Raw genomic sequence first — 71,190 nt, 5'->3', positions numbered from 1 at the left:
CCCCAAGCAGGCTGCAGGGACCCAGAGCACTTTCCTCTGGCATCTTTGCCCCCCAATTCCTGACCAGCCACGGGAGCCCCCTTGCTTCCTGCCCCTCCCCTCCAGAAGACACCTCAGTCCCACTCCGCTGCTCTGAGAGTGGAACGGGGCTGGCAGGCCCGTTAGCGCAGAAGGGGCAGACCACTTGGTTCCTGAGGTATTAGCAGAAAAAGAACTTTTCAAAGCCCGTGGTGGTAAATAAGTTGATCTGACTTTTGTCCTAGAGACACCCAGCCCCTGGGCGCGGGAGCATGAAGCCTGCAGCCAGACTCCGGACTCTCTTCTCCGATTGCCATGCTGCAAGGACGCCGAGTTGGAACAGCTGCTGGAATGACAAGGAGCTGGCGGCTGTCAGGCCAGCCGAGGCGGTAAGTAAAACAAGTCCTTTGGCTGCACTATTTTCTCCTGAAAGGCCTCATTCAAAGCCCATTGCTCTCAATGGACAGACTCCCATGAACCTCCAGGTCTGGAATTTGGGATTGGGACATTTCATGATCAAAGAAGAAAACATTCTTTCCCCTTGGTGCCTCAGTGGCCTGGAAACATGTTCTGTGGGCCTGGGGCATGTGAGGGCAAGAGGCACTTCCTATTTTTTCAGACTGCACAGCCTGCCTTTTGCTGATTGCCGAGGGTATTAATGTTTGGGGAAGATCTGCAGCTGGTGTAGATCAGCTTAGCTCTGGTGCCAACATAGTGCTTAGCATTGCAGACCATTTGCACCAAAGGCAGGCAAATACAGTAAAACTCCAATAGTCCGGCATCCAATAGTCCGGCACTCCTGATAGTCCGGCATCAAAATGGCAAGAGCCTAGTGAGTGAGCTTCGGCAAAAAATGAGTCACAAGGTAACAGCGGCAGCAGCTGAACTGAGCAAAAAGGGTAAAAAAGGCTTAAAAAAACTAAAACATTACAGTATACTGTATTCAATATGTACAATAAAAAGGGTTAAGAATACTATATACAGTATATAATGTATACAGTATATATATATCCATCTTATAGTACCTCCTGATAGTCCGGCATATCTGATAATCCGGCACCATCTAGGTCCCATAGGTTCCGGATTATTGTAAGTCTACTATACTGTCTTATGGGCCAGATCCGGTCTGTCACTATATTTATCTACATGGCCACAAGAACTGGCGATCGAAACTCCTGTTGGAGGCATATCGTTGTTCCTGGCCAATAGGAGATGTGTCCTGATCTGCACCACTTCCCACCGCTCCCATTGGCTGGGAACGGTGATCCGTGGCCAATGGGAACTGCGATCACCAGTGCCGGCGGCCAGGAGGGTAAATGTAGTGGCTGCAACCTGCCAAGGGCTGTGTTATTGTGCAATCCTGATTTACACCAAACTGAGTTCAATGGAGCTCTGCTGATTTACACCACCTGAGAATCTGGCCCAGTTCTCTACATAGGACGGTCTGTGTAATTCAGAGTAAAAAAAAAAACCACACACACACCAAACAAATCCAGAGATTGCAAAATATATAATTCTACGAAACCTAAAAAGGCCACAAACTGTGAACTCCTCCGATGTCAAAGGGAATCATCCGAAGAACTTGGTCAAAACTTTCATCTGTTCTGACAGCTTCTTGGAAAATCAACCAGAACACTAAGGGAGAAATCCACAGAGGTCAGACACTACTCAGAATCAAACCTCCCAGCCAAGCTTTCAGAGATATCGAGAACTAGAAGATTTACCCAGCCTTGCTCGGGTCCCTCAACTCACTTCATTTTTGTATTTTTCAAAAGAAAATGAAAATGTACGTGTTTGATTTGAATCCTTGTTCGGGGGGCCTGGGGAGGAGGGGTTTAGTAAGTGGACTAACCCAGCCCTCACTCACCACAGCAGGTTGGGCCCAGGTAAGAAGCGCTTCTCCATGGCTGCTGTAACTCCTGCAGGGACAGCTGGTGGAGGGGGCATGTCCCCCGCATGGGGCAGGTCCAAATTAATCTACCCCCTGTGCTCCCCAGCCAGAGTGAGGGACGCAGCAAACTATGCACTTTCCCATTGCTCCCTGACAAAGGGGAACAAGCAGTTCCTGCATAAATTGGGTGGGGAGCATCAGCCCCCCCCCACTCCTTAAAGGGCACCTGCTGGGGAGGGGAGTGAAAGGCTCAAGGCCGAGGCTGTTCCGGATGGGAAAGGTGTCCCCAGCCAGCCCTTTTCACCGGCCTGGTGATTCTGCCTCTGCTTCTAATAAAACCATACAGAAAAATCCCATTCTCTCAAATACACTGACCTGGTGTTGCTCAGGTCTTCCAGGGCAGGGGACTGGTGGTGCGGGAGTGCAGGAGTCAGAGCAGGGGTTGAAAAGGGACTCAGGGTAGTGGGTGAGGTGCAGGAGTCAGGAGAGGGTCCTGGAAGTTAGAGAAGCGCAGGACAGAGGGTGGAGGAGGCCACTGGCTTCTCCCAGGGGCTGGCTTGGGGTGGCGTGGGCTCTCACCCCGTCTGCTGGATTCTCCCTGGGGTGAGGGAGGGGGCCATGAAGCTCACCCTCTAGTTTCTCTCCTCAGAGCCAGCCAGGGTGGCAGCTGCTGCTGGCCAGCAGGTGCCCGTTGGGACTCGTGCTGCCGCCTTGTGGTTATTCTACAGCAGGACTACTCGACACGTGGCCCGTGGGTTGCATGCGGCCGGTGGCCAGTTTGTTTGGTGCCCGTGGCCAGCGTGGGTTTACGTGGGGCTCAACATGCAGCCTGCAAGTGGGAGCCAAAACAAAAAAGGAGTCAATAGAATGGTCTTCTGTTGAGATGCGTATTAGTAGTTAAAATTCCTGGACTGTCATTGCTCATTGGAAGTGCTGTCATAGGGGTGGAAATGGGGTAAATATTGCATTTTATTAATATCAGCAGAAATAACTTAAATGGGGTCTGTGTATTGTGTAGCCTTGCCTTCATCTTTGTAGTCATGCCCGTCAGTGTGAAAAGCTATTTGCATATATTTGCATATATACTTGCATGTCTATGCAACCACACTTAAGTTGCAGCCCTTGGCATGTGCTGTATTATTGTGGCCCCCGGAGCTTCCAAAATTCAGTCGCTCTGTTCTATAGCATAACTGTTCCTCTTACCAGACCTTTCTCTTTCCGTTTTATGAGAAACAATCGAATTCCAGGCATATCCTATTGCTCTGGTACAACCAAACCCTGATCTTCTTCTAAGTTATGATAACAGGAAGCTGCATACCAAACGTGGCAGTCCTCTCTCTCACTGTTTAGGAGAAATTTTTGAACAATTAGATTCACTTGATGGATGGACAGAGAGATAGACAAACACACACTGCTAAAATATATATATTAAGAGATTGTAAAGGTCAGTGCAGACAATACTGCCGTATCTTTATCTGAATAGTAAGTCGTCTTCTTTTGGGGGGTGATTGGATGAGAGCAGGAGAGAGATGGCAGTTAAGTTGTTCTATAAGCAAGGATTATAGTGGCTGAAGTGAAGGAAATATTGCTGAATGCAATGGCAAAAGTTCCCAAACTAGTCATGCAATCACTGTGTTTATTAACTCGTTCACAACTTTTAAAGCTCGTCAGAGTGAGTGCAGCCTCTATCATTCCTAGGGTTTCACCCTTCCATTCATGGTAAAATATTTTCTCATCAGACTTGACCCTTTTGGGCAGGCCAGGCAGGAAGACGAGGTCAAACGTTATCCCATGTTTGCCATGAGTTGTAAGCAAATGTCACCATCTTTAAAGTGATGGCTTAGAACTATTTTGCCATCTAAAACTGTTGAAGGAAACCACATTCTCTCTGTTGCAGTCCAGATTTCAGACTTCAGATTTGAAAGGAACAGTTTCAGTGGAAAAAGAGATGACTTCTTTTGAGCAACAAAATGAGTAAAGGTCTAGAAAACATGACCTATGAGGGAAGATTGAAGGAACTGGTCTTGTTTAGTTTAGAAAAGAGGAGATTGAGGGGGGACATGATAGCAGTTTTCAGGTATCTAAAAGGGTGTCATAAGGAGGAGGGAGAAAAATTGTTCTTCTTGGCCTCTGATGATAGGACAAGAAGCAATGGGCTTAAATTGCAGCAAGGGAGTTTTAGGTTGGACATTAGGAAAAACTTCCTGTCAGGGTGGTGAAACACTGGAATAAATTGCTTAGGAGGGTTGTAGCATCTCCATCACTGGAGATATTTAAGAGCAGGTTAGACAGACACCTGTCAGGGATGATCTAAATCAATGGATCCCAACCTTTTCCAGATGGGGACCCATTTTGACAATTCAGGAAGACTTGGTGACCCAAGGCAATTCAAAAATGGGGGTCATGCTAAGTCATGTTCTGCACCAGGCTAAAATGAATAAGTATATTCCAGAGACGTAACGAGAAGGAAATCAATTTGCTGATCTGAAAGCAGTGGGCTGTGGCACTGACCTCTTTCAAATCAATGATTAGAAACGAGAGCTGTTCTGAGGTCAGGGCTGCCTGAAAACACAGGCCACTTCTGGAGAGATCACAGCCTTTCCGGGACTTTGTTCAAATAGTAAAATATCGATTGGCAAGGTTGTTACAAAAGTGAGCTTTGAACAAGGAGCAAACTCCTGAGCACAGGAAGGATAAAGCTTAAGGAACCATCCCTGGAGTTGCCACATTTGTACTTGATTTCAGCATAGGCACAAGTGAGGGATGGCCAGAGCCTGGTGTAGCATGGACAAGTGTGCGGATCTTTCAACAACCTCTCTTCCGCTCTCAGCTGCTCCTTGTTGCCTGATCCAAAGCTTCACTTGAACAGAGGCCGAGTATCCTGCCAGTCTACATGGTGGTTGTGAGCAAACAATCCATTAGAAAAGCTGTTTTGGGGTGGGGGAGACAAATTTTGACATTTTCAGGATGTCCTTTACATGCGTTAACCAGCTTAATGCCAGGGAGTAGGATAAGCTTTGCATACCCCGTCTGCTTCATATCTAAAGTGAAACCACAGTGGTTGCCATTAAAAATCAACATTTACCAAAGGTTGCTACACAGCAGCATCTTAGATACTGCCTTAGTCTCCACCCTGTCCTTTGAATAGGAAAGTGTTGTAAGTGCTACTGTGTGCGAATAGAGGAGAAATACTAATTTTAGCACCTTTAAACTTGGGATTTCTATGCCTTTGACTCATGCCTCACTAGAGCACCATAAAAAGGATAGTTACAGTATTATTGTCCCCATTTTACAGCTGGGAAGACTGAGGCACCGCAAGATTATATTGGCTTCCAAAAGTCATACACCCCACCAAGAGAGTAAAGAGCTAAAAACACCTCATCGAGAGAGTAAAGCACTAGAGATGTGAGAGGCCTATCTCAGCAACAAGCCAGTGCTTCCTGCTAGCTGTTAGTTCTGATTCGCTGGATTTTTCACATCATGCCACCAAGCAGTAGTACTACCCCTGACCAGTAGTATTGCTGGCCAAGTCTCTCCTTGGAACAACATCAGGGTCAAAATAAGAACATAATGGCCATACTGGGTCAGACCAAAGGTCCTTCTAGCCCAATATCTTGTCTTCCAACAGTGCCAGATGTCCCATATGGAATGATTAGAACAAGTAATCATCAAGTTATCACTCTCCTGTCATCCATTCCCAAATTCTGACAGAGAGGCTAGGGACGCCATGATGGACCTAACCTGCATGAATTTATCTAGTTCCTTTCTGAACCTTGTTACAATCTTGGACTTCACAACATCCTCTGGCAGGGAGTTCCACAGGTTGACTGTGTGTTGTGTGAAGAAATACTTCCTTTTTTTGTTTTAAACCTGCTATATATTAATTTTATTAGGCGACCCCTACTTTTTGTGTTATGGGAAGGAGTAAAAAACTCTTTATTCACTTTTTTTACATCAGTCATGAATTTATAGACCTCTATCATATCCCCCCCAGTCTCCTCTTTTCCAAGCCTAAAAGTCACAGTCTTATTAATTGCCCTTCATATGGGAGCCATTCCAAACCCATTTTTGTTGTCCTTTCCTGAACTTTTTCCAATGCCAAGCTATCTCTTTTGAGATGAGGTGACCACATCTGTACGCAGTATTCAAGAGGTGGGCGTACCATGGATTTATATAGAGACAATAAGATATTCTTTGTCTTATTCTTTTTCTTTTTTTAATGATTCCTAACATAGTTTGCTTTTTTGACTGCCGCTGCACGTTGAGGGGATGTTTTCAGAGAACTATCCACAATGACTCCAAAATCTCTCTCCAGAGTGGTAACAGCTCATTTAGTTTCCATCATTTTATATGTATGAACCAACCAAACAATAGGTGCTTATAGAGGTGCAAATTGTTCTTATCAGCCTCTTGTAACTTGAACAATCCAATTCACTATTTTTTTTTCTTTTCCTCTCTCCTGCACCTCCCCATCTCCCCTTATTAATTTTTGGATCAGGACTTCTAATACTCCAGTCATCAGAAGAAGTGGGTTGTACTGACAAAAAATCATGATACCATCTACATGTTTTGTTAGTCTTTAAGGTGCTGCTAGACTCTTCGTTATTTTAAGTTTTTCCAGGTACAGACTAACTTGGCTACCGCTCTGAAGCTTTTGGGATTATGTTTTCCATTATGTATTACTTCGCCTTTATCAGCATAAAAATTCATCTGCCATTTTGTTGCACAATCGCCTACTTTTGTGAGATCCTTTTGAAGCTCTTCATAGTCTGCATTGAACTTCACGATCTTGAGCAGTTTGGTGTCATCTGCAAATTTTGCCACCTCACTGATCTCCAGATCATTTATGAATACGTTGAATAGGACTGGTCCCTGTATGGACCCCTGGAGGACACCACTAGTTACCTCTCTCTAAAACTAGAGAATGACCTGAGTAATAAGAAGCAAAGGAGTTCTGGGAAGAGACTCTAGGCCTCTGATCCTTTCCAAGTCTCCTCCCGTGGATTAGCTTTGTGCGTGTGTGTGTCCTTCACACTGCATTAAAGCTACAGCTGAGGCCGCTATCACTTTCTTCCCAGGCATTCCTCAGATACAACTGCGGACCTGACCCATCACTGCTCTCAGCCTTCATGTGGTGGGAAGCAGCTGCAATTCCAGGGGAATGGGGTGGAGGAAGGAGAAACCCTGCTGTTTGTTTTCATGCGGCGGTGTATCGTTCCCAGTTTATTCCTGTGAATGTTCCATGATACCGAAAGGCCCCCTGTGTGTTTGTACAGATGCGTGTGGGCCTGTGTTTGCATGTCTGGAGGAATGTGGGGAGAAAGCGCGAGTGATGGTGTGTCAGAGACAGGGTGTCCTGAGAAAGGTCGGGGTCTACGTTTGTCCCGGAGAAGCATTGGCAACCTTATCAAACTCGCTGACCGCCTCGGGGCTGGAACACCCCAGAATGGTGGCAGTGACTCGTCTGGTGAGTTGGCCCTTCTGGGCTTGGTACGATGTACGACAGGTTAAACCTCCCTGGTCCGGTACCCTCGGGATCTGATTGATTCCAGACCAGGGGAGGTCAATGCACTGGGATCTCCATTTTTCCTCCTCCCTGCCTCCTGCCAGCTCTGCTACCACCCCAGGCTCCATTTTTGCCCCCTGGGAGGGGGGACTTTACACTCCACCTGGTGGCTTCACTGCAGCTGGGGACTTAGCACTCCCCCTGCCCTAGTCTGACAATGCTCCTGGCCCCATGGGGTCACCCTGCTGATGCCGGACTCAGGGTGTTGCCGGATTAGGGAAGTCTGGATTATGGAGTTATAGCAGGTTTCTAGATGGCTCGTGAAGTGCTTTGAGATCCTTGCAGGGAAGGAGCTGAGCAAGGACACAGCAGGATTAGTGTAAGTGGACTGCTGTTCCCCACAGCTTGGCACAAGAAAAGTGCATAGACCAGCAGCAAAGAGTTCTCATGGGCTTTCTATGTCAACCCGGAGGAAAACCTCTGGCTGGGCTGAATGCAGAGGTGAGGGGTGTACGCCCGGCTCCCCGGCATTCCAGGAGGTCTTGCTGCACTTTTGTGGTGTTAGGGAGTCTGAGTTTGGGTGACCGATGCGCTAAGGAGCTAGAAGAAGGTGTCAGTGTACTGAGATTAAAACAGCCCCCTTTCCTTGGCTGAGCGTAGGTGCTGTGTCCTCAGGCACTGTTACATGCACCATTTATGTAGCACTTCCCTCTTTGGCTTCCATCCCCCCCTTCTCGATTGCTCTTTCCTGCTGCACAAAATAAAGGGATCCTCAAGAAGCCTGGGGCTTTCCACAGGATACGAATCGCTCCCCCGAGCTCAAATCCTGAAGTCAGTGGGAGCTGTGTCCGGGTAACCCTACCCAGCCCCTGGGAAATCGAGTGGCGACCTCAGACTCGGTCCTGTGGTGAATTTCCCTCAGAAGAACATGGCTGCTTCTCTGCCTATGCTGCACAGAGAGATGCAAGCACAGGCCAGCCAGGGAAGGTGCCTGGGACAGATGTTATCAGGCAAGCAAGCTGCCCAGAGCTGCAAATCAAAAAGCAAGCAGGCTGCAGAGTTGCTGGGTCTGGGAAAAAGATTTTACATCGGGGGTGGTGGGGAGGCTGATTCCTACTATTGAACGTTTAATTGTATAAACGTCACAATGAATATTATATAATAATGGTTTGGGGGGGTGTAGCCCAGTGGGACACAAAAAGGGGGAGCTCCTCTCCCTCAGGGTCAGTGGGTGGCCACTCCTACCCACTACACAGCACCCCATCTGTAGTAAAAAGTCTTTACGCACCCACCCTTGTTCTGGGCAGGCCGACAATATAGCCCAAGGACCTCAGGCCCAACCCTACATCAAAGAGGGATAACAAGCAACTAGACAGTTACTACCGGGAAGCAGTTATAAGTCTGAGCACTGGTTCAGGGTGAGGCTGCAGGGAAACAGTTTGTCCACCCAAGCCCTGGGTCAGGGTGAGGCAACAGTAAAGCAATTTATAAGTGGCTCAAGGTCCGTTTGCAACAGCTCCAACCAGGTCCCCTTGCTCAAGTGGGCGTCCAGCAGATGAAGGCGGCAGAATGGGAACAGCTGAGGGAGGAGAGTTGGGTGGCAGAGGGGACGCAGGCCCACCCACTCCACTGCTTCCCAGCCCAGGGATCTAACTGCAGCAGAGCAGACAGCTGCTGGATCAGCGGGGGTCCGTACCACAACCCGCTGACCTTCTGCTAGACCGAGTCAACTATCCCCGGGCGGGTTCCATTTCCCCCCTCGGGTTATACTTGAATTCGGGACAAGTCCTCTGGTTTAGAGTCCTCTGACCAGGCCAGTCATCAGCTTGCTCAGGGTCTAGCTCCTTCCTTGGTTGTGCTGGGGCGGCTTCTGACTTCCTTGCTGCCTGGGGCCTGATTGTCCTTTATGGTTGGCCTTTTATATCCCTGGTCCCGCCTCCTGGCTTCCGCCCAGGTGAGGCGCTAGGACCAGGGTGCCCACCAAGGCTCAGGGAGAGGCTCCTCCCCCCTCGGGGTCAGTGGGTGGCCACTCTGACCCCCTACAGCAGTGTTTCTTAAACTGTGTTGTGCCGCGGAGAACAACAGAATTCAAAATGGCCATCCTTAAAGGGGCAGGCAACCTTTTTTTCTCAAGAACGGTCCTCCTGATCCTTTTTCCCCCCAACTTTTTTTTTCTTTTTGGCTCCACAAAAAATCCTCGGTGTTCCTCATTAAAAAAAAAAATTGTTTGGTGTTCTTCGGTCTTAAAAAGTTTAAGAAACACTGCACTACAGGATGTTATTTATTACAGCCCTTATAGACATATTTCAAAGTCTTGACATTTCATTTGCTAACATGCTCCCATTATTAAATTTCTCTAATAACTGGTGCATTATTATGAACATGAACATGGAGTGATTGCCAGATTAGATATAAAGTTAATTAATAAACTTTTTATTCAAGTTGTCACAAAAAAGCCTTTAAAGGTGAATCTAAAACTGGGCAAAGAGGTAGCTTACAGCTGAGCCTGATATGGTGGTTGTATACAAAGACACACAAGAAAAAACAGGAATACAAAAATCTCCTCTGCAGAGATAAACATCTAATTTAAAGGTTGAATTCACCCTCAGACCAAGCAAAATCACTTAACAGTAACAGAATTAATTACAAAAAACAGGACTATATAGCACTTTAAAGACTAACAAGATGGTTTATTAGATGATGAGCTTTCGTGGGCCAGACCCACTTCCTCAGATCAAATAGCTCATCATCTAATAAACCATCTTGTTAGTCTTTAAAGTGCTACATAGTCCTGTATTTTGTTTCAGCTACACCAGACTAACACGGCTACATTTCTATCAGAATTAATTACGACATTCAAAACCTCTAAAATATGCAAAGACTGTAAACAGTGTTTCATAACGTATAATCAATAATCACAGAAACTACTCCAGTCATGTAGATGAAAACTCGGATGTGACCGAAAAATTGACGAAGGCCCAAGGTCTCTCAATGATTTAAATCATGTTTTTGCAGATATGTACAGATTGTTTTATAACTGCACGGTGTATAATCAATGGAAATGACTTCGTAGAAAAAAGTCAAAATTTGAGGCCCCTTTGTCTCCTGAGGCCTGGGAGAAATGGCCTTCCTGGTCCCCTCTGTGGTTACTGAGAAATCCTTGGTGTGTTAGAAACTATCTTCCTTTTTTTGCACACAGCTGTCACACGCTTGCATTACTTTTCACCTTCCTTGGTGTGGATTTGATGCACTTCCTATTCCAACAGGAAAATGACATCACCATGTGACCCATAACACTTCTCTGCTTCAAGCAAAACACCCATTATCTTTAAAATGACAACCAGGACTGAAAAACTCCCTTTCTTCCATAATCAACAGCTACAGTCATGAGAAAGGGAGGAGGGTGCGGGGAGGGAAACTGATTAGAGTTTGGATGGCTTTGGAAGCGTAAGAAAAGCTTATGGTAAATCAGCACAGATTAGTAAACATAACAGCTCTGAAGATGTCCGTTTACATAATGATATGCATTCAGCCCCCGTGTTTGGCAGCAGAAGTAGAAAACAGCCAAAGAAACAACTTAATTCCGGCTTCTCCAAAAGATAACCCACACATGACTTGATCAGGAAGGGGACTTGAAATAGGTTCTGATGCAACAGATGTGCTTAAAACTACTGTGATTTTCAAAGAAACTGAAGGCCAACCCCTTATGGAATTTCAGATTTTAGTACCTAATGCTCTTTTTGTTTTGTTTTTCTTTTTTGTGGGTTTTTTAAAAATCTTCTTTTGGAAAATCCCACCTAAAACTTCTTGCAACCTTCCTTACGCTTCTGGAGTTTCCAGGCATTTCAGTTTTTTTCTTGCCATTGCTTAGAGTTGAATAGTAGAAATTCCTGTTACCAGCATTGCTAAGATTCAGGTTCTGGGTTTAGAGAGTGAGATAAGAAGTCAGGGCTTTTGGTTTCTGTCACTAGCTTAGGCCAAGTTTACATGGGCACTTTACCAGGTGGCAACTTTCTGGCTCAGGGGTGTGACACCCTCTCCTGTCAGCGCAGCAAGTTACAGTGCTGTAAAGCACCAGAGTGAACCAGGATACAGCGCTGACCGGCGCTAAACCACTCCCCTCACTGAGGTGGTTTACTTAGAGCGCTGGGATAACTCTCTCCTTGTACTCACCATGGCCACACTTTCAATTTAAAGCACTGCTGCAGTTGCAGTGTAAACTCTCAAGTGTAGACAAACCCTACAGGGTCACAGACAAATCAGCTAAGCTCCCTGTGTTACTTGGCTATAAAATGCGCACCGTAATTACCGACCGCGCAGGGAATCTTAGAGTTTGTCTTCACGATGCGGTGAATCGATGCTGCAGTGATCGGTTTACTGACCATGGATTTATTGTGTCTACTTAGACATGATAAATTGATCTCCGAGCCCTCTCCCGTCAACTCTGGTACTCCACCAGGATGGGAAGAGTCGCCGGAGCTGACCCTGCCGACCTTACTGCGCGGAAGACACCGCAGAAAGTACATCAACTTCTGCTGCACTGTTTGTGTAGCTGATATTGCACAGATTAGATTGACAGGGTGTGTTTGTTAGTGTAGTGTGTGTTAGGCCTTAGGGTACGTCTGCACTGCACACCTTTAGGGTCTGGGGGGGCTACATGTCGCAGTGCTGCATCCGCACTGCATCTGCCCAAGGTTTTCCCCCATAGCCTCCACCCTGCCAGAGCCTTTCCTTGTGTCAGGGTGGGTATGTCTGCACAACAACATAGCTCAATTTGTGTAGCTTATTTCGAGTTAAGCCCTGCTGTCTAGACGCACTCGGTAGGGCTTCAGCAGCGGGGAGGTTGCAGGACACTAAAAAAGCAGTGTAGATGGGGAAGGCTCTGCTGGGTGAGTAGAGAGCGCTGCAGGGTACATACCCAGGTACCTATCCATAGGGTTCAGAAATGGCTTTACACACCTACGCAGTGCCTCACCCTCAACACTTCTGCTTAGACCAGGGCTAGGGGAGGCCCGCTGTGTGTGTGCTCCATATGCATACAAAATAAGCTATGCAAAAGGAGCTTTCAGCGTAGACTTTCCTTAGAAGGGTTTAGGTCTGAAGTGCTTTGAGATCCCAGGATACAAGTATAGAGCCACGTCGTTCCAGACACACATGAAACGGCCCTGAACGAACGTACCTGGAAAAGCAGGCTCTGTACTGTGTACCCTGTTTCATTTTTAACAGTAATACGTCAAATGCATCAGTACTGTCTGCTCCATCTGGTTGGAGCATCAGTAGAAGAAGGAGGAAGTTGAAAGACCCAATACCTGCACATGAAACTTCAGTATCACCTACACAACTATGTTACATGGAAATCAGCTAGTCGAGCAGCACTAGCTGACAGTTCAATTGAAAACGTTCTCGTGAGTGAAATAAATACAGAAACTGATAATTGGAAAAAATTCCTTGAGCGCATATTGAATGTCATTCTTTTTCTTTCTGAATGGGGCTTGGCTTTGTTTTGTTCTAGTCAATGTATTGGTGACTCTACAAACAGAAACTTTCTTAAAACAAAAAACAGGACTATGTAGCAGTTTAAAGACTAACAAGATGGTTTATTAGGTGATGAGCTTTTGTGGGCCAGACCCACTTCCTCAGATCAAACAGTGGAAGGAAATTGTCACAACCATATATACCAAAGGATACAATTAAAAAAATGAACACATATGAAAAGGACAAATCAAATTTCAGAACAGAAGCGGGGTGGGGGGAGGTAAATGTCTGTGAGCTAATGATATTAGAGGTGATAATTGGGGAAGCTATCTTTGTAATGGGTAAGATAATTAGAGTCTATATTCAAACTTAAGTGTAAAGTGTCGAATTTAACTTTCTTGGTATACTTCAGACCTCAGAATAAAGTGGCCTTCTGAACAAATCAAGGCAAAGGCACTTGAGACACGGCCTACAAGGAAGGCTTGGTATAGTGGTTCGGGACTCAAAAGTGGGTTGCCACTCCCTTTAAATGGGGATGCCAGGGCTGGCTTAGACTAGCTGGGTCCCAAGGATGAAGCCAAAGCCCAATGTCTTCAGGTCTTGGCAGCGGGGCTCAGGTTACAGCCCTCCTGATGGGGCAGAAGGCCTTGGACTTCATCTTTGCCCTCCCCCCCAGACTAGTGGGGCTAAGGATTTGGTCCCCCTCACCCAAGATGGAGGAGCTGAGGTGGGCTCAGGCTTCAGTCTCCCCTCCTGGGAGGTTGCTGCGCGATGAAGTTTGAGAGCCCCAGGATTTGGAGGAGGAGCTGGGAGGTTAAAGATGCTGGCGCACCAGGCCTGTGAGGAAAGGGCTTTCTCTGGCATTAACCTCTGAGGATAGAAAGCATTCCTGTCATTGCTCAGTCTCCACAGCAGCTGAGAAAGAGCAAGGAAAGATGGGAAATGGCTCTGGATTGCTATAGCATATCCATAATAGGACGGGTTTGTAGACATATGGTACATGTAACAGACGGACTGGGACCCGTTTTGTTTAACCTCTCAGCCACTCAAGGACTTGGTGAAATCACTGTTTACTGTCTGCTTGCATACATAGCTCTCTGGAGAGACACAGAGCCAACCTGTGCAGGGCAATGACTGTGAGCCCCGGAGCAAACACTAATGAGGCCTGGCAGGTCGGGCTGGAGGTGAGAGCTCCGTCCCCGAGCAGTGCTCGCCGGGGTCGACCCAGCGCAGCAAATCGGCTGGCTCGATGGAGTTGACGTGACGCACAAGGAGCAAACGGAAGGACGGGGCCATTATGCAGCTGCAAGAAATAAATTCGCCGCGACTAAGACAAATATGGCCTCTGGAAAGCAGCTGGGTGTCTCCCGCAGACTCTTCACGGTGGGCCTCGTGGGCCGGATTCTCAGCTGGTATAAACCAGCAGGGCTCCACTGAAGCCAAAGGATCCCTGCCTATTTAGAGAAGCTGAAGATTTGGCCCAAGATCATCTATCTATTTCTTCTGTGCCCAGCGCAAGCGCCAAGGCTGCAGAGATGGGGGGGAATTTGAGGGGTTTCTCCAAAGAGACTGATAACGTCGCTCTCAGCCAAGGATCATTCACTTTCCAACCACGTCAGGGCTGATTCGTGAGGGGGTAAATCCGCAGCAGGTGTAAATCAGCTAATGAAGCCAACCCAGCGCCCTCCAGCAGAGAAGCCCTGTCCCTAAAGCATTCCCTTTCTTGCAATGAGTTTAGCTGTGAGCATGTGTCTTTTTCCCCTCCAGGGGACCCACCCTATGGATGTAAAACCACCCAAATTAGTTAAATGATTTGTTTGTTTAAACATCGGCTGTGGGCGGGCAGTGGCACCGGTCCCATTGCAGCTGCAGGTGGCAGGGGCTGATCTGGTCCCGGCTCCACGGTGCGCTGGGGCTCTTTCGTTCCTGCTGGCCCATCTGTGGTCAGGGTCCCCCTTGCTGGGCTGCTATAGGAGGGGCTGCTTCTGTCGGCTGAGACCTTCGCTTACCTGGCTTCCCGGCTAATGTTAATGCTTAACCGGCTAATGCTTACCAGATAACGGGTGAGCTGTTTAACCTTTTACATCCCCACCCTGCCCTCCCTGTGCTCGCACAGAGAAGGCTGCATGATCCCTTTCAGCCCTGCTGGCTGGGTTTCTGGTCGTGAGCATTGTGGGCTGTGATTGGTTATCTCCCAGGAGAGCTGGCTGGAGCCATCAAGATCTGTTCTTAACAATGGTTTCCTTTCCCAGGCACCTAAAAAAAAAAAAGAAAGAAATCTTGCAGGCTTTTTCCCAGCTCCTCTGTGGCTGTGTCCAGACTCAGGGGTTTTTTCGAAAAAAGTAGCCTTTTTTCGAAAAAACTTCCCCTGCGTCCAGACTCAAGCTGCGTTCTTTCAAAATTAATTCGAAAGAATGCGGCTTTTCTTTCGATGGCGGTAAACCTCATTTCACGAGGAAGAACGCCTTCTTTCGAAAGTTCCTCTTTCGAAAGAAGGCGTTCTTCAATGTAAATAGGGCTTCTTCAAAAGAGAGCATCCAGACTCACTGGATGCTTTCTTTCGAAAAAGCAAGCCGCTTTTTCGAAATTTCTCCGTGCAGTCTAGACGCTCTCTTTCGAAAGAGGCTCTTTCAAAAGATGCTTTCGAAAGAGCCTCTTTCGAAAGAAGCCTGCAGTCTAGACACACCCGGTGTTTTTCTGCTTGCCTGGTGCGATTCCAGCCCCCATGTCTTTTCCTTGCCCCGCAATTATCCACAGCCTTCTGCCTCCCACCCACTCCAGAGTGGTCCCCCTTGGAAGTAGTTATTTGTGGGGGTCCACAGTTGGTATATCCCGATGCAGGTCTGCCCCCTCCCCCCCAGCTCTCATTCAGACTGCTCAGCATGGGGTTGGCAACCCAGACGGTCACTCACTGAATCTTCCCTTCCAGGCCCCAGTGGGAAATCACTCGCTGCCTCCTCCTTTTCCAGAACCAGAATCAAAGCGATTTGTTATCCCGGCATGTTGAAAAGGCTTGCAAGCGGCAGCTTGCTTGGTGCAGAGTAAACAAGAGAGCTTCTCCCACCCCCCGGGAAGGGAAAGGTGACCCCGGGGGAGCGTCCAGTTGGTGCCGGGATGTATCTGGTGTCACATATTGGGCATTGCAGTCGCTTGGGCTCCGCTGCTTTCAGACACATACCGGAGAACAGTTGCTGCTGCGATTCTGCAGCTGCCCTCCACAGAAAGCCAGGCTCGAGCTAGGGATTCCACAGACATCTCGAGGAGGCAGATGTGGCCACAGACCCGGCGATCGGCACGGTGCCGTGGCTGGTGTCACACAGAAGAGACGTTGCCCTTTCTCCCCCAGCACCTTCCAGGCCTCAGTGCACAATAGATTTCCTTCTGTGGAGAAGGACGGCTGGAGAGCGCCCCGCTGTGTAATTCATACTGTCCAAAGGGGGCCCCATCAAGCTTCCTGGGGCCCATCGCGATGCAAAGCTCCTTTCAGAAGGAATCTTAGGGTATGTCTACACTACCCCCCTAGTTCGAACTAAGGGGGGTAATGTAGTCATACGGAGTTGCAAATGAAGCCCGGGATTTGAATTTCCCGGGCTTCATTTGCATGATCCCGGCCGGTGCCATTTTTAAATGCTGGTTAGTTCGGACTGCGTGCCGCACGGCTACACACGGCATGGACTAGCCGGCATTTAAAAATGCCTAATCCGAACTAGCTAGTTCGTGCCGCGTGTAGCCGCGCGGCACGCAGTCCGAACTAGCCGGCATTTAAAAATGGCATCATGCCGGGATCATGCAAATGAAGCCCGGGAAATTCAAATCCCGGGCTTCATTTGCAACTCCGTATGACTACATTACCCTCCCAGTTCGAACTAGGGGGGTAGTGTAGACATACCCTTATTGTTTCAATCACAAACCAGAGACCGAGAGCTAGGAAGCCAGGGTTTCTCGAAGCCATGGGTTCCCAAACTGGGGGGGGCATATGAAGAAATTCCAGGGGGGCATGAAACAATCCAGCTCCCCTCCCCCATCAATCCCCCCCAAGAAAAAGCCTGGTCTATCTGTATGCTTGGGCTGGCTGGGGCAGACTTCAAATTGGCCACCTTAAAAGGCCTGCTCCACTCTTAAAAGGCCTTTTTTTTTTTTTTTTTTTTGCTCAATACGTTTTGCTGCTATTTTCTGTGGGGAGTGGAGTGAGGGTTTCTCAAAAATCAAAAAGGGGGCGTGATGCTGAAAAGCTTGGGAACCACTGCTCTAAGCAGACCGAGGGACATCCGGGGAAAGGAATAGCCTTGTGAAATATTTATCGCCTGTCCTAAGCCCTCTTTCTAAGCAGGCTCTCTGCCGGAGGAGGCCTTTTACAAGCAAGTGTGTTTTCATTAGGGAAATGTGCTGCCAATTTGGGGGAAGGACCCACCGAGGAACGTCCCTGAAGTTTGCAGGTATGCCCGGCCCGTTACAGAAAATGCGGCCAGGATCTTGAATGAGTTTCCCAGAGTTCGGAGGGGTTGGATCAAGTTTCCCTCTAGTGTCCAGTGCTGAGGTGAAGGAGTTCCCTGCAGGGAGAAGACAAGGGTCTTTCCCTTCCACCCAGCCAGCCCACCATGTGGGAGATGTGATGGGGTGGAGACTTGTCATGGAGCTTGTGCATGCCAGGGACCGGCTGCTGAATTAGATGCTGCCATGACACCCTGACCTTTCTGTAAGAGAAGGAGCAGGGACATGAAACAACAGAGCCAGAGGAAGAGGGTCAGGTTCCTCATCCCTTTGAAAAGATTTGCTCAGCCTGGAGCAGAGTAGGAACTCAGCAGTGGTTGTGAGAATAACAGGCTTTCCTGCAACAGACAAGCTACACGTGTGTGTCTACAGGATGCAGTTTTTAGCCACATGCATGGGCAGCCAGTAATGTAGGCAAGGGAAGGCACAGCCTTCCCAAAACTGCCTACATGCCCGGCTGCTGGGGAGGGCTGGGGCTGCGGTGTGGCAAGTCGGCTTCCCCTGGCCGCTGGGGAGTAGCAGCGGGGTAGTGGCATGGCAGCCATCAGGAGGGCTGGGGTCAGGGCTACAACATGGCAACCCCAGCCTTCCAGGTATCCAGGATGGATTGGGGTGGGCGGGCCCTCGCTTCAGGGGCGGGGCCTCAGGTGGAAGGGGCAAGGCCGGGTTTGCCTTCCTCAGCAGGGCCTTCACCCGTCGCCCATGGCAACAAGGCTGTGTTGACACAGCCCCATAGCTAGAGCGCTGCAAATCTGTGGCTACCTGCTTTCTATCTGCGGGTCTCAGTGTCCGTGGCTGTCGATGCAGCTATCTGCGGCTCATTTTTTCAGATACAGGTGCGGACACAAATGTTGTATCCGTGCAAGGCTCTCTCCATCACTAAAAGTCAGTAGGTGTGAATGCTGTTTGTCAGCAGTTTTGCTGACAGATTACTTCTAGCCCCCATGAGCAGCTTTTGCTTTGTCGACAGGAGAGCACTCCTGCCAATAAAGCAGCGTTCGCACTTGCATTTGCTGCGGCAAAACTTTGGTCATTTGGGGTTGGCGGGGGTGGAAGTATCCCATGCATGACAAAAGTTTTGTCCATCAATTGCCAGTGCAGACATCACCAAAGCCACTTCATTCCTCCCTGCCTTTCCTCAAGTCTCACCTCTGATCTTTGCCAAGGGTAAACACACCAAAGAGTGCCAGGCATTCTGTTAAACTTAAAGGAATCTGGGGTGACAATGAGTTTCATTTTCATGAGGCTTAATCCGGTAGTTAACAGAAGCAATGCCATTGATGTCAGTGGATCAGGAATGGATTCACAGCACCATTTCAAATGTTAATTGCAAAGTAATGTACTAGCTGTCATTAAAGGAATTGTGTCCGCCACCAACAAAATGCAGCCACTTCTGGGGTAGAACAAGTCGGTGATTTAACACTGCACAGTAACACTCTAACAGTTTGCCGGTGGGAAATTGAGGAAGGCTCATCCAGTGCAAGGAGGTTGCTTTAGGCAGGTGGATCAGAATCAGCCTGGAATTTGGCCAAGTGCGGTTCTAGATTTTGTCGTTGTAGCTCTTGCGTTACAACCTGCAACACAAGTTTGTTCAAATAAAAGCTGCTGTTCATCTAATCCTTACTGAAAGATGGGGTATTTGTTTTAGAGTTTCGTGCAGTCATCAAGGTTAAACAGCCTGAGGTTTACCCAAGGGACAGCTGTTCTCCTCCGACCTGCTTCAGAACAAGGGGTCTACTCTTGTCGGGACACGGTACCATTCAGCAGCACTCCTGGGTACTTCCAGAACCAGCCTCTGCAAGGGCCAGGCAAATGAGCAAGAGAATGTGTGTGAGTTGCACCTGTGTCCTGGATGGGAAGGGATCAATCAGGGATCAGAAGATAGGACGTTGGACTGGAACCATAGGTCTCACCATTCTGGCAATTCCTATTGGATGGACAGAACATCTCTGTCTCCCAGCTAGTGCTGTATAATAAGCAGGGCTCGACAAATAATGCAATCTACTCGCCGTGGCAAGTAGATTGCAACCTGGAAGAGCCGGGTTCAGGTGATTTGTGCATGCGCAGAACGATCTGCACATGCGCAGATTGCCAGACAGTGTGGCTGGGGAGCGAGGCTCGACGCAGTTCAGCGAGCCCTGATAATAAGGATAATAATTCTACCGCCTTTTGTCTGTCTTGTCTATTTAGAGAGTGTAGCTCTTTGGGGCAGCGACTGTCTTGCGCTGTTTGTACAGCACCATGCACAAACAGGCTCAGAGACACTACCGCAATCACAAGAATTAACATAAATGCATACTAATCAAGACAGAGTACGCAAACGGTAAATGCAACCTTCTCTGCAAATCCACTGTAATTGCTAGCCTGAGCTTTCCTAGGGTCAAAGTGAGGCCAGCTCCATTTGTTTTCCTCCCCATCACTCTCCATTGTTTGCTGTAGTTTACGGGCTTCTCGGTTCCAGCCAGGCCGGATCACAACACACAACATGGGAAAGGCTGTTTCCTTGGAATTCTGGGTCTCATCAGAGCAGATGGCATCAGGGATCTCCTGAGAAAACCGTCCCCACCGGAAAGCCCAAGACAATTCAGCTACTTTAAAGAAGTAACTGAACACTGACCATTACCAGAGCTGTTTGGAAAGCGGGAGGAAGGAGAAAGATAAACATTTTTTGAAACCTTTTGTTTCCATTTTTCACTGTTTTATTTGTTTTCACTGACATTTTCTTACTTCTCTCAATATTCTATTCTCTTATTATTATTACTGCTTACTGGGCTCTTAGAAGACATGTAAGGGTCAATTAGAACTAAATAACAGCACAGAACACCGAGAGCCAGAACTGGTGGCTGTAAACAAACTTTATGGGACCACAGAAAACATGGCCAGGCCCATGATAAGTGGACACCTGGGTAATTAAAATCATGCCAGACCACAAATGTTTCTGGACCAGAGAGTGCCGGACTAGAGAGGTTCAACCTGTACTTGAAAAGTGACAGCGCCTTTTCAGATATTTCTAAACCCTGTACATAAGAACATAAGAACGGCCATACTGGGTCAGACGAAAGGTCCATCTAACCCAGTGTCCTGTCTGCCGACAGTGGCCAACACCAGGTGCCCCAGAGGGGGTGGACTGAAGACAATGATCAAACGATTTGACTCCTGCCATCCTTCTCCAGCCTCTGACAAACAGAAGCCAGGGACACCATTTCTATCCCCTGGCTAATAGTCTTTTATGGACCTAACCTCCATGAAATTATCTAGCTTCTCTTTAAACTTTGTTCTAGTCCTAGCCTTCACAGCCTCCTCTGGCAAGGAGTTCCACAAGTTGACTATGCGCTGTGTGAAGAAGAACGTTCTTTTATTAGTTTTAAACCTGCTACCCATTAACTTCATTTGGTGTCCTCTAGTTCTTCTATTATGGGAACTAATAAATAACTTTTCTTTATTCACCCTCTCCACACCACTCATGATTTTATAGACCTCTATCATATCCCCCCTCAGTCTTCTCTTTTCTAAACTGAAAAGCCCCAGTCGCTTTAACCTCTCTTCATATGGGAACCATTCCAAACCCCTAATCATTTTAGTTGCCCTTTTCTGAACCCTTTCTCAGGCCAAAATATCTTTTTTGAGGTGAGGAGACCACATCTGTACACAGTATTCAAGACGTGGGCGTACCATCGTTTTATACAGGGGCAGTAAGATATTCTGTGTCTTATTTTCTATCCCTTTCTTAATAATTACTAGCATCCTATTTGCCTTTTCAACCGCCGCTGCACACTGTGTGGAAGTTTTCAGAGAACTGTCCATGATAACTCCAAGATCTCTTTCTGATTTGTCATAGCCAAATTAGCCCCCAATTGTAACTGCTGATGGATTTATGCTATGTACTGGTTTTTCCAAGCTGCAGACGTCCCTACAGACTGCAATGGGAGCAGGAGTTAGCCCCCGGATCTGGTGCCCATCTGTTGTGTCTCTCTCTCTTTTGGAGCTGTAACACTGCACAGAAATGTGGAAACGTAACATCACTTTATACAAAGTAGGGATGTAAAATCCCCATTACTCTAACCAGCTAATCCTTAGCTGGCAGCCCGACACACAGGGGGGCTGGCAGAAACTCCTGCCACCACCCGCCGCTTCTGCTACTGCTCCCCGTTCCCCCGCTTGGAGGGGGCCGGCTCTCAACCCCCAAGGGGCTGGAGCAGCCCTCTGCCCGCGGGTGGGGGATTGCTCCCAGTACTAGTTAACTGGTACCCAGTAAGCATCACCTTAACATCCCTAACGCAAAGTGCAATATATTCCAGGAGGCTTACGAGTTTATAACAATCCTGAGAGCTTGAGGACAGAGGCCTTGAAATGGACCACACTTACGCTGCTTTAATGCGGCTTCCTCCTTATTTACACCAATACAATGGCTCTAACCTAGACTGACTCTAGCTGTTAGCAAACCAGCAGAATAACACTGCTGCATTCACTCCCCAAAAAGGCTATGTCTACACTTGCGGCTTCTTGCGCGAGTAATATGCAAATGAGGCTAAGCGTGGAATATCGCCACGCCTCATTTGCATACCTAATGAGCCACCATTTTTTTCAGAAGAGGCTCTTGCGCAAGGAGCATCTACACCGCCCCTCCTTGCGCAAGAAAAACCCTCTTGCGCAATGCCGTTACACCTATTACTTGACAAGAAGAACGGCGTTGCGCAAGAGGGTTTTTCTTGCGCAAGAAGAGGCAGTATAGATGCTCCTTCTTGCGCAAGAGCCTCTTCTGAAAAAATGGTGGCTCGTTAGGTATGCAAATGAGGCGTGGCGATATTCCACGCTTAGCCTCATTTGCATATTACTCGCGCAAGAAGCCGCGAGTGTAGACATGGCCAAACTGTGTCCAGAACATGAGCCTGCTGTATTGGACATCCGGGTACAGCAGGTTCCTACTTGCAAAACAAACAGCTTCCAACAGGGACAAACGACAGCCCGATCCCTCTGGGCCTGGGGGTTGTGTGCGAGTCCTGCCGAAAGCAAAATGATTCTCATGCCCTCCTGTCCCCGGGGAGCCGCCAAGAGGCAGATGTGGTTGCTGAAGCCAAGCAAAGCCTTCTGCCGGCGGGATTGACAGCCTCGGCCGCGAGGAGGTGTCCATAATTCATCACCGCCAACCTGAGAGGCTTAGTCCGTTGTTCCCAGGGCCTGTGTTTGTCACTGGGGAAGACGCCAGCGTCCTTTCCACCCCTCTGGGCCTCCCAACTTGTAAAATGCAGGGCTTGGTGATTGTTCTAGCCCAGGGCTGGGGAACCTTTTTTGGGTCGGGGGCTGCTGACCTACAGAAAAATCAGTCGGGTGCCGCACACAAAAGAAAAGAAAAGCCAAAAAAAAAAAAAAAAAACCCCACCTCACTGACATGGCCCCTGACTCAGAAGGAGAAAGACGCTCCCCGCATTTCCCTCGCACACCAGAGCCTAAGGGGGCTCAGGGTAGTAGATTTTGTGTGCTCCAGCCCCACAGTAGAATGGCAGTGGGTCTGGAGCTCCAGCAACGCTAGGAGTGGGAGCCCTGAGCTTCGGGGGCTGGATCCAGGCAAGTCAAGGGCCACATCCAGCCCCCAGCCCCGCCACCCCTGTCCTAAACACATCCGCTGTGCACCCGCCGTCACAAAATGATCCCGCACGCAAGCCTGGACACACTCCTTGCACCCGGAGGTTTTATTTCAGGGGCAGCACTTGTACAAGAGAAGCTGGAGCAAAGGCGAAGCAAACGGTGGTGATGGTGAATCGGGGATGATTTGTATTTCTACCTGAAACAGTCTCTGGGTGAGTGAATTTCGTTTCATTGGTAATCGCTGTGGCGTAGCGAGTGCCAGGCTGGCGTCCTCTGTGGCTATACAGAACAGAAGCAGCTCAGGGGATGGCTCTGCAGAGTCTGCCTTCAAGTTGCCCTGGCAACCCGGCCCCAGTCGTGTCCTGGATGGACAATATTTGGGAATGATAAGAATGCTTAATCCGCAGCACTTGTCACATTCACGCAATAACCCTCCCAGCATCTTTTGGAGGTGGAAAGGGAAGTGTCATCATCATTTTGCATGGGGGAAACTGAGGCACCGCATGATTTCCTCCCCTCCCACCGCAGGCTACTGACCCGTCAGGGTCTCAAACAGGAGTTCAGCAGTGGTTTTCTAACTGTGGGTCACGACCCAGTGCTGGGTGGTAGAGAATATCAGGCACGGGGTCTCCTTGTGCAGGGAGACCAGCCGGGGGGAGGCTCGAAGGCAGCTACCTGCCTGTCCTGGCACCACAGACTGCGCTGTGCGCCAGAAGGGGCTGGCAGCAGGACCAGCTTCTAGGTGGGGGTGGGGAGCATACAGGGCTGCCTCTACCCTGAGCACTAGCTCCACACTCCAACTGGCTACAACCTGCTGCCGGCTGCTTCTGGGGGCATCATTGTCTGCAGGGCCAGGAGAGGCACGAAACTGCCTTAGCCCCGCCTGCACCACTGACAGGTAGCTGCTCTAGCTCAGCCCCTCCTGCCCTAGCCCACAAAGCCGGACCCCCCTCCTACATGCTAAAGCTCTCCTCCTATGCCCCCCCTGGAGCCCACACGCCAATCAAATTATGTTGGGGCACTGGCACCAACCATTTTCTTCAGCTGGGTCACACCATTGACTCCTATTTAGCTTGTGGTCCACCATGACCCCTAAATCCCCTTCTGCAGTGCTCCTTCCTAGACAGCCGCTTCCCATTCTGTAGGCATCACTGATTGCTCCTCCCTAAGTGGAGTGCTTTGCATTTGTCCTTGTTAAACTTCATCCTATTTACCTCAGTCCATTCCTCTAGCTTGTCCCGATCATTTTGAATTTCAGCCCTCACCTCCAAAGCACTTGCAACCCCTCCCAACATGCACTAGCCCAACCTAACATAGTGCTAGGATAGAATAATTCCACCCTTGATGACTCATCCCATCTTTATCTTCTTATCTGAGCCAGCCAGGTGGGTGGGTAATTGGGGAGTGATGGGTTTTGTGGACACCTGTGCACTGAGATCACAGCTGGGACCCATCTCACCCATTCCATAGGCCAGTTTCCTGCCTTGCTTATTAAGCTCATAACACCAGGTTAATAAGATTTCCAAGAGACTCAGGCCCAGAAGGGTTGAGATTTTTAAAAGGCCCTAAAAACAAGGGCTACATCTAGACTGGCATGATTTTGCGGAAATACTTTTAACGGAAAAGTTTTTCCACAAAAGAGCATCTAGATTGGCAAGGATGCTTTTGCGCAAAAAGTACTTTTGCACAAAAGCATCCGTGGCCAGTCTAGATGCGATTTTGCACAAGAAAGCCACAATCACCATTTTTGCCATCGGGGCTTTTTTGCACAAAATGGTTCTCAGCTGTCTACACTGGCCCTCTTGCGCAAAAGCATTTGCACAAGAGGGCTTTTTCCCGAATGGGAGAGTCATTGTATTTGCGGAAGAACACTGACAATCTTACATGAGATCGTCAGTGTTCTTGCACAAATTCAAAGCGGCCAGTTGCAGAAAAACTTGCCAGTCTAGATGCAGCCAACATGTGTGTATGTGTATATATATATATATATATATATATATATGCAAAACTCACTTCTTCAGATGAGATGATCTTGATTGGAGAAAAAAAGAGGGACCCTCAGGCTATGTCTACACTGGCATGATCTTGCGCAAGAACTCTTTTGCGGAAGAGTTCTTGTGCAAAAACTCTTCCAGAAGAGAGCGTCTACACTGGCATATGCGTTTGCGCAAGAGATGTGCTTCTGCGCAAGAGCATCCATGCCAGTATAGATGCTCTCTTGAGTAAGAAAGCTCTGGTGGCCATTTTAATCACAGGGCTTTCTTGTGCAAGAAATTCATGTTGCCTGTTTACACTGGCCTCTTGTGCAAGAACAATTGCACAAGAAGGCTCATTCCTGAGCAGGAGCATCAGCGTTCTTGCGCAAGAAGCACTGATTTCATATATTAGAACATCAGTGTACTTGCGCAAGAACTCCCCGCCAGTGTAGACAGGCAGCAAGTTTTGCGCAAGATCGCGCCAATGTAGACACAGCCTCAGAATCAGAAGGGTGAGGGAGGAGTACCTATCAATTGTAGTCCTGGTGGTAATGACCAGGGGTTTGGACCAGGTCCCATATGAAGAGAGATTTAAAAGACTGAGACTTTTCATCTTAGAAAAGAGGAAACTAAGGGAGATATGATAGAGATCCATGAAATCATTAGCCTCCTGGTGCTAACGAGGCTAATTTAGACTTCATACTTCCTTAATCTGGCTTGAGCTAAACCAAACTCCACTCCAGTTTCATTGTAACATGGGACACTAATCTAAAAGGGGGTAGATCTCATGTTTGTCCATGAGAAGAACTTCTGCCTGGTGTTTGTCTACTTTCAGGGCTGGTTCAGTGATTTGGGATCTTCTTTGTTCCCAGAGAGCGTATTTTACCCTCTGATTACAAAACACGCTGCGCCCTGCTGTTAATTAGCCCAACTGCTGAGAAACCCAGATTGGATGGTGGGCTGGCCAGCATGGGGTCCACCCCCCAGGTGAGCCTATAAAAGAGCCAATGAGTGCAAAGACAAGGTAGAAAACTTATTGTCCAGGTGGATGGGACTGTAGGTAGCAAGGCAGAAAGAGTGAGACTTTGGCAAGGTGTTTGGGGGAAGGAAAAATATGCCCCAAATCAATGAATTTACAACACAGGCAAAGATCTGTCACTGTTGAGCTCAATTGCTGAGGGGTTAGGAATAGGATACTGGAGAGAGTGGGAGGGAGATTAGGAATTTTTCCTTGGCAGAGGAAGAGGGGTTTAGGCCCAGACAATAAGCTCTGGGTAGTTGGTTTCCTTGGCTGGAGTTCTATAGAGCAGGATGGGGTACCTAACGCCTGGGAAGCCAGATGTGCTCCTCTGCTTGTCCGGATCCAGCTCCTGACCCCAAAAAAGTTCCTCACCCCTGCTATGGTCCTATGGAGAATGATCGTCCCTGTGCTCTCTCTGGATTTGAAGTGGGATGTGTGCTCACATGCTGCCCTGGGGGGTTCTTCTCACACCAGGTAGGAAAACTATTGGAGTGCCAGGCCTGTGAGGCCACGTAGGTCTAAAAACTGAAAGACAAGAGTCTCCCTGGTTCTAGGTCTCCCTGCACCAAAGAAAGGTTTATGCAAGAGCATAGGAGTGGCCATACTGGGACAGATCTAAGGTCCATCTAGCCCAATATCTTGTCTACTGACAGTGGCCAATGCTAGATGCCCCAGAGGGAATGAACAGAACAGGTAATCATCAAGTGATCCCTCCCCTGTCATTCATTTCCAGATACAGAGGCCAGCGACACTATCCCTACCCATCCTGGCTAATAGCCATTGATGGACCTAACCTCCATGAATCTATCTAGCTCTTTTCTTGAACTCCGTTAAAGTCCTAGTCTTCACTATATCCTCTGGCAAGGAGTTCCACAGGTTAAAGGTGTTTCTCTTTGGCTCCGCTAAGCCTCCCTCTCAACTCTGGCCCCTCGGGGTTCCCCACCCCTCTGCTGCCTTGTTATCACTCCTGTTTTTTCCTGGCTTCCGTTGCCCCTTTGGCCTGCCTCCTTCTATCTGACTGAGGCTGTCTGCCCTGCAGCCCAAACCCCTCCCCCTTCTTATCCAAAAGCTGGGTGTCAGCAGAAATGTCCTGCCTCTCTCTCTCCTTGCAGCTATGAATGGCAGCAGTGCATTGGTGCAAAAGATGGGGCCTGGCCATTGCACCCAGAACAAAGCTAGGGGGCAGCAGGGTGGGTGTGCCTCATCTATCACTTGCACTGGTGCAAACTGGGAGTAAACAGAGTGGTAATGCCTGTGTGAAAGGTTACTCAAAGATCATCAAAGACCCAGAATTGTGGAAGAGTGAATAAGTCTAATAGGGTATGTCTACACTAGCCCCCTAGTTCGAACTAGGGTGGCTAATGTAGGCATTCGAACTTGCAAATGAAGCCCGGGATTTAAATATCCCAGGTTTCATTTGCATGTTCCCAGGCGGGCACCATTTCTAAATCCCCTTATTTCGAACTGACTGCCTGCGGCTACACGCGTCAGTCAGAAGTTAATCCGAACTAAGTCCTTAGTTCGGATTAACTGTTACTCCTCCTGCAATGAGGTTTAACAGTTAATCTGAACTAAGGACTTAATTTGGATTAACTTCTGACTGCCGTGTGTAGCCGCGGGCAGACAGTTCGAACTAAGGGGATTTAAAAATGGTGCCCGTCCGGGAACATGCAAATGAAGCTTCATTTGCAAGTTCGAATGCCTACATTAGCCACCTTAGTTCGAACTAGGAGGCTAGTGTAGACATACCCATGGAAACAGCAGTGGGTGAATATAACCAAAGTTGCAATGTGTAGCTTACAGTCCAACACTTAACAGGCTAAAACCCTTGTCTAAAGCAGTTTCTCACCCAACACAATTTTCTAGCATCACTCACCAACGTAGCGGGGATCCACCTTTCACGAGTGCCAAAAGCATTGGCCTTGTTGCTTCCTCAGTGAATGTTTTTCCCAAAATTCAGGATTTTGTCCTCAGGAAAGGACGGTGACCACCCCTACCTCTCCTCCTCTCCCTCATCCTCTGGAATTTCATTTCCTAGGATGCTGGCTGCAAGTGTTCTTCACATATACATGTTGATTTCATATACAAAATGGGAAAGTTTAGAAAAGGCCAACAAAAATGACCAGGGGTTTGGACCAGGTCCCATATGAAGAGAGATTTAAAAGACTGAGACTTTTCATCTTAGAAAAGAGGAAACTAAGGGAGATATGATAGAGATCCATGCAATCATGACTGGAGTGGAGAAAGTGAATAAGGAAAAGTGATTTATTCCTTCTCATAATTTAAGAACTAGGAGGCACCAAATGAAATGAATAGGTAGCAAGTTTAAAACAAACAAAAGGAAGTATTTCTTCACCTAACACACAGTCAATCTGTGGAACTCCTTGCCAGAGGAGGTTGTGAAAATCACAGAATTCAAAACAGAACTAGATACATTCATGGAGGAGAGGTCCCTCCTTGGCTATTAGCCAGGATGGGTAGGAATGGTGTTCTTGCCTCTGTTTGTCAAAAACTGGGAATGGGCGACAGGAGAGGGATCGCTTGATGATTTCCTATTCTGTTCACTCCCTCTGGGACACCAGGTATTGGCCACTGTCAGTAGACAGGATATTGGGCTAGATGGACCTTTGGTCTGACCCAGTACGGCTGTTTTTATGTTCTTATGGGTTTCTATTGTAGTGGTTTACAACACTTAATGCATGGACCTAGGCAGACAAAGCCTTTGGGCTGGCAAAAACTGCTTGTCAATCCTGCCTGGGGAGCAGCTTTTAAAATCCATTGTCAATACAGATACACAACTCCTCACACTCCTCGTACGCCTGCGAACAGTTATGGGGATCAGCATGACACAAGCTTTTAGCAGACACCTCCCATAGCCCTTCTTGGATAAATACTATGAAAGCACCACATTAGGTGTAATGAGTTTGTCAGGCCTGGGAGGAGTCGCTGTTACAGAACAGTGAAAGTTTTGCCATCCACTGTCTCTCTCCGCCTCGGTACCTGTCTGGCCGGTCTCTGCAGCAGCCCAGTGCCTCCCAAAGCAAGCAGCAAGGAAACATCTGCTGGCTTTTCGCTACCTGCAGGGCCAGCTAGGAAAGGGAACTGGGTTTGGTCGCCTCTTTTTCTCACTGTTTCTTTGGCTCTCTCCTATGGGTGTGCGGCCGACTCGGAGCTGTTGTGGGGAAGTTAAGAGGCAGAAGGTTGCTGCTTTCAGTTCCTGGCTGGAGGTGTCGAGTGCCAAGGAGCCAGGAGGTTCGCTACAAACACTGGAAGGGAAAGGTGCTTTTCCTGTCTTTATGGAGTCTGGCCTGAGTGTCTTCTCACGGAGGGTGCTGTGGTCAGTGCACCTGTTAGCTCAGCCCAGTGCACTTCCTGGACAGCACTGTGGGCGTGCAGCAGCCTGGTGCAGCATGTGTGGGCAGGGGAAATCTGAGCCAAGGACGTCAGGGCAGACTCTGAAAAGGCCCGGCGAATAGCAGAGCAGAACACTCACAGCCTATGGTCTCAGACAGGCGACAGTGGACACACAGTGCACTTGCATGAATCTTCAGTGTGTGTCCCACAAAAGGACAAAGACTGCGTTCATCTTGTTCAGATGTACTACTGGGTCTGTGTCGTCATCCCCATTTAACAGAAGGGGAAACTGAGGCACAGACAGGTGCGGTGCCAAGACTAAGGTCACTCAGTGGCAGGAATAGATTCTAGCTTTCCCAAGTCCCAATCCAGTGTTCTAGCCACTCCTCTACCCTGCCTTCTCATTTAAAGAAGGGTAGGCCAAAGCTAAGATCCCCCCCACACACATACACTCTGCCCTCCACACACACATCTGAAAATACCCCTGGAATTCTGGGCAAGTTTGGATTGTGATAGGAACTTTGCACCTGGTTCCTTGGGCTGACCCAAAGTCTCAAGTTTGCAGAAGTTTGGACAGGGAGGTGGATTCACACGTTCCTAATTTGTGTCATCTCCTGAGCATATTAAAGGTATTATAGGCAGAGAGGGGAAAGCCCCACAGCAGTTGGCTCGCAACTCTGCCGTGGGTGGGGGAAAGGAACGCTTCATCACGTGCTGAATGGGAAGACGCTGAAAGGAAATGAAAGCAGGATGTATGTAACTCCCTTTTCTTTGGCTGGTATCTTTCTTGCTGTTGTGTTTCCCGGATGCAAAGAGCAGCACTTTGCTGGTTTGGGGGAGAGAATTCTGACTCAGGAAAAGGCCAAAGAAAGAAAGAACACGCAGCGGAAGAGACTGCTTCTCAAACAGTTGTCATGAATTCATGCCCTGCGCTGCCCCGCCCCTCTACTTACCCTGAAGGATGCAGTACATGGAAAGAACAACTGTAACTTTCCCTGTATATTGCACTCTGCTTACCCTCCCTTCCCATCTGCTTCCCTTTATGCAGTGCACAGTCAACCTGTGGAACTCCTTGCCAGAGGATGTTGTGAAGACCAGGACTTGCACAGAGTTCAAAACAGAACTAGATACATTCATGGCAGAGAGGTCCTTTCTCTAGCTGCCCTGTGTTATGTTAAAATGTTCCTTCCTGATGCTAAAACTCACGGGGGAATTTTTTCAAAAAATGGCGCAGACACTTTGCTCGGCGTGCTCCCAGGCCTCTCCATTCTCTTCAAGGGGTTACAAGGTGGCATGTGTGTAATGGGGCTCCTCAAAGGCTCCGCTGAACATGGATTAGGTGCCAGCAGCTCTTCCTTGGGGAGGGGCCGTTCGGAATGGTCAGGCAGAGGCGAGCATGCCTGGGAGCTCAGCAAACCTGCCGGCGAAAGAGAAAAGAAAGAAGGGGACGTCGAACTGTCGAAACCAGCGGGGAGCATCCCAGGAGCTCATGCCACCCTGCCCGGGCCAGGTCTGAGCAGGAATGCTCAGAACATTTGCCAGGGCTCCATACAGCATTACATGGCCTGACTCAGAGGGAGTTTCCGCCATGGCTTTTAGGAGACAAAACTGCTGTGCAGGGGAGCTGAGAGCCTGCGTGGGCCTGTGGGCAAGGTGTGGGGCCCCCCGGCTCTGTTCTCCCAGAAGGGGCTGCGCCTTGGGTAGAAAGGGTGGGGGCAGCCAGCGACGCATGCCCCGCCCCCAGCCCGCATGGCTGTGTGGACCACGCTGCACGGTGCTCTGGTGGCAATTTAAAGGGCCCACAGAGACGGCTGCTGCTGCCCCCTCGGCGTACCTGCTGCGGTCTAATACGTGTCACCATCAGGACCCCACCCCTTTCCCCATGTCTCATTCCCCCCAGGAACGGCCTGATACAATCCCACATCCTCCTGGACATTGGCAAAGAGGGAACTAAATGCCAAGTTACCCTCTTTAACAGAACCAGGCAGATCTTCCTGCAGCAGGGAGATCCTTTGCTAATACGCAGACAACACCCTGGTTCAGCTTGTATCCTTACTACGGCCACTCCTCCCCCCTCCCTCCCCTTTGGCTCACTGTCCGTTTTGTAATTTATTGTTCCTGTTTTTTTCTGCATTGGTCAGAGGTTCCCTTCCCCCTTCTGTTTCTCTAAGGGATGTTTACTTCAGGGGATGTGCCCAGTTGGTGACATTTCAAACCCAGCCTCTAGATCCAGTTGGGTTTTATTTACATAGAGCCCCCCCTCCTCCCCTCCCAACAATAACTAGATTCTGGTGGGAACAGGAGTGCGCAGGCCTGGTTTTGGCACTTGGCTAGGAAACCGCACTCCACTCCCTGAACGAAGGAAGGTGGCCGAATTGGAGCAGATGTGTGCTCTCCATGGAAGGATATTGCAGGCGTTATCTCAGCCGCGCAACCGAGATAACGTTTTTACGATGAGTTTTCCCAGATTCCTTTTCAGAGCCGCTGCCAGTGAACTGTGGCCACCAGGAAATGTGTGTAATATTCTGGGCAGGAACTGTTCGTGGGATCGTGTCAGAGAATACATTTTTCCCCCCTCCTGGGCTTTGTCCGATATCTGTGGAACTATGGTTATAATTAGACTCATGAAGGCCATAATAGGCTACGGGCAAGTCCACCGATGGGGGACGGGAGGGTGAAAACAATGAGAAGTCCTGTGGCACCTTATAGACTAACAGATTTATTAGAGCATAAGCTTTCGTGGGCAAAGACCCACTTCGTCAGATGCAAGGGAGAGTGAAAGGGGCAACTGATCCGGCACCAGGTGCCCCAGAGAGAATGAACACAACAGGGAATCATCAAGTGATCCCAGCCTCTGGCAAACAGAGGCGAGGGACACCATGCCTACCCATTCTGGCTAATAGCCATCAAGGGACCTAACCTCCATGAATCTATCTAGCTCTTTTTTGAACCCTGTTAAAAACTTGGTCTTCACAACCTCCTCTGGCAAGGAGTTCCACAGGTTGACTGCGTGCTGGGTGAAGAACTACTTCCTTTTGTTTGTTTTAAACCTGTTGCCTATTCATTTCATTGGGTGCCCCCTTGTTCTTGTGTGATGGGCAGGGCTGGAGATGTTGCATCGCCTCCCATACTGGAGGGAGAAGCAGCTGGCAATGGACTCACCTGCTGAGCGAGTGTGTACTAGATAGAGACGGGACCCTGAGCCATGACCTCCAGACGGGGGCCTAATGTCAATGGAAATGCCGAATCAGCCTTCTGATTCCGATCCGGTCGGTCAGCAAGAGCAGCCGTGTAAGAGAAGACAGAGTAGTCTCTCATTGACACAGGTTTGAGAGATGGATTTCAGCCCTGGGTCCCAATTGTGGTCCCCACATGCCCCCTCTTTGGTGTGGGAAATGTGGACCCTGAGATCTAGTTTGGGCCTCTCTCTGGTGTATGCTTGAATGAGTGAGTCCAGGTGAATAAAGGGTGGCTGCCAATGTGCACGCACACAGTTTAATATTAACTTTGGCATTGCAGCTCCCAGGGGAACACCGTGCAGGCACCTGAGCATACCTCTGCCACCTGCTTTCAAAGCTTTTTATGGCCTTTTGGCTCCAGGGAAAGAGAGAAACAGGCAATCCGGGACCCCAGGAGGAAACTCAGCTGCGGGAGAAAATTGACCACTGATCCTGTCGGTGCTGTACTCTTTGGGGGCAGTCTCCAGGGGCTGTCAATGCATGGCTGCTGACTGCCCCAGAGCCTGCTATTTGGGAGAGACAAATGGCATTTGCTGGCACAATTCCGTTCCGTCGCTCTAAATCACAGGTGAGTTTAAAGGACTTTGAAACTAGGACTCCAGGCAGCGAATGCTGCCAAGCCAAGGCAGGGCAGTTTGCCTCTTTCAAAGCACCACACCTGGCCCCTGTCTCTTCACTGATCTCAGGGTTTGTGTTTTGTTTTGCCGGTAGGGCGTGGACCGATTGCTCCACTAGTCTGTCAGGCTAATGACTGATTATTGTTTCTCTGGCTCGCTGGCTGACTCCGAGATTTATGGGAGAAGGCAGGGAAACCTTCAAGACTATCCCTGCCACAAAGCAGAATAATCCAAGGGGAAAAACAGCCGGGATTGTGACTGGTTACTTTCGAAGGATGCTGGGTGACGGCCGGCGTCTCCGCCACGCACAAGTCGCCGAAAGGATAATTTTGTAATAAAACAAGAACAGGAAAAGAACCCTTTGAATTTCCATAGGCCAGTTCAGCTGAGGACCTGGAAGGGGTTGGCAAGGTTTAATGGAACCGCCACGCATGCTGGGGAGGTTGGCTAGCGCCCACCCTTGCTTAAAGATGGGCAGACGGAGTGCAGAGAACCAAAGAGCCCTGCCCAGCTTCTCTCTGTGATCTTGTCCACGCCAAGCAAGCTGGTGTAGGTTGTACAAATGCCAGAATCCTGTCTACACTGCAGCTTCCTCCGCGGCTCCCACCCCCGATGGCAAATTCCAGCCACCAAGCTTGCTAGCAGAGCCAGCTAGTAGGTAAGGTGGGGAGCACAGAATGGAACCTTGCTCTCACCACTAGGCAATCAACCCAGACCTTCCATAGATGGTACTAGGCGACAGTTAATATACAAAAAAAGAGGCCGCTGGAAGACAGAGTCCTCAGTCACTCAGTCCTCTCTCTGCATCCCTGAGCTGTGCCCAAATTCGGGCCAGGTGTGGGGAGTCACATTTAGTGCTATTCCCCAGTGAGTCTCCTTCAGAGCTTTAACCCTAACCCTCTACTCTTGCTTCCTTGGCTCCTGAGACCCTACCGAGCATTGGCTAGGAGGGAGTTTCTCTGACATCCAGCCTAACTCACTTGCACTCTGGTTTCACCATCCTTCCTTGCTGCAGCACTCTGAAAGTCAACATTTTTGGCCTCTGGGAGGTGTCCCACGGTGCTCTGGCCAGCACTTCCAACTCTACTGCTCTCCAGGCCAGGATGCTGGAACAATTGAGAGCCATTGAACCAAACTGTAAACCTTTGATATAATGGAAACTACTTCAAGTCAAGGGGTGCTCCGGCACCCCCCATGCCTCTTGGTTCCAATACTTTTATGTCTCCAGGTATGAAAAGCCCTGGAAAAATTTGAGTTTCAGGGTGCCCTTGTAGCCGAGAAGGCTAATGGCAAATTGAGGTGCATGAGTAGGAGCATTGAGAAGTGATTATTTTCCTTTTTTGGCACTGGTGAGGCCACCCCTGGAGTATTGCATCCAATTCTGGCCCCCCATTACAGTAAGAATGTGAACACATTGGAGAAAGTCCAGCGAAGGGCAACAAAAAATGACAAAGAGGGTGGGGAGAGGCTGTTCTCAGGGTGAGAGAACAAGGAGCAATGGGCTCAAATTGCAGTGGGGGAGGTCGAGGTTGGAGATTAGGAAAAACTATTTCCCTAGGAGGGTGGGGAAGCACTGGGACGGGTTCCCTAGGGAGGGGGTGGAATCTCCATCCTTAGAGGTTTTTAAGTCCCAGCTTGAGAGAGCCCTTCCTGGGATGATTGAGTTGGGATTGGTCCTGCTTTTAGCTTGATAGCCTCCTTGATGACCTGGACTCGATGGCCTCCTGTGGTCTCTTCCAACCCTATGAATCTCTGTTTCTAGAGCAGGCGGTACACCAGAGCCCTGAACGCTTCCGCCGGCCTGCACAGAACACACGCCCCCGCAGAGGCAGCATCAGCTGTTAAAATTATATTGGGCTTTGTGTTAGCCTAAAAGACAAGAGATTAAAGTACGAAAGTTAGTGCATTTCCTGTTTATTACCCTCATGATTTACTATCCAAATACTGATAACGGCTCAATATATTGCTCCCAGGTGCAGCTGATTGGGTCTCCACACCTATCTGCCTCTGAGAGGTGAAATCTCAGACAAGCCCAGTCAAACTCTCCCATGGGATGGGGGCTGTGTCTTGCCCCCATGCCCTCTTGTACACCCCAGCTTTGGCGGTGTGCGGCTTCACCCTCAGCCCAGCAGCGTGACCCAAGTGACTTTTTAACCTTTTGACACCTCTCATGACTGGCTGGAATCGTCTCCTGCGCAGAAAGGGGAAGGCAGGGTTTCTGTTTCCCCAGCAAGACGCCGGAACCCACCCAGCCCCGAAGGTCAAGCTTATTTTGAAAAGTCACGTGCAGCTTCTCTCTGCTTGCAAAACTCTCGGCCTCTTACGAAAGGCCCCTGTCTTGCAAAAGCAACGAGTTTTGAGAAACCCGCTGGATATCAAAATAGAACTCACCGAATGATGTGAGTTGTCTGATCCATGTGGCCGAGTGGCTCAAGGAGATGAATGAGAGTCAGGACTTTTGCGTTCTGTTTCCAGTTTTGCTACTGACAATCTGGAAGCCTCAACCTCGGCGTGCCTCACTTTCCTCAGCTGCGAAATTGGGATAGCAGTATCTGCCTCTCCCACGGAAGTCTTAATGAATGAATATGTGTAAAGTGCTTGCAGATTCTCAATGCCTGTTCACGGTAGTTATGGTACTGTAAGTAGCTAGGCACCTCACAGTCTTTACTGTATTCTCCCTCACAACTGCTTTGTGAGGCAGAGCAGTCCCGTTATCCCCATTTTACATATGGGGAAACTGAGGCACGGGGCTGCCAAATGACTTTCCCAAGGTCATGCAGAATGTCTTCAGTGGAATAGAAACTTGAACTCAGGTTCTAGACTAATATTGTAACCATGAAACCATTTGAATACTTGCCAGCATCAGCCTGTGGCACATAGTTATAGCCCCTCATCTTATATGTTGGCCAAGTGAGAGCTGGGCCAGACTAGCAGCTTCTTTGCTCTCATTCTACCCCATCTCCTGTAGAGATTATTAGAGATGAATTGCTAAACCTAAGGCCAGGTCTACCCTTAGGGAGAAAGTTGACCTAAGATACACAACTCCAGCTACAAGACTAGCGTAGTTGGAGTCTATGTACCTTAAATCGAATGTCTCCAGCATCCCCATTCCAGAAGTCCCGTTGACTTCCCTTATTCCTCATGATCCCATGGAGAACCGGGGTCCAGGGGGTGTGATCAGAAATCAATTTAGTGGGTCTTTAGTAGACTTGCTAAATCGAATCCCGGAAAATCGATCTCTGGATTGATTGATCTCAATTTCTGTGTAAGATAAGGCCTAAGATGTTTAGCTTTAACTATTTCTAGTTGTCTCTCAATTCGTTTTTCTCTGGTGTTAGGGTAATGGTACTAATTTGTCTTTGTTCCCACACCGCTCCCATCTCGGATTCATTCCAAGTCTCACTTCCTTTCCAATAATTGTTCCAGCTTCCAAAGGTAACTGGGAAAGGATAATTTCTTGTTATTCCTCTCTCTCTCTCTCTTGCATCCACAAAAGAATGATTTTTGCTACATTGGCCAGATTTCTGTGCCAACGTTACCACTTTGGAAATAAATCACAAAGAGCATTCTCCTCCAACTCAACAGAATTTATGTATTTTAAATGTAGAAAAACTGCTTGGGCTGGTGAAAAGATATTTCACCTAGGACAAAAATGGCAAAACACTCAGGAACTTGTCCATTGCAATGAACTGGTTACAGTGTATGTGTCTTTCTGTGATTGCTGAATAACATCAGTATTGCACTGCTGTGAGTCATAAGCCCTATACTGCTCTCAGCTGAAGGCAATTCTCCTGCAGGGGCCCAGCTTTTGCAGTGGGAACATCTGAATTCTATTCCTGCTGCTGCCATAGCATTGCAATCCCCCCATCATGTTGTGCAGCCCAGGGGCAAGTGTGAAGCTCTCCAGTTGTCTCCACACAGGCTTGTGACAATTTCTTTGCATTGTGAGGATGTATGAAGGGAACATGAATAGCTTCACACAGCTGTAAGTGTGAAATATTCAGCTCAGTAGAAGAGCCGTTGAGACCAAATGAGCTTTATGTCTGACACTTCAATCTTGTCGGCATCTTTCTTGCTCCTCTTAGGGGTTCATTTAAACTACGGTTCCACACTGCTAAGGGGTATGGGCTGCTGTAAGCTGTACTGTGTGTGTCTGTTGGTAGCAAGTCTCAGCAGAAGTTCACTGAAGTAATATTATAGACCACACGGGTCTCAAAAGCCATGCAGGATTCAGCATACGTCAAGCTTAGCGCTGTTGCTGTTGATCTCTGCACTGAATGACTTTGCACGTTAATAAATGTGAGCATGTACAGGCGAACCTCAGACTTACAAACACCTCTGTTGTTTGTCTCTGGGAAATCTTCAGGACTGTAACCAAAACGTCATGGTTGTTCTTTCAAAACTTCACCACGGAACGTGGACTTAAAACAGCTTGCATACTTTGCTAGGCAGAAGAAAAATGCTTCTTTCCTTTTATGGAATTAGTAATTTATGTTTAACACAGTACTGCATTGGTGTGTGTGTGAGAGTGTGTGTGTGTGTGTGTGTGTGTGTGTTTGCTGGAAGGCACACTTCCACGCCAAAAGAGGTGTTGACTAGTCAGTTCTTAACGCCGATGTTCATTGCTCTGAGGTTCTACTGAAGCTATGCGTGCTGTCTCGCAAGCGTCCCGTTGGAGAGCCCAAACACGTACGTGCATAAAATGGCTTCTTCCAGACATCAGTTGTCATTTGCTAGTAGTGCTATAAGCACCTTTCACAGGGTGGCCTGGCTCCTGCCGTGAACAGTGCTGGAGGAGTTCATTACTGTAGACCCCGTCCTAATTCTCCTAACTCAGATTACGTCTACATGGCAGGCTTCTTGTGCAAGAACTTTTTGCAGAAGAGATCTTCCTCAATAAGTTCTTAAGCAAGAGCGTGTCCACACTGCCATGTGCTTTTGTGCAAGAGACCGTCCACACTGCCATGGGCGTTCTTGCACAAGAAAACTCACAGAATGGCCATCAGAGCATCAGTGCTTTTTCCGACAGGAGTTTCTTGTGCAAGAAACTCTTGTTGTCCATCCACACATGCCTTTTTGCGCAAGAGTACTTTTTGACTACACTAATCTACATGGCTCCGTTGATGGAGCCATGTAATTTAGACATACCCTGAATCTTCAGCTGAGGTAACCTAACCATGGACAAGGGGAAACTCGGGGGCCGGAGTGGGGAGGGTGTTAGAAATCCCTACCTAATCCATTTTATCCAAGGCTTTCCTGATATGCCCATCACAGTCTCTGCTTGCCGGCTCGGGCCACAGGGGCTAGTTCCTTGGATGCAAGCTGCTTTGGAAGGGTACCAGGCCCGTGGCCAGCTAAGAACCTCCAGGTAGCTCAGGCCATGGGAGAACCTTGCAAATTGCCCATGGCAGCTTGGTGGTCTCCAGAGAAACTTTGTGCTAGTGGACACGAGCCGTCCTCACATGGAAAGGAGCTGGGTTGTTCTCGGTGAGTATTTCTAAGCAGGATCCTCTGTTGGTTGGAGAAGTTAGGGTGATAGCAGCTGAACGCAGGCACGCAACACCCGTAGGAAAAAGTGTGCTCAGAGTGGATGCATCCCATTTCCTGACTCAGGGCAGAAAAATCTCTGCTGACTGATGTTGGCTTGACAGAGCCTGCAACCAAGGCTACGGCTAGACTTCAGGCTTCTTTCAGAAGAAGCTTTTCCGGAAGAGATCTTCTGAAAAAACTTCTTTTGAGAGAGAGCGTCTATACTGCCAAAGCTCATCTTTAAAAAGCGTTGGCATCTTACCTACCAAAGTCAAATGCTCTGACAGCGCTCCTTGGGTTTATTTTCCCATAATCATTTTTAAATGTAACACATTCTTATCAGAGAAATTACAGTGCGTCTGTAACGCCGACAGGTGGAACCAAACCTGGGACCTAAGGAACTTTGTGCATGAGCTAAAAGGCACCTGGCTCTCAGCTAAGGCTGTAGTGCAAACTCATTCCCTAGCTACATCTAGACTGCAGGCTTCTTTCAGAAGAAGCTTTTCCAGAAGCAATCTACACAGCAAAAGCACAATGAAAAAGTGCTGTGCTTTTTTGAAAGATAGCGTCTATCACTCATTTAAGTTCTGATTGCTGTGGATGGAGTGGCCACCAGGGCACCTGTGTTTTTTCCTCTTCCTTCAAAGGGACGCCCTCTTCCCCGTCCACACACGGGAAAAAGGCTTCTTCCTTGTAGAAAGAGGTTTACCAATGTCGGGAAAACCCCTCTGTTCTTTTGAATTTTTTTCGAAAGCCATTGCAGTATGGGTGCAAGTGAAGCTTTTTCGGAAAAACGGCTGCTTTTCCAAGAAGACTCTGTAGTGGAGACAGTCTAACTTGTTAAGGTGAACAACCACCCTGCCTGTGACTTTCTCCTCTTAGGTGGGGCTTGCCCTGGACCGTGTGATGGCAATAAGCCGTTATCTGGACGACGGGGGCCAATTCCTTGGTTGCGATACTCTTGATACGACTCATTTTCATCTTTGCAAATGCGGCCCCGGCTAAGCGTGATGAAAGGAGCGGCCTCGGAGCTTCAGACGAGAACCTGTTTGTCCCAAAAAGGGAGGTTGTGTGTGCCGCAAGCACAGAGGCATTCCCTGGAGATCTTATTGACTCTACAGAGGACGCTAGCAGGGTCACGCCTAGTTCCTAATTTTCATAACCGTTTCGGCATAAATATAAGCAAAAAGAGGAAGGTTGGGAAATGGAAAGCTTGTGTTGCAAGCTCTTTGAGCTGCCCTGACAAACACTACGCAAGCAGGCTGCTTTTTAATGACATCTTATGCAATTGACATTTTGGCTGGGAGAAACAATAACAAGCCGAGTGCTCACGCTTGACAGACTGACAGACGGCCACACTCTCACTCTTACACTCACACACACAGAATATTTCACTGAGAAATTGCATCATTGTTTAGCCGGTCAGATGGAAAAAACTTGTCGCACACTCTCTCGTTGTGTCTCTTTGTCTGTCTGTCTATCTCATACCCATACCCTCTCTTTGCCTATCTCTAGCTTGGGTATGTGTCGAATGTAGAAGGCAAAACTATCAACATTCAAGAAAAGGATCCGACTAGCGAAAGAGCTAGGAACCTCCCATACACTTGTCATTTAAACAGGTATCTCCGGACGTAACAGCTCAGATTTGGATTGCAAGTTACCCTGGGGTCTATCTGGAGTAAGGATGTGATAGTGGAAAGGAGTACACCAGAGCTACTCCACTTTGGAAGCCCTGGGGTGATACTCACAGCACATGCCGAGGGCCACAACTTTAGTGTGGTTACATGCAGAGCCAGCCCAAGCTACGGGCTGACTGGGCTACCGCCCGGGGCGCCCCAATGGAGGGGGAGCTGCGCAGGGCTGCCGGACCGGGCGGGGCAGGGCTGCCCATGCGCTGGTGCCCCGGAAGTGGGGCCACGCATGCACCGGGCGCCCGGGGTCCTGGGGCACCACGCGCCTGGGGGTGAAGGCGCACATGCGCTGCACTCCTGGGGGCGGCACCGTGCTCCCGGGGCCCGGGGCGCACGAATGGCTCAGGCTGGCCCTGGCTACATATATATGCCAATATATATGCAGATACATGCAAATAGCTTCTTTCACACTGACAGGCATGAATGCAAAGATTAAGGGAAGACTATACAACACACAGGCCCCATTTAAGTCAGTTCTGCTGACATTAATAAAAGGCAATATTGACCCGATTCCACCCACATGACAGTACTTTTAATGAGCAATGACAGTCCAGGAATTTAACTAATACAATGCATATCCGCAGAAGACCATTATATTGACTTCTTTTTTGTTTTGGCTCCCACCCGTGGGCCATGTGATGAGCCCCACGTAAATCCAAACCGCACGGCAGGCCACAAACAAACGGGCCGCGGGCCATATGTTGAGTAGAACTGATGTACATGGTTAATTGATGAACCTGGGCTTATCAGTTCATCTTCATGGTTACATGCAGGCTCCCGATAGAAGAGGAGAGCTAGCTTAAAGGTGCACACCAGTTCCTGGGGAGCTGCCTCTCCACTCCACACTGCTGCCTCTGTATCAGAGGCAGCAGTGCACAGGGTAGACAGGTGCCAGTACTCATGGAGAGCAGGCTTAAAAGCCAGATCCCCACATGCACCGGCTTCCAGGTTGCTGACTGCTCCCCCTCCCTGGTGTAATTTTTCAGCGGTTACACGATTACTTCATTAAATGCAATTGAGCACCCTTGGAACACAGCAATGGAAGGAAGGGTTGACAAGATTTCGAGAAGGACCCTGTGATAGTGGTGAAAGAGTCTGAGCAAGATGAAAGTGGAACACGGTTCCTGGGATCTGTCCAGGAGAAACTTTAAGGGCAGGGGCAGGGAAGGGAAGGCAGACTGAAGTGCCAGGTACATTGATAGTCCTGCCTAAGCATAACTGACAAAGTATTAAAGAACCTATCTAACCCAAGTAGTGAATGCACTTCCGAGAGCCAAGGCAGCATCCAACGCTGTGGCTATGTGGGCAGAGAGGACAAGTCTTGTTAATTACAGTGATGCGATAGCTGTTAAATAGTTGGGGAAATAAACCCTTGGCTACAAAACCAGAATTTGATTTTCCTTTTCTTCTCTTCCGCCCCTCCTCCCTGTCCCCCGGGAGTTTTATATTGGGGCCCTCAAGCTGCAGGTCTTGCACTTGATTCACTTTGTTTCAGAGTCCATGGGAATCTGCCGCACTGGTCTCGCCCAGATGAAGAATTTTGATCAGTTCCCAGCTGCTTCCGGCAGCCCCCAGATAGTCTGGCTTTGGCTTCTTCCCATCTTTCTAGGGGAATGTCCCTGAGTGACGGGAAGAGGGGCCTGGAAGGGAATTCCAGGCACAGGTGACTGATTTGAGCGATGGAGACGAAGCTAAAGGGGCGAAGGAATTCCGGATCGCTGGCCAGTGGACGGCTCCGGTGATTACGAACAGGTCAAGTGTAGAACTCTTCATTCCCAAGCTGTCTGCTTGATGGGTGCAGGACGTTCATCGTCCGATGAATAATTAACCTCTGAGAAACGACTGCGGGCTCTGAGACTCATGGTGATTTTCAAGGGCTCAGCTCGGCCCCCATTTAGGCCTCGATTTTCAGATGGGCTCAGCACTGTACCGGCCCCCAGCCAGGCCAACTTCTATTCCAATCTATTCCAATTCTGGCTACTCACCCCGGGCAGGGTTCCCTGTAAGCTGAGCACTTGGACAGCTGCCCAAGAGAGATTCAAATGCCGCCCAGCTGATTAGCAGAGCACCCACACCTGGCAGCCTGTGTGTCTATGAGTGGTGCACATCTGCTTGTGCCTCAGTGTATATAACAAAATTTAATCAGCACATGGTTGGAAAAAAATTAGAACACTGACTGTGGGGGCCTAATTGGGAGCCAGATTCTTGAAAACCTGTCCCTTAGTTACTACTGTGGTGAGTATGTTGCAAGCCCCAGGCTCAGTAGAGAGAGTGGTGCCATAGACCGGGTCCCATCCTTTAAGTAAAGAAGTCCATATGCTACCCACACTATTCTTGTTAGCGGTGTCTTGCTGTCTGCCTGAGCAGGCAAGCCAACAGTCGATCAGAGGCCGAATTCCCTGCAGGTCGGCGTGAGGTTGGCATTAGGGATGTGAACCAGAAGGACTCACCCTTAATGGGGAAGGCTTACCAATTCTCGTTAACCGGTAGGGGCTGGAGCAGCTCCCCACCGGCTTTGGGCAGGGAATTGCTCCAGCCCCACCAGGCCCGGGGTTGCTCCAATTGGCCGGCTGGAACAGCCCTTTTCTGTGGTGGGGGGCCACTCCAGCCCAGCCGCAGCCCAGCCTAACCCCCTTTAATCAGTTAATGAAACACAACGTTAACCAATGAAACAGGGTTTTACACCCCTAGTTTGGAGCTGACTCTGTAGCAGCGGCATGACGTAGGGTAGCCAGGTGCCCAGTTTTCTACCGGACAGTCCGGTATTTGTGCCTAGTAGAAAAATGTAGAAAATACCGGACATCTGCAATGTCCGGGATTTTCTGAATTCCCGGCTGGGCGCCGGAGGGAAGCCTGGCGGGGGTGGGGGAGCGACTGGGAGGCGGGGCCGCGATTGGCGCTGGGAGCCTTGTGGTTGCGTGCAAAAGCCGGACGGGGCGGGGGCCGGGACTCCCAGCCACTCCCCCTCCCAGCTTCTGCACACAACCAGAGGCTCCCAGCGCCGATCGCGGCCCCGCCCCCCAGCTGGGAGCCTCAGGGTGCGTGCAGAAGCCGGGAGGGGGAGTGGCTCCGAGCCCCGCCCCCGCACCTGCCCAGCTTCTAGAGGGAGCGCCTGCCGGGGGCACGGCCTGTTGGACTCCGGCTGTGGCCAGTGGCTGCACCCCACCCCCACCAGCTCTGCTTCCTGCCCCCCCTCCTGTCCAGCACCCCTGATCCCCCCCAGCTCTGCTTCCCGCCCCCCCTTCCTCCTGGCCAGCCCCATGGCCCCCAACCCGCCTCCAGCCCCGCCTCTCGCCCCCCTTCCTCCCGGCCAGCCCCACCCCCCTCCCAGCCGGTCCCTTCCCCCCCCCCCACCCACGATCAAGTGTGTCCGGTATTTTGGGGGGGTCTGCCTGGTAACCCTGGGCGTGAGGCCTAGGCTGTGTCTGCTAGGTTTCAAAGAGAGGATTTCAGTCGCAGGCAGCCAATTCACTAGGAAGGAAGACGGAAAGTTTTAGCAGCTCCCTCCAGCCACCAACAAGGGCCGGAGCATGTTGTGTACACTGGAAAGGTTCCACAGCTATCTGCGTGCTGACGAAGACTGGCGTGATCTCCACAAGAAGGGCCCGGCGGTGTTATCGGCGCCCCATGCTGATGGGGGCAGAAGGATAAACACAGATGCAGGAGGCACAGGCCTGTTTAATGTAGCCCTTCGTTGACGCAGGAGTGTGCAGGCTCGCTCCCCAGGGCCCGAGTCCCCTTTCTACCACGCAGGGCCGGATTAAGGGGGGGGGCTAGCTGGGCAGCTACCCAGGGCACCATCCTCAGGCAAGGAGTTCCACAGATTGACTGTGCGCTGCATGAAGAAAGACTTATTTTGTTTGTTTTAAACCTGCTATCTATTCATTTCATTTGGTGACCCCTAGTTCTTACGTTATGGGAACAAGTAAATAACTTTTCCTTATTCACTTTCTCTACACCGGTCATGCTATTTTTCAGACACAAAAGACAGGACTATGCAACACTTTAAAGACTAACAAGGTGGTTTATTAGGTGATGAGCTTTTGTGGGCCAGACCCACTTCCTCAGGTTTTGATGGCCAGATCTGGTCAGCTGACAAACAAGGGTTTTCCGACTGTTAGTGTGGGATTTGAAAAGTCCAACCCTTCTTGTACTACTCCTTGTCCATCCTCTCCAGTGACGAAGGTTCTGCAATCTGTACTCAACCTCTGTGCGAGTCAGAGGAGAACTCCACTTGCTGTCCCACGGCCGGGCTGGGGTCACCCCAACAAACCACAGTAATAGTTTGTGTTGGTCAGAAAGGCACACGGGACTCCCATACAACAGGGGTGTGGTTGTTGCAACACCTTGGACCTCATGCAGCCATTCACGTCTGTGCTAAAGGTTGTTGTTGTTTATATTGCGTTAAGAGGCTTCAAACAAGGCCCTGTGTGCAGGGAGCTGCACACTTACATAACACAAAGATGGTCCCTGCCTCTTAGGCTGTAAAAACAGCTCCTGCATTCTGAGCAGGTGTCATTTCCTCCTCCCTTTCAGCAGCTGTAAAGGACTCCCGAGTAGGAGACAATGGATCAAAGCACATGCTCTGTGGGTCCCATTGTGTCTTTTCTTAGCTGCACTCTGATCTGATGGTTCAAAAATGCCTTTTCTTTACTTCTCTCCTATTCACACATGAATGAGGGGGGAGTGTTTCCTGACATTAAACTTTACATTCAAGACAGGGCCTTTCACAGAAGAAGGAAAAACCATGCTGGAATTGATGGAGGAGATGATGATCCCCAATTCCTGTCCAAATGTGCTATTTCACCTGTGAAGGTGTTTTGTTTTGAAGACATTTCTCCCTCCTTGCACAGGGACTTTGATCTCCGACCTCGCTAATACAGTCGGCATTTTTCGACAGCAGTAAAAGTACAGCCCCCTTCGATAATGGGGCAGGAAAAAACGACACTCCCATGCGGTTTGTGATGGTTTATGGCCCCTTTGTCTTTCCTTTTTGATGGATGGTACATCATGCGCTGAAATGTCGATCAGATGTGGTTGACTATCGCATGTACATGCCTGCCCAGATAGGAGGGCCCGGAGGCATCTGGTGACCAGATCCTTTTAACATGCAGGATGGTGAGGTGAAAACAGGCCCTTGTCAGGAGAGACTGAGTTTGACAATGCTCTGGTGATTTACAGAGTCTGGAGGAAAGAGAGGGAGATCATTAAAACCATTAGAACAGGGGTCACCAACCAGTAGATCGGGATCTACTGGTGGATCTTGGAGCCTCTGATGGGATCCTGACTGGTTTGGCTAAGAGGCTGTCAAGTGCCCGTATTTCAGCTGTCCCTCCCCCCACTGCTGCTCCTCCTGCTCTTTGCCTGGGAGCCTCCCTCCCTCCCCCCCCCCCCCCCCCCCGCATCTCTGGGAGCTTCCTGCTTGTGGTACAGAGCAGGGAAGGGAGAGGAGGGGTGCAGCTGTCAGGGTGTCCCTTCTTCCACCCTGTATTCTATCTCCACAGAACGGGGAGAGGGGGACAACGGCCTGGGATGGAGGGAGTTTGCTGGCTACTTTGGGAATGGTGCAGGGCCGGGGCAGGGGTGAGCCTGCCTTAGCCTCACTCCACCACCACCCAGGAGCCACCCGTGGTAAACAACGTCCAGCGGGAGCCAGCTCCAAACTCCTGCCCCAGTCATGTACCCCCCCCTCTACACTCCCAAGTCCCTGCCCTAGCTCTGAGCCCTCCCTGACCCAAACTTCTTTACAGAGCCTGAACCCCCTCCTGTACCCCACTCCCCCCACCTAGGAGCTGGGCCTGCAACCAGCCACTTCTGGGGTGCAGCGCCGTCTGCAGTGTCAGGACAGGCAGGGAGCTGCCTTAGCCCCCCTCACTGCTCACCTGATCCCCCTGCAGAAAAGAGACCCAGTGCCCGACATTCCACCACCCACTCCTGGGTCTCGACCCCTAGTTTGAAACCCCCTGCTCTCAGCCTTGGCCCTGTCCCCTGGACCATGCTGGAAGAGCAGACTCCAAAGAGTCCAGACTCCCTGGGTCTATTCTTTGTTTTGGGATTTGACATGCTCTTAAATTGCCCAGAGGCTGGTCTGACACTGACTCCACAGAGCAATCTTATGTTCCTAACCAGAGGCGTGTGGGCCAGTGGAACACAGAACAGACAGGACCTTTAAAAAAAGGTGCATTGAATGTTTGTGAAAAGTACTAGAATCACAGACACCTTCTCTGAAACCGCCCGGTGGGATTTCTCTCAAGGACACAGCGATCAGGAAGTCGACAGCCAACGGCTCCTAGTATACTTTTAGGACATGCCCGGACATAATCCTTCCTTGTGCTGTAATGGCAATAGAGTAACAGAGCTATCTCTGTTACCAGGCCTCCTCCTTCCCTGGAGAGATGAGATTTCAGACAAGCAGGTGGAGTGGCCAGGTGTTCAAACAAAACTACACATCTCACACCCGCTATGCAAGAAAGGAGCAAAATTCACTTTCCAAGATTACCCGCAGAGGATTCAGATTTAGAGCTGATTGGAAAATAGAATCTTATTCCTCTGAAAAGCTTCAATGAAAATGACTAGTTTAGGGCAAAATGTTTCTCCCAATTTTTCAGGCCAAAAAAACCAAAGCCAAACAACCATGTTGTTGTTGATGATTGTATTATTTCATTTTTTTGCAACAAAAAGGCATCTTTTAAATGTTGTTTGCTTACCAAAAACGAAACAAACATTGTTTTTGGCTGTTTTGCTGAAAATGTGTAATGGAAAAGCTTTTTTTCTACCCCCAAAAATCTCAGTTTTATTCAAAAGCCATTAGTTAGTCAGAAAAAAGTTTTGAAGGAAACTGGTTGACTAACTCTGTTCAAAATGTTTGGGCCAGTGGCTGTATCTCTAACTTTGATCTGGAGGGAACTTTCTACAGGCTAAGCAGCTGCTATCTCCTCTAATTTTCCCTTTCTCTATCTCTTGCCAGGGGCCAGTTGCTAGTGACACAGACAACTGCCCGCTAGCACGTGGATGGAGATCGTCAGTTTATTTTGTGTCTGTTGCTGGATGGGCGCAGTGTTCAGTAACTCTGAACCCCCGCTGGATTTGAACTGGCGACCTAGAGATTAACCGACTTTCCGATCGCCTGAGCCCTTGTCCATTACCAATGAAAATGGCCACATCTTCCTTTACAAAATAGTCTCCTTCCAAGTAATTCTTTTGAAGCGTGTGCTCAGAAAAGTGTCTCTCTTGAGATCTTTTAAAGTTGCCCGTTCTCCACCATTGTTCATAGGTGCAATGTACTGAATGCCCTGATGAACGTGTTGGAAAATGTGCCAGGATCCAGCGCAGAAGAGGTGTGAAGTCATGGGGAGGCTTAGGTGAGTAAGAGGGCAACTCACCACCTCGCTCCTGGTTCTGGTTTTATGACTTCACTTCTCAGCAATGCACAGTGAGACGGGACAATCGGTGTTCTGGAGTGATACAATAGCAAGCGTGCTTTGCTTCCCCAGAAGGAACTTTGTTTAAGGGCTCACCAAACGTACGGCGTGTTTGTCGCTAGAAGTGAGTAACAGGACTTGCTCGGGCTAGTCCCATGGTGAGTTGGGAGTGTTGGATGGTTTCCAGAGGGCTGTTTTCTCCTGGTATAATATTAAACCTCCAAACCATTTGTTCCATAGAACTGCCTAGACTTGGGGTGGGGCTGGAGGTGGAGCACTGATGGATCTGTCCTTTGCCACACAAGGTTGGGGACAAAGCCAAGAACAGGCCCATAGGATCCCCACCTGCTCTCCTTATGGCAGTGGTCTCCAACCTTTTTAAGCACAAGATCACATTTTGAATTTGTCAGTCCTGGATCTACCTCAAACCCAGATACCCCTGCCCCACCCCTTCGCCGAGGCCCCACCTTTCTCACTCTGTGAAGATGGGATACAGGGGAGAGGGACAGAGTGATATTAACTCCCCCCCCCCCCCCCCACCTGTGTCCCCCACTCTGCAACAACAAGCAGGAGGCTCCCAGGGGCAGCTCTGAGGCTCGGAGGGGGGGAGGGAAGCTGAAGTGCATGCATTTGATAGCCAATCCAGTCAGGATCACCTGTCAGAGGCTCCAAGATCTACTGGTAGATCCCAATTGACTGGTTGGTGACCACGGCCGTATGGGGTGATAGTGTAAAATGTGGATCCATAATGCTGGGTTACTCCCACCAGTCATGAGCTGGGAAGCTGGTAGCAATTAACAGGGTTTTTTATGGAGACAGGTAATTTGCAGTCATCTGGGCAGAGTGAGGAATTGTGGGCGGCTACCTTGGAAAGAGAACTAGTATGGGGCTGGGTGTCTCTAAATCGCCTGCTTTGTAAGGGAATGAATGAATGGGGAAAAGCCAACAGGGGAAGAGGGGAGAAAGGGGGGAGGTGTTCAGATTTATCTCATGCTCCTAACGTGATATGGATTTTTCAGACAGGAGACAGCCCTTTCTTGGGCATGATTTGCTAACTGAATGGGAGAGGTGCGTGCGTGTGTGTGTGTGTGTGTGTGTGTGCGCGCGCGCACCTGGTACTGGCCCCTTGCAGCGAAAGGCTAAAGGGATCATGTGTCTGATCTAGTTCGGCCATTCCCATGTTCCACTGACGTTACAAGAAGCTAGTAGCCTGAGTTATAGCAGCTAATCTGGCCCACGAATTTTAGGAGTGTAGCAAGATTTTTTTGTGATCCCTATTTCAGGGGGGTTGCTGTGTGAGGAGTCCTGTGGCACCTTGAAGACTAACACATTCATTTGGGCATGAGTTTTCATGGACTGGACCCCGCTTCGTCAGATGCATGATGTAGAGACTACAAATTGGCAGGCCCAGTGGCTAGACACCAGACTATAAAGTGCGGCGGAGAGGGCAGGTTGGCTCCATTTCCTGCTTTTCTATTGACTCACTGTGTGATCTGAGGAAGTCTCAGTGGCTATGTGCCTCAGTTTTCCCATTAGTAAAATGGGGATAAGAGTGCTATGTTGGACCTCCTTAAACCAGGACTCTCTGTGCTGAACCAAGGATGTTCCAGGACCAGAGAGTCCTGGTGGAAGGCTGGCAGCTGGGAGACCTGGGGGCTGGCAGGGCAGAGGGGCCGGGAGCCTGGTATACCACAGCTGGACTGCTGAGCAGGGCTGGGAAACCCGTTGGGGCTGGCAGGGCCATGAGGATAGTGGTAGGCTCTGGTTGGTAGTAGCTGGGCCAGGCTGGGGGGCGCCTGCTGGCGGGGGAGCAGAAATGACTTCTCCTGGTCTGGCAAAATCCCTCTTCCAGGACTGGTTAAGTCCCGAGGGTGCCAGACCAGGGAGCGCCAACCTGTATTGCCTTTGTAAAGTGCATGGAAATCATAGAATCATAGAATACGAGGACTGGAAGGGACCTCGAGAGGTCATCGAGTCCAGTCCCCTGTCCTCATGGCAGGACCAAATACTGTCTAGACCATCCCTGTTAGACATTTATCTAACCTACTCTTAAATATCTCCACAGATGGGGTATGTCTACACTACCCCCCTAGTTCGAACTAGGGGGGGTAATGTAGTCATACGGAGTTGCAAATGAAGCCCGGGATTTGAATTTCCCGGGCTTCATTTGCATAAAGCCGGCCGGCGCCATTTTTAAATGCCGGCTAGTACAGCTAGTTCGGATTAGGAAGCCTAATCCGAACTAGCTAGTCCGTGCCACGTGTAGCCGCGCGGCATGGAGTCCGAACTAGCCGTCATTTAAAAATGGCGCCGGCCGACTTCATGCAAATGAAGCCCGGGAAATTCAAATCCCGGGCTTTATTTGCAACTGCGGATGACTACGTTACCCCCGCTAGTTCAAACTAGCGGGGTAGTGTAGACATACCCTCATAGGTCATGTTCTCTAGACCTTTAATCATTCTCGTTGCTCTTCTCTGGACCCTCTCCAATTCCTCCACTGTAGGGAGGAAAAGGCTGTGTAAGGACTGTGTGTTCACTGTTCTCCTTGAGTGGGGGGAAAGGGTGATTTTTCACAACGCCTTTCAAAGCTCCACTTGCCTGTTCACCTCCGGCAAGTAAAGGCATCAGTGCCGTATCATTTATTCTGTCTGACGCCATCCCGATCAGGGGGGAATGATGTCACTGAGCAGGGACGTTTTCCAGCCGACTCTGAGAAACATTAGTGGTGTAAGTACAGGCAACCCCCAACTTACGACCACCCGACTTACAACCCCCTGCATTTACAACCATTTTTTTTCATGCGAGAGAGCTCCTAATGCCCTCCCCCCTCAATTTACGTCCGCAGCTCACATTTATGACGGCGTACGACGCAGGCTCCACGCATCATCCCAAAACAGGAAACGTACAAAGTCAGTCAGACTCGCCAGTCTGTAGCTGCCGCTTGAACCACATGCGTCTCCACCACATCGGTCTTCACTTTTTAGTTATTTTGTGCATTATTTGAACGATTTAGTTTAGTTTTCCTTCATTTCCATAGTCAATGTTGGTATTTTTAGGGTCTGAAATGGATTTCCAGGAATGGAACCGCCATTTATAACATTGCGTCTATGGGAAATACGGGTTTGACTTACGACGTCTCGAAGTACAACGGTTCTTCAGGAACCAATTGGGTCATAAGAGCGGGGGTTGCCTGTGTTGCAGGTGAGACGTTTAGGCCAGTGTTGCGCAATGCAGGCTAGAGAGTGGGTCACATGAGTGCCCCCCCTTCGCATCTCAGCAGCCCACGAGGTTGTCACAAGCAAGACACTCTCCTGGGACAAGTGAGTTTTGCTCCCCGCGTGTGCATGCCTAGAATTTGAGGGCGGTGCCGGTGGAACTGTAGCAGCGCTGGGATTGGCTGCAGAGGGAGCGCCTGGCTCTCACAGCCGATGTGTGCAACCCGCCTGCACCTCACTGCATGTGCTCTGGCTTTCCATGTGTGTTGCTTTGGTAATACCGGGAGGAACAACACTACGCGGATGGAAACCAGCAGAATTTGGCAGCCCCGTGCGTGGGCAACGTAAACAAAATGTCTCGTCGGCCACACACAGAACCCCTGGGCCGCAGGGGACGAAAGGTCACCCACTGCTGATGTAGACGCTGGGGATTAATAGCGTTAGTCCCTCAGTGGCCTCTGGAGCCCACGTCCATCACGTGGCGAGATGGGCGGAGCCCAAGCGTGGAACGTTCTGCCCGGCGTGAGCAGCAAATCGCTCTGGCCACTTTTTGTAACAGCTGGGTGAGTCAGCGCTTCCTTTCCCCCTGCCCCTCAGCAGTGACTGCTCTTTCACCTGGAGTTCAGGGGGGTGTTTGAACAGCTGTTTCCTTGGGCAGCTGTCCTGCTCTCTTGGAATAGACTGTTGGGGCAGATCCGGAGCGGGTGGGGAGTGGCAGAGCTGGTGTAAGTTGGCATCCTGTCTTTGGATTCTGCAGGGTTCAGTGGGGGCCTCGATAGCAGCTGAGGATCTGCCCCGGGGGCTGCCGTATTTTAGGACAGTTGCATAGAGTGTCTCCTCCTCCCCTCCCTTTGGGACTGGGTTACTGGGCTTTCTCCTCACTAACCCCTGCCCCAGCTGTTGCTCTTCCCAGTTGGCTGCATCCGATTGTTGGGCGGGGTGGTTTGCGTTGTGACATTCCAATGCAAACGCTGTGAGGCAGGTTTGGCCCAGGGGTTCAGAGGCTAGACCGGGGTGGGGAACCTAAGTCCCGGGGGCCAGATGTGGCCCCCGGCTTGCCTGGATCCAGCCCCCGAGGCTCAGGGCTCCCCTGGGGAGTCTGCATTGGTGCTTCAGCTCCTCCCCCTCCCACCCGCTAACTCCCCTGCCCCGAAGGGCAGGAGCACACAAAATGTACTAGCCTGGCCCCCCTAGGCTCTGGAGTGTGAGGGGAACGCAGGGAGTGTCTCTTTTCTCAGTCGGGGCCACGTCAGTGACGGGTTTGTGGGGGGTTTCTTTGCTTCCCACTTGTGTGCAGCCCCCGACTGATTTTTCTGTGGGTCAGTGGCTCCCAACCCAAACAAGGCTGCCCAGCCCGGCTCTAGACCATGCAAACAGCCTCTGCAGCTCCCGACTCACAAGCTGGGAGCTTGCAAGAGTCCAAGGCCTTCTGCGGAGTTGGAGGGGAGCAGGAAGGCAGGGCAGGTTCCAGGCAGGGGGCTGCTGGCCTTGCCTTTCCCCAGGGCTGAGCCCCTGCTGCTCCCACGGTCTCAGGAAGAACGGGGCATCGCTGAGAAACGGAGCCTGCATTGGCTTTGCTGCCTCTGCTGCGCTCCTGGGACATGTCCGGACACAAACCGTTCCCCGGGCGAACGTCTCGCCGACTGACAGGGCCTCCCTCCTCTCCCAACTTAGCCAGGGACCTGGGAACAGGCAGCGCACCCCGGGTGATGAACCCCCCCCCACCCGCTCACTCCCGTCCACATCTGTATTGCTCAGGCCAGGCTGCTCTATGGGAGAAAGTCGGCCGAAGGGCCACATGTCCGGCTTTGAGAACGGCGCCCCTGGAGTCGATGTACCTTAGGTCGGGTTACCGCGGTGACTAGGGGAGGGGGATTGAGATGGGGGAAACTCTCCCGCTGACTCTCTTCACGCCTGGTGGCGTACTGGAGTCGTCGGGAGCATGATCAGCAGGCGATTTAGCGGGTGCTTCATCGACCCCCAGGGGAGGCAAATAAACACAGACTTCCAGGGCTCTGAGCGGAGCGGTTTAGTGTAAACTCTCGAGGGCAGGGACTGTGTCTTTCCAGCCTTCCCCGAGGTGCCTGGCCTGCCAGATGCTCAGAAATAAAAGACAGGGAACGTTCTGGGCCTGTCGGTCAGTTTACCAAACGCTGAATAGTCCTCCTGGACACCCTGCCCCTCCGGTGCAGTGGGGTTAATCACCGCCCCAGGGGTGAATGGTGCCCGAGACGAGTGGCTGGAAGCATTTCTAAGATCTTCCTGGTCCTGAGTGGCTACAGCTGATCACTAAATGGGATGTTTTTCTAATTCACTTCCCCCTGCCTCTGGCTAGGCCCGGGGCGGGCCTTAGGGGTGGGCCACATGGGTGGTGCCCTGGGCAACATGTCCAGAGGCAAAAAGTGGGGTGAGCCGTGGGTGGAAAGCTGTGGAAAAGAGCTCGGAGCAATAGGGCTGGCAGGGGCATGGCTGATACCAGCCTGGCGGTCAGGAGACCAGGATTAAACCCGCTGGCTTTGCCACAGACTCCCGGCGCGAGTGCGGACAAGCCCACGAGCAGCTCTGGGCCTCAGTTCCCCATCTGTACAATGGGGATAACGACACGGCCTCGGTGGGGCGGATGAGGATAATCCCATTGAAGAGCCCCCATGCTCAGGGCTGCCCTAAATGGGGAGCTAGGTCAGGGGATCCACGCTTACATACAAAGCCCGTGGGCCTCCGGTGTAGTAGGCAGGGGAAGGCACAAGCCAGTCTGGACCTGCTCACACTCCACCCCCAGAATGCGGGCAGACTGTTGCTGCCCGCCACACCCGCCTTCCCAGTGCTCTTGGAGGGGCGGGGAGACAGCTTGGCTCCGGTGTGGGGTGGAGCCTCAGTAGAAGGGGCGGGGCTACGGGTGGGGCTGGGGGCGTGCCTCCTCCAGCCCTACCTTCACCCACTGCCCAGGACAAACCCTAACCTACGCGGCGATCTCTTGCTAATTTCTGTGACCACTGTGGTGCCGTCTTTTCTTTTTTAAGCCTTGCTCCTTACACACCCGTGATGCCCCTCAGCGATCTCCTCGCCACGTCTAGGACTGGTCCCCGCCCACGCGCTCTCCCACGCAAACAGCACGGTCAACGTGTGCCAAACTGTAAGCATGTGCTTAGGTCCCAAGTGTGCTTCATTACTTTGCAGGCCTGGGACCTGGCACGACCATGGGGACAAGCCCCCTACGAATCATTAGCCAGGGAGAAAGAGACAGCTGGTAATAACTGAGGCCCAATCTACACTCGGGAGTTATTTTGAAATAACCTCCCCCTATTTTGAAATAATAAGCGGAGCGTCCACACTCCCAAGCCCGTGATTTCGAAAGAACGGGCTGGCGATTTCGGAATCTGTGCTCCTGCTGTCCTCGGGGAATACGTTTATTTCGAAACCATTTATTTTGGGAGTTGTTGTTTCAAATTTAGTTATTTTGAAATAATTTTCCAGGCTAGGCATGCCCTGACTGGTCTCGGATCAAGAAAGGGTTGCCAGGTGTGTCGCCCGGACAGTCTGTTTTTTCTGGCCTCTGTCTGAGGGAAATACTGGGGTTCCTAAAAGTGCAGCACCCTCCCCCCCCCCCGCCTTTTTTTGCTCAACAAGTCTCCTGTTTTGGTTTTTTTTTTCCATGTTCAGGATTTTTGATGAAAGCATCTGGCAAGCCTAGACCGAGATCCAATGGCATTTTGTGCGGAAGGATTCACAGTGCAGACAAGGGCTCAAGTGAACACACCCCGGCACTTCATGCTTTTTTGCATGTGTGTTTGAAGGAAGGAGATCTGAAGCCTTGGCCCTCCTTTGTTAATTATTCTAACGATAATCAGCCTGAATTCCTCTGCATTCACGGAGTAGAGATAAGCAGGCTGGAGGACTGTCCAGTGTAGCCCAGCTAAGACAAGTTCCCTCCAGAGTATGGCTTCCCAAACTGGGGGGGGGGGGATGCCCCCCTGGGAGGTGGCGTGAAGAAATTCCAGGGGGGGGGCACGAGGTGACCCAGCCCCCCCCATCAAGTTTCACTGCCCTGCTCAGTTTTTTTTTGCTCAACAAGTTTTTTTGGGGGGAGGAGGCGTGAGGGTTTTTCAAAAATCAGAAAGGGGGGCGTGATGCTGGAAAGTTTGGGAACCACGGCTCCAGAGCCTGGGTAGTGAGAGCCGTTCTCACCCTCTCTCCTGGATAAGCAGACCGGGGATTTAGGCGCGTTTGTTCAGGAGTTATCCAGGGGGGCCCTCTGCCTGCTCACTCCCAGTCTCCTAGCTCAGGTGGAAGGGGAGGCCCTGCAGCGTGAAGCTGGGATTTCTCGCCCTCTGCAGCTCCAGCAAAGGGGAATGGTTTATGTCCGGGCATGTCCTCGAGTGTGTGGGATGCTCAGCGTTTCTCCCCGCAGTGTATTCCCTGCTGCTTCGCCCAGTCTAGCTTTAGTCTCCTTAACGGTAAAAAAAAAGCCCAAACAAACAAACTTAAAAAACAAGTGGTCCTGTAGCACCAAAGGGTGTGTCTACACTGCCACCCTAGTCCGAACTAGGAGGAATAACAGTAGTTCGAATTAGGAGCTTTAATTCGAGCTATCTAGTCCGTGCTGTGTGTAGCCGCGGGCAGGTAGTTCGAACTACGGGGCATTTAAAAATGGCGGCGCCCGGGAACATGCAAGGGTCTGTCTAGACTACATGGCTCCGTCGACGGAGCCGTGTAGATTTGTTTATTGGGCAAAGGAAAATGAAGCGGCGATTTAAATAATCGCCACTTCATTTAAATTTAAATGGCTGCCACGCTGAGCCGACAAAAAGCTGATCAGCTGTTTGTCGGCTCAGCGTGCTAGTCTGGACGCTCCGCGGTCGACATCAAAGCCCTTTGTCGACCGCCCCAGGAAACCTCATCCCACGAGGAATAACGGGGCTGCCGACGAAGGGCTTTGATGTCGACCGCGGAGCGTCCAGACTAGCGCACTGAGCTGAAAAACAGCTGATCAGCTGTTTGTCGGCTCAGCGCGGCAGCCATGTAAATGTAAATGAAGCAGCGATTATTTAAATCACGGCTTCATTTCCCTTTGCCTACAACCCTCATCTACATGGCTCCGTCGATGGAGCCATGTAGTCTAGACACAGCCTAAATGAAGCCTGGGATATTTAAATCCCGGGCTTCATTTGCAAGTTCAAATGCCTACATTAGCCACCCTAGTTCGAAATAGGGGGCTAGTGCAGACATCCCCTTAGAGACTCGCAAATATCTCTGTGGGACCATGAGCGTCTGTGGGAACAACCCGCTTCTTCAGGTGAGTGGAGCAAGAGGCCCGGAGAGGCAGCACCGAACCCCCCAAATAAGGCCGTACTGGGGCTGCCTCTGAGGGATTAGCAGTAGGTCCCCAAGGGAACTGCGTTCCGTCCTGTTCCGTTTCTAGCAGTGAGCCGGCTCCAGAAGGCCACTGGCTTTTGTGGGTCCCTGGAGTGGCAGCGCTGTAGGAGAGAGTCTGGACAGAGCTGGTGACAGGCCCTGCCTCCACACCACGCCCCGTCCATTAGGGATGGGAACCAGGTGGAGTTGGAGCAGATCCACACCTGCCACGGGCAGGGGCTGCTCCAGGTGTCCAGAGTAGCCTTTGTCCACGGGACAGTTGGGCACCTCAGAAGCCGAGCTGGGATCGTCCCTGCCTGTGATGGCGGGGCCGCTCCATCCTGGCAGGCAGGGGGGCCGTACCGCCTTTAAGCAGTTAACCGGTTAAACATCCTGTCAAACCCATTACCCAACTCAATGGGATTTTCCATCCCCGGACGCGTGGAACCGGAGACCAGTAGGGAGCCGAGGGGGGCTGTTTGGATTCTGTGACCACCCGCTGCCCAGGAACACGGGTCTCCATTTTCAAAAGGGACCAGTGGGTTCGGGCGCTTTGATTTCTGAAGGGCTGACGCCGAACCCCGGTTTTCCGACTGCGCGGAGCCTCCGCCCGCTGCGAATCAGTTGGGGCCTCCGAAATGGAGGCGCTGAAGAAGACGGGACACTTTCGAAAACGTTGGTCCGTTGCGCCGAGAGCTTCGAGACTCAGGCGTGTCGAAAGCAGGGAAAAAAGTAAGTGCCCCAAGTAACTAGTGGAAGAGTGCGGTTCCCTCGAACGTGGGCACACCAGCCTGGTGCCCAAAGGGGCTCTCACTGGTGTGACCAGCTCTGGTAATTTGCAGCCCCATGGTACATGGAAGTGGGGGGTCTGTGGTGGTGCATGGGTCTGCTGGTGCAGGAAAGCCCGCTATGGAGTAGGTCCACGGCTGTGTGTGGTGCCAGCAGGCTGAGGTTCATGGCACACATGCCCGGGCACACTGGATTTTGTAGAAAGGGGGAAAGAAATCCACCCCCCCCCCCCCCAGCATCTCCCCGTAAAAATATCAATCATCTGGGAACGTCTGTACAGAGTTGATCCCTCCTGGTATTTTCTCACGCTCTGAAGCTGGCAGCAGGCGCCGGGAAGCAATGCTGGAACTTGTCCTGCCATCCCATCGGGGCGGTTCCTCTCCACCGCCAAGGCCCCGGGGCGGGGAAAGCGGCAAGCAGAGACACGGGCGCACTGGCTCACAACTTGCTATCGCGTCACAGCCACCCGGGCTGAGCCATCGCCCTCGGGGGCAGATCCCACATGTATCGCCGGGCCTGGTCATGCAAAGCACAGACAAGCTCGCCATCCGTGCTCGTCCCTCGTTCCAAAGAGCATCGTTTGCAAGGAAGTGACTGTGTGTTCCAGCCCCTCACAGGGTCCCTCCCTGAGGCAAAGCACCCGAAGGGAGCTCAGCATGCAACCCCCTCGCCCTTGGCGAGGCTAGAGAAGCCTCCCAAACAGGGAGCCCTGAAGAGAGGCGAAGGAGCCGTAGAGAGAGCTGCACGGGCCCTGGCGTGGCTGGCGGCTCGGAGTCCTCCAAGGGTTGCGAGCGGCATCTGGGCCTGGTATTCGCAGGGGGGAGCTCTCCCCTCGTGCAGGGTCGACGAGGGGTCTGCCCCTCGTCTTGCCTGAGCAGAACGGAGCCCCCAGTGTGGGAGCCTGGCTCATTAAAGCAATTAAGCGCCAGGATGTTCCCTTGGCGCCGACTTGCCCCAATTAGCCGATGGATTTGAAAAAGGAGCGAGCGCTTTGCCACGTCCCTTCCCACCGGCAGGTTCTGCCCGGACCTTGGATTAGCCAACAGGTTTTAATGCGGATCTGAAGTCCTCCCACCTCAGCCCCTCTCCTGGCTGAACGCTGAGCCAAAGAGGCCCACCACGCTCTTCCCTGCCCCCCCCTCGCCACGCAGAACCACCCCCCCAACCTAGGCTTGGATTCAACCTGGCGGTGTCAAGACAAACAGACCCTGCGCCCCCTTCCTCCCGCCCCAGCTGCCGCTTTGAAGGAAAAACAAGCCCTTCCAGGAGGGGGAGGTGCCGGACAGCGGGGGAGCAGTGAGGTTCCCCATCTTACATCCATGGACAGCTAAAACGTGCTGGGAGGGGGATCCCAACCCGACCGCCATTCCCTGGGACAGTCTGGCCCGGATCAGAGCTTTCCGCGGGTCTTCTCCACCGAGAACCGCGCCGGGCTCCAAGCACTGCCCACTCCAGCAGGAGTTTTGGACTCCGCTTTTTGTGCTCAGACTTGTCTCGGAGAAACTCTCCAGGAGACACATGGGGGGGAGCCGAGCCTTTAGGTGGCCCCAGACTGGTCTGAGGCAGGTTTTCCCCTTCTTGTCTCGGCAGCCTCTGGCCCACAGAGCTGAGCGCTGGCTTTGGGGCAAGCGATAGCTAGAAGTGTTCCCCTTTCCTACTGGCAAAATCTAGTTGGGTTTTGTAGCAAGGGGGAAAGAATCCCAACCCTCCCCCCACCTCCCCATAAAAATATCAATCGTCTGGAAACGTCCGTACAAAGTGGATCCGGAGCTAGAAACCCCTCACTTTTAGGAGATCGATTCAGATCCAAGGTAGGGAAAACATCTAGGGCTGAATTCTCGGTGGCTCCAAGTTCACCCTCCCGGTAGTTCAGCGGGGCGAGGCATAGATGGTTCTAAGCCAATCTATGGAATTGGAATTGGGTTTGTTTAGTTTAGAAAAGAGGAGATTGAGGGGGGACAGGATAGCCGTTTTCAGGTATCTAAAAGGGTGTCACAAGGAGGAGGGAGAAAACGTGTTCATCTTGGCCTCTGAGGATAGAACAAGAAGCAATGGGCTTAAACTGCAGCAAGGGAGGTTTAGGTTGGACATTAGGAAAAAGTTCCTAACTGTCAGGGTGGTCAAACACTGGAATAAATTGCCCAGGGAGGTTGTGGAATCTCCATACGTGGAGATATTGAAGAGCAGGTTAGATAAATGTCTATCAGGATGGTCACAGTACTGGGTCCTGCCATGAGGGCAGGGGACTGGACTCAATGACTTTCGAGGTCCCTTCCAGTCGTCGTATTCTATGATTCAGTGTTCTGTGGCCTCCAGCCTTTTAAGGCCGACCAGGTTCTTGGCATTAGAGAAGGCGCTGGGCTATGCTGGAAGGACTGTTCTGCCTGGGATCCTTGGAGCACACTTGATTCTAGCTCCCCTCCCTTCCCCCAACACAGCCTGGATGCTAGAGAAAGGGGTGGGGGGTGAGGATTCCCCAGCTGCGGGGAGAAGCCTTAGCTACATGATGAAAGGCACCTGCCGGTCCCTCCTGCCCCCTTAGAATGGCACAGAGATGTCACTGGTGCCGCTGTTTCTCCTGTCCCTGCTAAGCCAAAGTTGCTTTAGCCAAGCGGCGCGATGGCCAAAGGTACGAGGCCGTGATGTCACCCCGCCCACTGGCAAACCATGCCGGGGAGGAAGGGACACGTGCTGCAGCCGCAAGCAGCATCCAGCCGGACAACGGCGGGAAGGAGTCCGTTTTCCCCGGGAATCCACAGCTGGGCTCCTGCCAAGAACACTCTGTTGTCACTAGAGGAAGCAAAGTTCAGCAGAGCCTGTCCCGGTGCTGTTGCTGGTATTTACAGAGCTAGCCAGCTGCGGCTGATGCAGCTGACAGCGGCCAAGGTGAGCCCATGCTGGTTACGCCAGTAAGTGAGCTGCCGGAGGGCCCGGGGTTGGAGGACAAGGAGAGGGAGCAGAGAGGGAGGAGGAAGCCACGAGGTAAGAGCGATCCAGAGATACAGCCATATTTAATGGGATGCCAAACCAAGGATGTCCCAGGATGCATCTGCCTGTCCCTAAAGAGCAAATGCCTAAGCAGCACTCAGATTCTCTCCCCTATTTGCCACAGAGGAGCAGGTGTCGATTACTTCCTCTCCCAAAAAGTGGCAGAGCTCCTGCCAGTTTCTCCTTCTAGCAGATGAGGCAGGCACAGCATTTCTGCATGCCGTGTGTCCCATGGAGCTCATCGTGGGCCTGCTACCGACCTGCTGAGTGACCTTGAGAAAGTCACTTAGCCTCTGTGCCACGTCTGATCAGATCAGGAGCGTTTCATCGGGAAGGAGTTTGGAGCCTGTTTCCCCCTATGGAGAACAAGGCACTTCCTGCGTCAGGATTTCCAAGGGGAAGGGCTCTCTATCGAGTCGGTGCAGCTGGCACCGGTTCTCCACTGTCGAGTCTCCGAGGACAGAGACAATCCTACATCTACTGCTTACATGCCGGGAAATGCATTCCCATCCGGACCGCAACAAACCTATGGCCACGCCTGACATCACGATTGTCAATCGGCAAGACACCCCTGAGGACATCCCACACACCAGTGGGGCGAGAGCTTGGTTCTGCTTGCTCCAAGAGCACGGGCCTCCTCACGACATAAGCTAAAGGGGAAACTCAACTAGCTGTTAGCAGGTTAGAACCTATGATCTGCAGTTGAACAGTCCCAATTCCATCCAGTTGCGCAAACAGCCAGATCGTTGTAATAAATGCCCAGAGGTGTGGGTACCTTGCCGGTCACCAGGAGAGACAGGTTCACATAGACCGTGCCTGTTACTCTGCACGCACACCCTTACCTGTGTGCCCGTCACCAAATGCACGGGTGGACCTGCATAAACCATGGGCACATTTTGCCATGGCTAGATAGCAGGCTAGAAGCCTGCAGGATCTGTCGCCTTCGAGGTAACATTTTCTCACTGGTATTGCTGTGTCTCTAGACCTGGAATTTGACAGACAGGAACAACAACAAAAAAGGGACTGTTTTGATGGCAAGAAATCAAACATCACTCGGCACCCCTGACCTTCATTGTCTTAAAAATGAGACAGTTCTGCTACTGAGAAAACCTGATAAGAATTGTCAACAGGGACGGGTGTGACTGTTGCAAGGTTAAGAATTGTCCATAGTGACCAGGTCAGGGGGTGGCCAGGTTAGGAAGCTTTCTGCTGAGTGCTAACAGCCTCCTTACAGCAGGGTCTTTCTCCGTTTATTTACTGGTTCTATCGTCTCCTGAACTCCTTGTCCCACCTTCAGAGATAAAATGGCCGTTTCTAAGGCTATGTCTACACTGCAGCTCTTTTCCGGGATACCGGAGCTCCAAGGAACGTGTCAACTTTTCCGGAAAAAAATGTCAGAAGAGCGGAAGCGTTCTGTTGCCATCTCTGTAAACCTCATTGAAGAAGGGATGTGCTGATGAGGAGGTTTTTCCAAAATTTGGCGCCCCTTCTTGCGCAAGAAAAACCCTCTTGCGCAATGCCACTACGCTGATTATTTTCAGGAATAACGGCATTGCGCAAGAGGGTTTTTCTTGCGCAAGAAGGGGGAGTGTAGACAGCTCCTTCTAGTGCAAGAGCCTCTTCTGCAAAATGGCGGCTTATTAGGTAGGCAAATGAGGCTCAGCGATATTCCACGCTTAGCCTCATTTGCATACTTCCGGAGCAACAACCCGCCAGTGTAGAAATAGCCCTAGTGTGGTTCACTGGCCCATGCAGCAGCACTGAGACCACAACAATAGATTAGACCAAGAGACCTCTACAGTGTGTACTGAGAGCCAGCTGGCTTTTAGCTGAAAGGGTAGAGGCTCTTATACTAAACTCCAAGAAGTCCTAGGTTCAAATCCATCCAGTGGCAGTTACAAGAGCACAGGTTATTTCTGGCTTTTCTAAGACACGCTCCTCACTTAGGGTATGTCTACACTACAAAGTTAGTTCGAACTAACTTTAATAGGTGCTACACTAGCGCTCCGCTAGTTCGAATTTGAATCGAACTAGCGGAGCGCTTAGTTCGAACTAGGTAAACCTCATTTTACGAGGACTAACGCCTAGTTCGAACTAGCTAGTTCGAACTAAGGGCTGTGTAGCCCTTTAGTTCGAACTAGTGGGAGGCTAGCCCTCCCCAGGTTTCCCTGGTGGCCACTCTGGCCAACACCAGGGAAACTCTATGCCCCCCTCCCGGCCCCGGACCCCTTAAAGGGGCACGGGCTGGCTACGGTGCCCGTGCCAGGTGCAAGCCTGCCAGCACCCAGCTAGCAGACCCTGCACCTGGCACGGCACAGAGCCACCCACCCGATGCCCCCCAGCCCACCCCCTCTTGCCAGGACCAGGCTGGCAGCTCCCGGGAGCTTGCCCTGGACCGCAAGAGGCGGGCACCTTCCTGGGCTAGTGCGGACATCGTGGACCTCGTCCACGATCTCCGCACTAGGCACAGGAAAGTGGCCGTCTAGGGCAGGAGAGCTGCCAGCCTGGCCACCCAGGACCAGGTGTGCATGAAAATCAAGGGGGTCCACTGAGACCCCCGACACTGAGCCCTGAGCTTACAATGGCCGTCCTGGGTCAGACCAAAGGTCCATCTAGCCCAGTAGCCTGTCTGCCGACAGCGGCCAACCCTAGGGACCCTGGAGGGGATGGACCGAAGACAGTGACCAAGCCATTTGTCTCATGCCATCCCTCTCCAGCCTTCCACAAACTTTGGGCAGGGACACCACTCCTACCCTCTGGCTAATAGGACTCCATGGACCCAACCTCCATGACTTTATCTCACTTCCCTTTAAACTCTGTTCTAGTTGTAGCCTTCACAGCCTCCTGCAGCAAGGAGTTCCACAGGTTAACTATTTGCTTTGTCAACAACAACAACTTTCTCTTACTAGTTTCAAGCCTGCTACCCATTCCTTTCCTTTGGTGTCCTCTAGTCCTTCTTTACGGGAACTCAGGAAGAACTTTTCTGAATGCACCCTCTCCACCCAACCCCTGCTTTTAGAGACCTCTATCCTGTCCCCTCTCCGTCTCCTCTTTTCTAAGCTGAACAGTCCCAGTCTCTGTAGCCTTTCTTCATCTGGGACCTGTTCCCAACCCCTGATCATGTTAGTTGCCCTCCCCTCTCCCAGCCTTTCTCTTCCCCTCTCCCACCTCCTTTTCCCAGTCTCCCCCAGTTTTGTTCAATAAAGACAGAGTCAATGTTGGAAGAAACATTATCTTTATTTTGTACATCAATAAGAAGGGGGGCTAGGGAAGGGTAAGTGGAAGGAGGTGAGGGAGGAATGGGGTACGAGCCCCCGATGGGGAGGACTGGGCTGGCTCTGCGAGCTTCTGGGGGTGGAAGCTCTCCTGCAGCCCCCCAATTACTCCCTCTCCCCAGATGGCAGCCTGCGGCAAGTGCAGCCGGGCTGATGACCGAGTGGTGTGATGTGCCCAGTGTGGGCACTCAGGGCACTCCAAGCCAGAACTTCTTTGCAAGCGGGGCACCCCTTAGAACTGTGTGTCCGGGGTGGGGGTCAGGACCCTTTAAGCGCAGCCCTCGGCTAGCCTGAGACAGCATCTCCATGCTCTAAGTCCTCCTTTTATGCCCTGCCGGCACTGCTTCCGGCCATCCTTAAGCCCTGTCCAGAGTCCACTCAATGTGGACTTACTAGTTCGAACTAGCAAAACGCTAGTTCAAACTAGTTTTTAGTTCTAGATGCGTTAGTTCGAACTAGCTTAGTTCGAATTAACTAATTCGAACTAAGTTAGTTCGAACTAGCGCTGTAGTGTAGACGTACCCTTAGACCTTTTGTGTGACCAGTGTGGATCAGGACGTCCGGTCCTCGTTCATGGGCAAACAGAGCTGGATAAAGCACCTCACACCTCGGATTGACCATCACGCCCTTCTGCAGTCCTGCCGGGTGTGGCTTTGCTGAAAAGGCTGAAATCAGGCTTGGCTGGGCATGACATTCCAGAACAGCACAATGTGGATTGGCTGGCATGGCTGCCCCATTCCCACCAGCATCATTAGGCAGGGAGAAGAGGTGGTTTGATGGTAGACAGGACACCCTTGGTATGGGGAACAGTGGCACAAGAAGGATCAATTGAGCTGGAGAGAACGAAATCCTAGGAGCCAGCCGAATTGCTGGAATGATCCTCCTGGGTCGGTGGCCTTTCTTTTGTCCATTCCGCAGGGCTCTGGAATGCTGGCTTGCTGGCTTCCGGGGCATCTCACCTCACTCCCCAGGAGCATGGAGGCGAGAGGCCCAGTCCTTTAAAAATAACCCATGTCTCATGAAACCCAGCAAAAAAGGTGAAATGCCAACTCCAATCAAGAGGGGAGGTAAGCCTTTGGCAGGGCCAAGAGAGATCAGGTGACTCAGATACAGGCCCCGGTGTGGGTGTCAGAGAAACATGCTACAAAATTCATAAAAACTCCATCATTATCAGAGAGCAGGTGCCGCCCCAGAAGGGAAAGCAGCAACATGACTGCAAAACCCCATGCCAACCCACGCTTCCTGCAGCCTTAGACTTTAAGGCCTGAATTAACCTCTCCCAACCAATGTTCCCTCTAATCTTTTCCATCCATGTGCAGAATAATTTTCTGTACACATGTGCGGATGTGCACCCCCAGTAGAAACACACAACTTGCTGCGGGCGCTCTGCTAATCAGCTGGGCAGCATTAGAATCTCTCCTAAGTGGCCGCACAGGCACCCAGCTTACAGGGAACGCTGCTCCTGGCCCCTTTATATCACAGGGAAGAGATTCTCACCCAAGACCTTGGGTTCAGAAAAGGTCAACTAAAATGATTAGGGGTTTGGAACGGGTCCCATATGAAGAGAGGCTAAAGCAACTGGGACTTTTCAGTTTAGAAAAGAGGAGGCTGAGGGGGGATATGATAGAGGTCTATAAAATCATGAGTGGTGTGGAGAGGGTGAATAAAGAAAAGTTATTTATTAGTTCCCATAACAGAAGAACTAGAGGACGCCAAATGAAATTAATATGTAGCAGGTTTAAAACGAATAAAAGAAAATTCTTCTTCACATAGCACGTAGTCAACCTGTGGAACTCCTTGCCAGAGGAGGCTGTGAAGGCTAGGACTAGAACAGAGTTTCAAGAGAAGCTAGATAATTTCATGGAGGTTAGGTCCATAAAAGACTATTAGCCAGGGGATAGAAATGGTGTCCCTGGTCTCTGTCAAAGGCTGGAAATGGATGGCATGAGACAAATCGCTTGGTCATTGTCTTCGGTCCACCCTCTCTGAGGCACCTGGTGCTGGCCACTGTCGGCAGACAGGACACTGGGCTAGAAGGACCTTTGGTCTGACCCAGTACAGCCATTCTTATGTTCTCATGTTATTTAAGACTGAGCCTAATAACATGTGGCTGACTAAAGCATATCAGGGCACTGCACAGTTAGTAGAGGGGATACCCCATTATTTCCGCTTTGGGGCAAAGTTTCCAGTCACTCTAGCCTATACTTAGCCTTTATAGACCAGGGTGATTTGGCTGTTGTGTGACTATTTAAAGTCCGGGCTAGTGGAGCTGGCCGGTAGCCTGCTTTACAACACCAAACAACTGTAATTAAGGCAAAAAGCTTAACTGGGTGTGCTAATTTGACAGCTGGCAATTTGCTCAGGCCAGAGAAACTGTTTGCATTCCCCTTCCACGATGTTTGGTTTCTGATAGCAGCTGAACAGAAGGCGATGCTGTGGGTGTTCTGTTCTTATCCGTTTTATGGGGGGTTCCGATGAGAACGAGAGAGATAGGGCCCGAAAATCTGGCAGGCGCCTGGGGAATGCTGATTTTCTTCCCCCCTGTTAGCTTTAATGCAGCTCAAATAAAAAGAGTGATTGAAAAGTCTTGGTAATAAAATAATTCAAACAGAAGCAAATCAGCACAGCACTTTACCGTCAAGGGCCCTGTGATGTGTGGTGTAGAATCAGCGATTAGGTGCCTTTGTTTGCTTAGTGCTTGTGAGTGGATTGTTTGCAAATAACAGGTGAGTGTATTCAAGATTGAAAAGGGCTCCAGTCTGGGATTCAAGCAAGAGAGGAATTCTTTTTTTGGGGGGGGGGGAATAATTTGGGGCCACACACCCGTGAGAAAAGAAAAGAAAATACCCTTACTGGCCTGTACCCTGAGAAACAAGCAAATAAACAAGCCCCCCCAAAAAGCCAACCAACCTACCTACCCGCCCCCCCTCCTACACTCTTGCGTAGGGTTGCCAGATGGCTTCAACAAAAATACCAGACACACTGGACATGACATCACAATCTACATTACATCTTATTCAGAAAATACCGGACACTTATATTTTCTCATTTATATTTTCTCAATTTTTGTTTCCCAATCAGAAAACTCAAATACTGGACTGTCTGGTTCAACACTGGATACCTGGCCACCCTACTCGTGCTCCAGCTAGGTGGGGCTGAATTCGGCCCCTCGTTCCCCTTACTCCAGCTTGCGGCGAGGTTCGGGGCTGCCCCTCCCTCCCTCAGCGGCGTGACAGCACTAGTGCTCAACCCCATGGGGTTGGGAGGAGAAGGGGGGCGCGGAGTCAGGGAGACTTGTAGCGGGGCTGGAGCGCTAGCGCCGGCTCACCCCACTGCTGGGAGGAAGGAATGCCCTGAGCCTTGCTGTGGGTCACACCAAGCTGGGGGCTGGATCCGGCCTACTGGCCGTAGCTTCCCCACCGCTGCAGTAAAGCAAAGCGGGCCTGCCTCCCCACTTGACCTTGGGTAAGTTTCTCCGACCGGCAACTCAAGCTGAGTAGCCGTTGCTGCTGCAGAGTGTCCCAGTGAAGTCCGTGGTGACGGGAGAAGCTATAGAAACGTGTATTGGACTCTGGGCCTCGGCCTCCCTGTATCTCAGCTTTGCCAGAGGTAAATCGGCGATCCTACGTCACTGCCTCACAGGGTCAGCCGACAGCTGAGTTCGTTGCTGGGTGGCATGTGGGGGCAAGTCTGGGATTAGACGGGTATTCGGTCCCTCTCTCTGACACAGCCTCCCTGTGTGACCTTGGCTGAGCCACGGAGCAGCTCTGTGCCTCGGTCCCCCATCTCGACAACGGGGCTCAGAGCACAGCCCTGCCAGAGAGGTGACACTGAAGACTGAGAGGGCTCAGGTGCTCAGATAACATGCCCAGGGCCATCTCTAAGGGGGCACAGGGCCGGAGGTAAACCCCTCAGTCTCTGAGGCGTGGGGCCCGGGGCAACCTCCCACTGTGGGCCCAACCCCATCTCCATCTCTTCCTCACCCTCTTGCCAGAGCACCCTCTCCTGAGCAATGGGGCGTTACGAGGGGGGGGGGGCTGGCGTGGGGGGGGAGCAGGGGTCAGTCCCTCAGCACTCACCGTGGCAGCAGTGCCCTGGGGCTGGGGCACTGCTTCCTGCTGCTGTGGTGAAGCCGAGCTTAGGGGGCTAGGAGATGGCAGTGGGGTGCGGCAGAGTGGGGCAGGCTTCCGGGCTGCTTCAGCTCCCACCACCCTGGTGAGAAAGGGGGGGGGTCTGACCCCTGCTGCTGGTCCCAGCGCCTACCCCCCCCGGTAGCTCCCTGGGCCACCCTGGGACCCATCCATAGGATGGTTGAAGTGGCCGCCATGGGCCCCCCCCAAAGCACAGCACCTGGGTCACACACACCCCGAACCGCCTTGTGGCCGGGATGGCTCTGAACAGGGCTGCCCTTGATAGATTGGTATATGGACCCACGCTTACGTATCCGAGGGTTACCAACCCTAACCTCGATGGAGATCGTTTTCTGTCAAATTTCCCTGAGCCGGGTTTGGGGGTTAACCTTCTTCCTTAAACCACCTCCCCGTTGTGTGAGCCCAAACTCAGCAGTCCTGGGCCAGAGCATAGGGACCAGGGATGGGAACGTTGCCGGATGCAGATACGACATTAACCGGCCGGGTATCGCTGTCCCAGCTGGGTGACGTGCAGAAGATAAACAGGCAGCATCAGCAGGGAAAGGTGAAAGTTTGAAGGGCGTTTTCCACAGGCGTCAATGCAGATGTGAGGAGAGGTGTTCAAAAGGTGACAATTTCTCCTCGGAGCCCAAAGGTTCAAAGACAGGCCCGGGCCCCCTTTGTTATCTTGGCTGCCTAGAGCAGTGTTTCCGCGGAGATTCTGCGACGTGGAAATCAGAGTTCCGCGAGAAAATTCCATCACAATAACAGTTTATGATTTTTTTAAAAAATTAACATTTAAGCATTTATGAATTGTCTTGAAAACAATTTGCATTTGTGTTGATCCCATGACCTTGTTTAGCCTTTGTTTATTAGTATCCTGACTTACTTGTGGTCTACTTTTTCCGCTCCATATATAAGACTGTTATTAGAGGGTCCGCAAAATTCTTTCAAGTTTAAAAGGGTTCCGTGGCCAAATAAAATTGGGAAACGCTGGCCTACAGGCACCTGACAGAGCAGGCCAAAACCAGCCCTCGTGTCAATGGATGCAGCTTCCCTGACTTCTCACTAAGGGCACAAGGGGCTTGCCCCAGGAGATGGGCCAGGTTAGCATGGCATGATAGAAGAGCGAACCGAGCAACGCCCTCTTGATCAGGGCCCCAGCCTCTGGCTTGCTGCCCCGCCCGTTTGCTCCAACAGGTTGTGCCCGGGGAGCTGCGGAGCTGGCGAAGCGCCACACGGTGATTCCTCGCGGTTTCTCGAAGTGTGGGAAAAGCACAGTCGTTCGGAGCGATCAGAAACCAAACATGCCAGCGAGGAATTCAGATGTGCATTCCAGAGGAGGGCCAGCAGAGTGGGTGGCGGCGGCTGGGAGGTGCTGCGCCGGCAGCTCGGGAACATGCTCCGGTTTGTTTTCCCCTCTGGAAGCTGCCGCGCAGTAAGGAAGGGGAGCAGAGCCTCCAGGTGGGGTGAGGAGAGGGGCAGCTGAGAGGAAACTGGGGGCCTGTCAAGGGTGTCTCCTCCCTTCTTCCCTAGGAACCACGGTGCCTGGTTATCCTAGGAGAGTCACCATTGGGAGGCCCCCGGCACAGCCGTGCCTCTGTGTCCGGTTTGCTGTGGAGCCGTGTCTAGGCAACGCCTTCAGCAGCGCGGCCGTGCGTGCGCACCCGCCCTTGCCAGGCCACTCGCCCGCAGCTCTGTGCCTCAGTTCTCCCTCTGTGCAATGGGGCTAAGACCACAGCCCTGCCTCACAGGGGTGGGAGTGGATGACTTTGCAGACTGAGAGTGCTCGGATGCTAAGGTGACATGGGCAGGGTGTCTATCTCTAAAGGGGCGTGGGGCCCAGGGCAACCTCACACTACAGGCCCCACCCCACCTCCATAGGACGTTTTGGGGTGGGTACTCCAGGCACTGTGCTTTGGGAGGCCCCATGGTGGCTGTCTCATCCATCCTGTGGACCAGTCCCAGGGCCGCCCAGGGATTACCGGGGCAAAGGGGCCTTCCCCATCCATGGGTGGGGCAATCTGGCTATGCCCTAGTGCAGGCCTGGGCAAAATATGCCCCATGAACCAGATTTGGCCCAGCAAGCCACCAGATCTGGCTCACGGAGACAGCGGGGAGACCTAGCCAGGCTCTCCAGCCTGCCCCACAGTCCCGAGCGCCCTGCAGAAACACGGCTGCAGGGCTCCGTTTCTGTTTTAAAACTGGAGGGGGGGGGGGGGGATTTAAGAAGCAGCCCCGCCCCCAGCACAATCCCATTGGCTGGTTTCTGGTTTTCTAGAATAACAGGCAGCTAAGAAGAACCACGCCCCCTTTCCTGGGCTCAGTTGTTCATGAAGCTCATGGCCAGGCAGGCTGGCTGGGAAACATTGTAAGCTCTGCAGCCAGGCTGGCTAGTTTGGCAGCTGGCAAGCAAGTCTCTTGGCCACAGCTTGGCACCCCAGCCCTTCCCCGCCCCAACTCTCTGCCCACCCCCTCCACATACCCAAACCCTCTGTCCCCCTCTTTACACCCGTACCCCTTCCCAGATCTGGCACCCCAATCTCCTGTCCCAGATCACAATTCCCTCCTACCCCAGGTCACATCCCAAACCCCTGCACTCCAGTCCTCTGCCCTAGGTCCCAACCGCCTGCCTCATCCCAACTCCCTCCCAGACTCCAGTCTCCCTCCCTCTTCAGTCGCTTCCCCCACTGCACCTCTGCCTCCCCTGCCCCACCCCCCCAGAGACACTGCTAGTGGGAACCGGCTTTTAAGCTGGCCCCCCCCCCCAGCACCGGCTCCAGCTCCCCCCCCCCCCTTGGCTGCCTTTGGGAAGTGACTAGCTGAGTAATGACTCGATTATCCGATAGCGTATCACCCCTCGTTCTGGGGGTGAGTGGGTCCCATTTACACAGTGTCAGCAGGAGTGGGGGGTCCCATTTACATAGTGTTGGCGCGGGGACGGGTGGGTCCCATTTGCGCAGTGTCGGCGGTGTGAGGGGTGGGTCCCATTTGCACAGTGCCGGCGGGGGGACGGGTGGGTCCCATTTACGCAGTGCCGGCGGGGGGAAGGGTGGGTCCCATTTGCGCAGTGCCGGCGGGGGGACGGGTGGGTCCCATTTACGCAGTGTCGGCGGGGGAACGGGTGGGTCCCATTTACGCAGTGTTGGCAGGGCGAGCTGCGCACTCCCGCTATGACCACCCATCGCAGATTTCCCAAGAAGAGCCCAGCTCAGCTGTCTGGTCACGCAGACTCACAGCACAGAGGCTGCACTACGGAGCTAAGCCCTTCCCCATCCCGTGGCCTAAGCAGGCGTGAGTGTGGGGCCATTGCTGTCCCATCATGCAAAGCCCAGCTGACTGTAATGGACAGCACCATCCGCTGGGCATAGTCCCGGTTTTGGTCATCGCAAGAGTGTGCGCTCTGTGGGAGGGATGGTGAAGACCGAGAGCCATGCCTGGGGCTAGAACAGGATCTGTGTGGGTGCCACAAGCCTACAATCCTCCAAGACGGGGGTGGGGAGCTTGCTTGGCCTCCACAGGAATCGTGTCATAGCCCCTCGTGTCTCCTTTGCCATCCGGGGGGGCCTTCCTCCTCGCTCCTCCGTCACGTGGGTCCAGTGGCTTGTTTCAAAGATCCCAGTGAG

General features: G+C 51.2%; 1 long non-coding RNA gene across 1 annotated transcript; it reads left to right on the top strand.

Moving 5' to 3' along the window:
• The first annotated feature begins 32,839 nt into the window (after positions 1-32,839).
• Positions 32,840-36,751, top strand: LOC142819346 (uncharacterized). Its single transcript, XR_012897210.2, has 2 exons — positions 32,840-33,125; positions 35,148-36,751. It is a non-coding gene; the product is annotated as an uncharacterized LOC142819346 (long non-coding RNA).
• Positions 36,752-71,190: the final 34,439 nt, after the last annotated feature.

The sequence above is a fragment of the Pelodiscus sinensis genome, chromosome 23 (assembly GCF_052426305.1).
Source record: "Pelodiscus sinensis isolate ZL-2025 chromosome 23, ASM5242630v1, whole genome shotgun sequence".
Taxonomy (NCBI): Eukaryota; Metazoa; Chordata; order Testudines; family Trionychidae; genus Pelodiscus; species Pelodiscus sinensis.
Note: the sequence above shows the minus strand (reverse complement) of the source record. Positions and strands in the feature narration are given on the sequence as shown.